At 46.7% G+C, this 72,089-nt stretch overlaps 1 long non-coding RNA gene across 1 annotated transcript; it reads left to right on the top strand.

The window, feature by feature from the left end:
* Window positions 1-22,603: 22,603 nt before the first annotated feature.
* Window positions 22,604-47,617, top strand: LOC142435836 (uncharacterized). The gene is made up of 3 exons (XR_012781609.1): window positions 22,604-22,739; window positions 45,682-45,769; window positions 47,527-47,617. It is a non-coding gene; the product is annotated as an uncharacterized LOC142435836 (long non-coding RNA).
* The last annotated feature ends 24,472 nt before the right edge of the window (window positions 47,618-72,089 follow it).

Genomic DNA, 72,089 nt, shown 5'->3' with positions numbered 1-72,089 from the left:
AACCCTGAAGTTCAAACCTACCCAGTGGCTTCCCAAAAGGGAGGTGTGGCCATGTGCCTCTGTAAAGATGACAGCTAGGGAGCCCCTGCGGGGCAGTTCTACTCTGTGGCACAGGGGCAGCCAGGAGTCGGAATGTGCTTCACAGCAAAGGGTGTGCTTTGTCTCAGTTTGTGCCTGCTGCTGTTTATGCTATGCACTGAGTTTAACATGTGACACTCAGGAGCGAATGAATGGAAACACACCCATGATGCTTCCATGATGCCAGATGCAAGCTGACACTGTTTCTGAGTTCTGGGCATATTATTTTTTCAGAGATAATTTCCTGTAGCGGTGACACACCGAGTCCTATTTCATGTAAAAGCATCAGCAGCAGAGGAAAGCACTGCACAGAGAGAAGACTATGACACGTAACAAGCTTTCCATAGAGGAACAAAAGGGTGGATGTCTTGGGCTGCACTCTTTTCTTGTATACAGACAGTAAACAAGCTGAACACATCTCACCTAAGCATAACATTACAACTACTTGAAGCCCAGCTCAGGCATCTGGACAAGAGGCAGCAAGGAAGGATGGGAGAGAGTTAATGGGCTGGGCGTCCCCAAAGGTGCAGAGTGGGAATCAAGGGAGGATCCAGGACGAGCCAAGGCTTCTGGCAGAAGTCTGAGAGGAGAGCAGCAGAAAGGAGCTGCTCTCTGGGTCCTCACAGATGTAGCCAGTGAGAGAGCAGCAGTGCTGCCCCCTGGCGGTGCGCCGAAGGCAGGGCCGCTTCCCCCAGGGCTGGAGAGCTCTGGGGAAAGACAAATCCTGTCACTTTGGATGCCAAGTAAGGGGGCACTGTGTGCCGGTGGTGTACCTATGTTGGCCAAAGCGCTGCCCACTGTGCATTTGCTTCCCACAAGCACAGTTATCCTTCCTCGTGCATCCAGGAAAGACAGTTCTAGAAAAACACAAGCAGTAAAATAAAACACTGCCAGGTCTCAAACCATCCTCACCATTGTTACTATGCCCACTGATGTAGCCACTGGTTCGAGCTGTTTTATTGCCCGTCCTCCACTTTTTGCCAAGCATCATGTCCTTCATGGACTTGATGTCCCTTCAGGGACTGGTCTCTCCTGACAGCACGTCCAAAGATATCAAATGAAGTCCAGCCATCCTTTGTCCCCATGTTCTCTTGGCAGTCCTTGTACTTTTATTGCTCAGTGTCTGATTATTTGGGACCAGGCCTTATTGCTGCCCCTTCCTCACCTTGGCCCCCAATCCCGACCCCAAGCCCTGCACATCCACTGTGTGAAACCTCCTGTTCCTGTAACCATCCCTGTGCTTTTGTGTGGGGGGGTCTAGCTGGGTTCCCCTGGCAATTCGCCAGCTGCCCTTAGGAAAGTTCATGGAGTCGGCTAATTAGTAGAAAAGCCAAACGTCCAGCTGAGATTGGTTTACTCCCTAGCACCCTTGGGCAGGAGCACAGCCCCACTCCCGGTCCCAGGTAGCCAACGACCACACCTAGGTTCTCCGGACTTGGCAGCTGTAACATGTGGCCTGGGCTTCCCCTTCATTTCCTGCTCCTTTCTGGCTTGCTGTCTGACTTTTCTTTGCGGAATTAAAGCTGCAAATTGACAGGATCCCATAAACACTCTAAAGCCACAAAAAAACACCAAATGCCCACCCAAACATGTGAAACTTCCAAAAATCATCCTTAGAAGATTCCCAAACCCTAAACATTCCTAAACCCCATATATGCCCTGAAAACACCATGAAAGCCCTAAGAAAACCTAAAATGCTGGGGGAAAAATACACATATAATATGAAAAATACCCTAAAATCCCTAAGGAACTCTGTAACATCACTAAAAACACCATATTGTGCTGAAAAATACCTATACACTCTAAAAAACCACCCCTAAATCCCTTAAACACTCCCTAAAATCTTATAAAACACCCTAAAAACCCCAAACCACCCGAATGCCCCAAACACACCTTGAACGTCCACAAACAACCTAAAAGCCCTAAAAAATCACATGCCACCAAAAAGCCCTAAATGACCGCAAAATTCCAACTCATAGCCACCCTATAGAGGGCTTCTGGAGCTGTCAGTCTTTTATGGGAACAGCTTTATCGTTCTCCCAAGGAGAAGTTGGTAGGTTTGAAACCCTGACCTCATATTTAGCAGTCTAATAATTGCTGGACAGTGCCACCAAGGCTCTACTGGTGTAGTGGGTTACACATTGGTCTGCTAACCTCAAGGGAAACGGTTCAAAACCACCACCCACTCCTTGGGAGAAAGAAGAAGCTTTCTTTCTATTCCCCTAGATTTCTCATTGAAGGTGTAAAGTAACCTGTTAAATGCTCGCAGTGGCAGCAGCAATGTCTCATAACCATGGGGAAATGTGGTTCAGAAACTTCAGAAGCAAGCATCCACCAGTAGGTGACTGACCAGCAGTATTGACTTGGGCAAAGAGAAGGTGACATGGAAGGGTAAGGAGAAGAATGCGTGCAGAGGGCAGGTTGGCAGCTGAGCCTAAGTCCAGTAGAAACAACAGCAGAATGGCCTGTTCCTGGAAGGGCCACAGGAGATGGTGCGACTTCATGTAGCCCCCACTTACATGTGTAACAGCAGCAATTGCCTGAACACGTGGTCTCCCCAGGGAGGAGCCTTTGTGTGGTGTTAAGATGCTGTTACTGTCTGTTGTACTGTGGTGGCCTGCATTTGGCTGTAATGGTGGAAATTTTGCAGCCAGTAGTTCAAATGCCTGCTGGGTCACTCACTGCAGGTAGACTTCAGCAGTTTCCAGACAGAGACGAGGGAGGAGGACCTGGTCTTCCACTTCTGAAAGAACTGGCCAGTGTGAACCTTGTGAATGGCAGAACACTATACCTGAACATGAGTACCGCAGGCTATAAGGCATGATGGATTGACACAGTGGCTGCAGCAATGTGCTCAAACATAGGATAGTGCTGGCCTGGAAAATAGTTCATCGTCCATTAAAAAAAATCATTATATAGGGGCTCATACAACTTTTGTTGTTGTTTTTCCCTAAGGGAGAGCAGTGTATTGGTACACTGAGAGGTATATAGATCAATGGATACGAACAGAAAAGCTACACATATATTCACCAGTCAACAGGAAACTAGCCTTCGAAAAAGGACACAGAAATATCCAAAGGGACAAATTCTGCTTGCTCAACAAATGGTGTTGGACAAACTGAGATACCGTATGTAGGAAAATGAAGCAAGCCCCAAACCTTCCCCCATGCACAGAAATTAACTGAAGAGGGGTTAAAACCTGAAAGTAAACCTCCGGGCTATCATAATCATTTTTTCGATGACCTCATCGGTCAGAAATCATTGTAGGAACGCCAAAGCGTTCTTGTGTTCAACGTCTACATACATAGCAGGTGCTCCAGTAAAGGGGAATCTTGGTGGAGCTGGCTCATCCATTCCTGAAGAGAGTAGAGCACCACGTTGGCCCATCACAGAGCTCAGGTGTAGAATCTTCCTCACTGTCATCCTTTATCTCAGCAGTGTCAGTGTTGGATTATGAATTTCCCAAAGAACCAGTATCGCTCAATTCTGTGCACAATGCTGACTCACTCTCGCTGTTATTTCACTGGTCTAAAAACCCATTTAGGTTAAAATGACACTTTTTTGATGCCATGACCTAAAATTTTTAGTGAGAAAATGTTCCCAATGACATTACATGGGTCTTCGTCTAATCCTGATGCCATGTTCTTTTTCACAGAGACCAGCTTCTTGTATAAATTGCTCAGCATACAGATGGAATAAGAACAGTGAAAGGATACAACCCTGATGCACACCTTTTCTGATTTTAAACCATGCAGTATCACCTTGTCCTGTTCACAGTCTCACCTGGTTCTATCTCTTGGCCTTTGCATAAGCTCCATATGAGTACAATGAAGTGTTGTGCAATGCCCATTCTTTTCCATGGTATCCCCAAGATTCACCTCCTTCCACTCGTGGTTTCCAGAACGTGGGGTTGGGACAAAGCCTGGATAGTCTCATGGCAAGACCAGATCAGGAATGGAGCTGAGCCGGGAGCAGCTTTATTTGCTTGCTCCAGGGAAAGTCTGCCAATGTGACTAAGCCTCAGGGGCTTTCTACAAATGATAAAGGTGAATCCCTCTCTCGTTACCCACTGATCATCTCTGAGCCTCTTGCTCTCATATCCCTTGCACAGACCTCTACCATTAGATGGACAATTCGGTAACGTTTGAACACTTTTCTGATGCTGAGCCTGGGGAGCAACTAATAGCTGAGTAAATATTGATTGAAAGATGGTGAGTGGAAGAAAATAGCTTTGCCAGGTCCAGGTTGTGATGGAGATGAGAGTGTTACCAAATCCTGCTGTCCCCATGGTGGGTTTGCTGTATTGTGCCCAGTCCTGAAAGTCTGAGCCAGGGGTTTTAACGTGGCCCCTTTCAAAACATATAGGTGGAATTCTTGGACCATGAGCTGTCCATAAAGCTTTACCAAGGAGATGTCCGCCCTGGAGCGAAACAACCCAAGAACCTAGATCTTCGTGAAGGTGTTGGTAAGGGATGCAGCGGAAATCATAAACTTGACTGAAAGCAAAAGAAACTTTGCCTTCATGTGCCTGCAGCTGGACGAAGTGGTGCTGGAGCACACCCTCCTTTGTGATTCTTCTTGTTCTTTTTATGAGCTGCTCCCTGGCCTGTGTAGTCCCGTAAATCTGGAAACTCTTTGCTGGTGGGGGCAATTGTTATATCCTCCCCCCAGATCCAGATGTCTTGTCCATGGTCAGTGTGCAATCCTTGTTTGCCAGAGGAGTGGGGCATCTAAAGGCAGGCAGGGGTCACATACTTTTTTTCTACACTTTCTAGAAAGACCAGAGCTAAACATCTTGCAGCCCTTTTCATGTCCTCATTCTTTTCTGTATTTATTTTCCATGAAAGAGGAGAAGAAACGCGACAGCATCTACTGACAGCAAGTCAAATGCCATCGTGTGTGTTCAGAGGGCAGGCTGGTTCTCATTTGCCTAACTCATCAGTCCCATCGTGCCATGTCCATGTTAGATTGTTTAGGGAAACAGATGACATATGTTATGATGCTAAATAAGCTGAAACAGTGCCAGGATGGAGGCAGAAGGGTTTTATTTGTTTGTTTTTAAATGAAGCATGGCTTTCTAGTGACTTATTGTGGTGGGGAAGGGGGGCACCGAGAGCAACAAGACATGGCTGTGACAGTGGTCTGGGAATTGAGACAAATCATTGCTTCTGCAGCAGAGATGAGCTGCCTCTGACCTGTCAGTTACTTGAAGGGAGACTCTGCATTTGGTCAGACAAGTCTCAGTTGGAGATGGTACCAGCTTTCCTCCTGAGCCTCTGTGGTTCCCTTTGAACTACACAGGCCCGAATCGCTTTTAGCTGAGCAACAGCAAATGGCAACACAGACTTGCCATATTGCTCTTTTGCGTACACTCTTTAAAAATCATACTAAATATACATGCATCAAAACATTCGTCACTTCCACGCTCTACAAGATTATAATTAAGTGGCATTCTGCATGTTGTTCATATATCATCCTTACCCATTCCAAAATTATGTCATCACCCTTATGGAAGCTCAGTATCGTCTCAGGGATGGCACTTCCCCTCCAGGCCCTACTGGGTTAGGCTGGGTTGACTAGAGAAATAAATCCAAGGACACTCATATAGGTATAAGAAAGACTCCACCTCACTTATTTGTCCAATTGACATGGCATTATGTGACAACCATACTTACCTTCCTACCTATCCCTGGAAACAATTGGGAGATGTTTGTCTCTATTCATTTTCCTAGCCTAGATATTTTTTGTAAGTGGAATTAAGCAAAATGTGTCCTTTTTGAAGCTGATTTATTTCACTCAGCATAATGCTTATGAGGTTCATTCCTCTTGTAGCCTGTGTCAAGAGTTCATTTCTCTTTATGGCTGAGTAGTAGTCCATTGTATATACCGTAGGCAACATGTTTGACTTATCCATTCACCTATTGATGGGTATTTAGACCGTTGACACGTTTGCGAGATTGGGAATAATGTTGCAAGGGCCATCTGTGTATTTGTATCTATTTATGCGCTTGCTTTTAATTGCTTATATCCTTCATTTCCTTTTCTTTCCTTGTTAGACTCAGTATGATCCCCTTCTGCCCATCCTCTAGCCTCACAACCTCTGTGTCTGATGTGCCAGGATCTCACCAGAAGCCTTAACACCAAGATTCTGAGCCCTGACTGACCATTCTGACCATCCAGGGAATTGAATATTCCGGAGCACACAGAAGATGAAGTTATCAAAACTCCTTAGGCATAACCGAACAACTGGAGGGAGTGCTTTATTGGGCTGGGGGGCTGGGGATTATAGTTGTGAAGGACACCAAGAACAATTGTCATTACCTAGACTGTAAAGACTGTGTTCGACATCCATGCTGGTGAGTAGCAGCTGGATTTCAGAAGCTCACAAGTGGCCATCTAGGTGGCAAGTATTGTCACCCTCACTCTGGAGGAAAGAGTGGTGAGTGGACCACATGAACATTAGACTTCATGACTCTGAGCACAGAATAACTAGATGATCTCCAACTATCAATTCCAACTTCTTTGAAAGGGATCACATCCAAAGGTCCTAGATAGTGAAGCAAAATTCACAGTCATAAAAGAGACCAGGCTTATTGGCTGGATAGGGACTAACAGAACCTCTGAAACGATGGTCCTTATTCACTAAGTTTGAAAATGAACTCCTACCTGTGGTTCAATATTCAGCCAAATAATAGATTGGTCTATAATGGGAGCAATTACACAAGTGAGGCACGCAAACCTGAAAACAGCAAACCATTTGATCTCAAAAGGGCAGTATTAATCCAAGGCCCAAGTTCAGAAGGGTAGGAAGAGAGGAGGAAGGGAAACAGAAGACATAAGTAGGGAGTGGAACAAGTCATATTATATTGTGGAGATTGCAATAAGTGGCATAAAACACAATGGGTATGAATTGTTGAATAAAAAACTGATGATCTTGGTAAACCTTCACCTAATTCACAATAAAAACTTATGAGAGAGAAAAAAATCCAAGCACCTAGGCTGCATTCCAGGCCAATAAAATCGGACTCAGTGGAGATGGGACAAAGATGTCTTTTGGACAGCTCTCTGGCGATCCCAATGAGCACACAGGCTGATACCCACCATCTGGAAACTATGGGGTAGCTGCTTCTCCGGTAATGCCTCGGGGGAGCGCTTGGGTCCCTCAAAGAATGCGGGATGATGAAGGGGCAAAGGTCATCAAACCTCACCCACAGCTTTACACTGGGGGGCTGCTCTCTGAGGAATGTGGGAAGGGTCCACTTGCATGCTGTCTCTGTGCAGCAGATCCAACAGACTCAACACCTTTCCAAAGCTGGCAAGAAAGTCCGAGAGACTAGATGTGGGCACCACGCTGTGAGTTTCCCAGAAGGCACGAGACAGATCGAGAGCAGTCACAGGAACACAGACTCCTCCGGATATGCCGCCATGCGCAGAACATGCATCTCTAATTTCATTTCACACTGACTCAAGCATTCAGTCCTTTTTACGAAAACCCAGCTTCTCATTACAGTAACCGGTTTAAAATGACAATCTTCTGTTGAGCAAGTCTAAGAAATGACCTTCCTTTATTTTACATGGTATAAAAATTCAGTTTCCTAGGCCGATGGGCTCTAGGGACAGGTGTTTTTATGTACTAGACATGGCTTTCAAAGTTCTTCAATTGCCTAAATTAATAACGACTTTTTTCCTTTGGCTTTTCTAAGGGACACATTAATTTCAATCTTTTTCTAAGGAAGTGAATCTCTAGCTATCTCATTTGGATAACTTTCTGCCTTCAGAGTAGAATTTGAAATAATCTGCAAGGTTACCCCTTCCCCACCCTGCCCCAGCAGCCCAGCCTCTTTCTTCCTTCCAGCCTCCAGCCACCGGGGTTTGGTTGGGAAAGGAGATGCAGAAGGGAGTCTCTGGATTTTTCTATCAAAAGGTTGGCCACAACCCCCAGTAGACCAAATGTAATTCATTATGGCGGGTTTTGGTTTTACTACATTAAGAGTTATCCTTAGGGAAATTACAAACAAACAGAAATAGGAAGACTTTATATTTTATTAACGGATGTACTGCTCAGTCTCATTATATTTTAAAAGACAAAGTATAAAAAAAAATCTGGCTCCATTTAAAATGTCCTGACTAGCAGAACTTAAAATACACAAATCTTAACATGAAAGTCTAGATGAATAAATAAAATAAACAACGAAACAGCTTTCTCAGGAAAAGCCATAATAAAGAGCTCGACTATTTTTTGAGCTGTTTAAGATGCTCGTGTTAAAGGGAAAAGAGTATCATTGTTGACTTTGAAATGTAGAACCATTTGCTTAATTCAGTGATGCTAAAATGGGCAGTTTGGCTGAAGAAAGAAATTGGCTTGTAGCATTTGATGAGCAATTTCTTCTTTTGAATATAGAAATGACCAGGGATGCGGACACGCCTTTTATTCTTTTGAGGACCCTCTAACCAAGAAATCTTTTAAATGATCATTACACAGTGAATGCCTGGAGGCTCTGGAAACTATTTATTTTGACATTATTATAAGCTCAAAATGATTCACCAATGCAAAAGAAGAAGAGAAAAAGCAATTAAATACTAAGCTGTAAACACTGGAAGCTTTTCCGTGCTGAAAATAATTGGACAGAGTTTTTTCTTTTTTTAAGTAATAGTGTCCAAAGAGATTCAATGATCTTATTGCTTATGGATTTGGAGCTTAACTATATTCCTTATTTTAAATTTGATATTAGAATAGCAAGATTATAGACCTTGATACAGTGTGACTTGGAGAAGTATCGTTTCATTAAATTATCAAGTTAAGGCTCAAGGAGCCTGGTGGAATGTGTGTGACCATGAGGCCAGCCAGTTGGAATCCGCTATGGCTCACAGAGAAAGATGCGGTTCTCAGCTCCTGTAAAGATTTAGAACTTCGGGAACCCACAGGCATAGTTCTACGTTGTCCTTTCAGGGGTCCTCAAACTTTTTAAACAGGAGGCCAGTTCATTGTCCCTCAAACCCGCTGGAGGGCCGGACTATAGTTTAAAAATAAAACTATGCACAAATGCCTATGCGCACTGCACATACCTAATTTGAAATAAAAAAAAGGGGGCAAAAACACCGGCATGCTGAATAAATGTCCTCTGAGGGCCATGTGGTCCGCAGGCCATAGTTTGAGGACCCCCTAGATTGATATAAGTCAGAATCGACTTGATAGTGTTAGGTTTCTGGGGTGGTTGACCTCAGTTTTTGCTTAGCAACGCTGAAAGAATTCATATGGCAGAAGCACTTTTGTAAATCCAAGTGAATGTTATGAAAGAAAGTTTCAGGTATCGCAGTCCCCAAAAGTCCCCACTATCTCCGGAAAGCACGCCGGGCTGCATGGCAGGGGTGGGGAAAGTTTGCAGCTGAATATGGCGGTTTCATGGGAGGAATACCTGAGCAGGAGTGCAGAACCAGCTGAGGAGCCACGGCAGGAACCCCCAAGGGCCTCACCCTCCACTTGCAGAGCACGTGAACAAGGGAGGGCGACAAGGAGCCCAGGCCTACTTCTATCACCTCCCAACACCACTGGAGGGCATTGGTCGATCGTACTGGTTGATTTTGGTGCACTTTTGTGAAGTCCTATTCTGTATGACCAGGTGGACCTTCCACCTGGGTCTACATGACTTGGGTCAGAGCATGCTCAGTTCTGAATTTTGCCATAGGTATCTAATGAGTGTGCCTGATTTATTTCCAACCCCTTTGTTGTGGCCCGGACAGCTCATTTTCGTTTAGTGCTGGCATTTGGGAAGACAAGCCCTAATCTAGCAACCTGTCAATAGCAGTAAGTGAATGGAATTAAAACTCAACTCATAGCCATAAATTCAATTCGGACTCATAGCGACCCGAGAGGACAGGGCAGAATTGCCCCCTGAGGATTTCTGGGGCTGGAATTCTTTACAGGAATAGAAGTCTCTTTTTTCTCCCTCCCAGTGGCTCCAAAGGACTGACCTTGCAAGGAGATGTCCAGCGGGTGCCTGCAGGCTCCTTCATTGAAAATCTCTGCTAGTTTATGAAGCGGGAGGGAAATTTTGAGGAGGCCGTCTGCGGCAGAGTTAACTCCCCATTAAAGCCAATGAGCTTTTCCACATCTCTCAAAAAACAAACAAAAAAACCTAAAGTGACTACTTCAGATTAATATGCTGTAGGTAGAACCACCTCCCACTCAGCAAACCAAACCAATCAACCAACCAACCAAACAAACAAAAACACCCCAAATCCTGTTGCCTTCAAGTCAGTTCTGACTCATGCTCACCCCTTGTGGTACAGAGTACAATTGTTGCATGAGGTTGTCTAGGCTGTACCCTTTATGAAAGCAGATGACCCCTTCCTTTTGTGGTACAGCTAGGTGGGTTTGAACTGATAACCTTTATATAAGCAGCCCTATCCAGCGATCTATGTCAACTAAAGTGTCAAAGCATGTAAAGACTGATCCACAACCCCCACTTCTCTCTTCCTCTTCTGTGATGACCTGGAATCCACCTTTTGATCTGGTGGCACCATATTTGTGAAGCAGCCCGAATCACTGACGGACGGTGTGCAGGACAAACACCCTGTAGAATTGCCCTTCCAGCGTCAGAATTTGCATGAACAAGAAATAAACTTCTAGATTTTAAGCCACTGAGGTTTCAGGGGTAGCTTCTTTCTGCAGAACAGACTAGGCTATCCTGCCTGATCATCTCTTCACAGGGTTTTTGTGGAGAGCTACCGGAGCAGCTCGATCCAGGGGAGCTGCCAAAGCAGATACCTACACTTTATCTGGGATTGTAGGTTGTAGTACCAAAGTTTTTATTTGCCCGGGAGGCACTGAGTAAATTTTTTTTCTTCTGAAAACAGGACAATATGTAAGTAAGTTTGGAGACATATGTAGCTGGAGCTGAAAGTCCTCTTACCTTGCAGTTTTCTTTGGTAGAGATAGACTTGTTCTTAATGAAACCCATGACAGTCAGTGTCACAAATGACTTCTGAGGAGAGGCCAAACAGCTAAGTCAAGGCCAGCCTACCGTTCTCTTAAATGCTGTCTCATGCTCTCATCTGCTCTGACGTGTTTGCTCAGGGGCATGTGGCAGCCACTGGGCGGGCCTTACCATTGGCACTGAAAATCATTGTAGGGGATATTAGAGGATTTACATCAAGAAGACCTGACTTCCTGGCCATTGCTCGGGGGCCACAGTTCCCAAGACAATCAGTGTCAAGGGCAAAACAAAATAAAACATGACGAGGCCTCTGGGGCTGGGTTGAGCTGGATATGTAACCAAAGCCCCCTTCTACCAGGATCTTCCCAAGAGGAGATTGCTCTTTTCCATAGCTAAACAATTTTGTTTAACACACGTTCTGCTGGGGAACCTTCTGGGAAGCAGAAGAAAATAAATCTGCCTTCCTTTGAATTAAGCTGGGTTGGGTCCAAGCCCTGTGTAGTGTGTATTCTTATCATAACATCTAAAGGAGTCTCATTTCACCATTCTTAGCTATTAAAAAAAAAGTTCCAGGCACAATAATTCAATTTAAAATTACACACCAGGAGTAGTTCATATTTAATACACTTTATACAGGTATTACAGGTGCAAGGGACGTACTTGTTAACTGCCAGGTTGCTGGCTTGAACCAACCAGCTACTCCACAGGAGGTACTGTGTTTCTGTGAAGATTTTCAGCTTGGAAGCCCACTGGGAGAGCTCTCCTCTGGCTTGAGTCTGAAGGTGCTTGACAGCAGTAGCCTTTTGTTTTTATAGAGGTATAAAGCTTTCTTTCTTTCTTTTTTTTTCTCGGTATAAAGCTTTTTAGAACAACAAAAACAATTCCTTTTGGAAGTAAGCCAGAGATAAAACCACAAGTTACATGCTTTACTTTTTTTCTGTCCTGCTGCTGGCAGCCACCCTTTCATCGATTGTGCACACCAGCATGGTGGTGAAGTGGTGAACTCTGCGCTCTCACTCCCCTGGCTACACACTCGGTCTCCTCACTCATCGTGTGGCTTCACCCAACGCACGGAGCCTCCTGCAGGCTCCTCACCCTGTGTGTGTAAAAGTGCGAAGGAGACAGACTTCCTCAGAGCTGTGCTTTAGAGAGAATCCTCCTCACATACTCAGCACCGCCTTGAATAGGGCAGCACTGCATACATGACATCTACTTGATGATTGTTGATGGTGTGGTGGTGTGTTTGTACGGATAAAAAAAGAGCCCTGAATGGTTATGTAACAAGTAAGGGAATAAATAGATCTTCCTTCATCCACCTTCATCTTTCATTGTTCTATCACTCCCTGATTGCAATATTAGAGGCTAAAATGGGCAGAATTCCCACCTCTGAACAAAGTTTGTGCACATGGGTGTGCATGCTTGTGTGTCCATGTGAGTGTGCCTGTACAATGTGTGTGCACGTGTGTGTGCACATGTGCACTGGAGCCTGGCAGCAGCAGGGGAGGCGCCTGTCTCTGTTCAGCAGTATCTGACGGCTGCTGCAGGTGTAATGAGAAGTGATTGGTGATCTGTTCAGGGAGCTCCTGGGGTGGACTCAGGGAAGGAGCAGCAAAGAAGACATACTCATCTCCCCCATATGTAGATGAGGTGATGGAGGTGGGCGGTAGAGGAGCAGCTCCTTAGTAATGAGATCACAGGGGAAAGGCCTTGGATGAGGTGCCAGACATCCCTGCTTTCCCAGAGAGGGTGGGGACTGGGAACGAGGCTGCATCCTGCCTAATCAGTTACAGTTGCTCTGTCGCTCTGGGGAGGGAGGCAGATGAGGCAGGGAGCTTCCGGAATCTCTCATCTCCAGTCCTTCTAGGTGGATGTGGGAGCGTGTGAGGACGGCCACACTGGAGGGTCAGGGTTGATCGCCTTGCAGTGTGGAGCCCGGCCTGGACCTGCGTTGTGCAGGGTGACCAAGGAGCTCTGAGGGCAGGGTTCTGGGTGGGGGCTTTGTCTACTAAGACCCACAGCCGCGCCCTGTGTCGCAATGTTGGCATGCAATGTGCAAAGACTTGAGACAATGTGAAATGGACCATCCACTTCACTTGGAAAGACAGGAGGGCTGAAAATCAGATTGGGAGATCTGATCTCGTTTGCTGCACAGTTGTGAGAGGAGATATTCCTGGCTTCTCTCATGTTGGGAACCGGGCATAATCAGCCTGACAAAACCAAGGCCATATTGCCTGCCCAGCAGGGCTAAAGCCACGTCACCTCAACCTTATCTTACCCTGACACACACCAGATGGCCCACCCTTGTCTGCTCCAGCACCGGACATTCCAACTGCAGACTTGCGGCCGCCTGCCCTGTGTGCTCTACACCCCCGCCCTTCCTTTTTTTTATCTCCCCTTTGAACTCCCTTGTTTGCCTCACCCTTTATAGAGAGGCTTGTGTAGCAATAAACTCAGACCTTGACAAGAATCTGCTTGGTCTCGCTCCTCTCTCTCGCCCGTTTCTCTTTCAGGCTGGGTCCTCCTTGGAACCCCTCGAATAACTGAGTCCCGCGGGTTGGGGCACTCTCACACATGAAACTATATTCCTCCTCAGGCATCAAGGAGGTGATACGAATGCTTTGATAGCCTAGTATCTGTCAGCTGGGAGGCACAACATAGTGAGAGCCCTTATTAATCACTTGGAGATTAGCTGAGGGGTGGGAGAAGCCAGGCATGAGGCTTTCCAGGGCTGCTCAGCCTGCACAGGAGTCCTTTCCTGGGTTGGACAGAGGTGCTGCCATCTGAAAGCTCAGATAGAGCAGTTGGAAAATTAACTGACCTGGTACAAGATCTATTTACATATATCAAAAGATCCTGGGTAATAACATCTCATGTTTGTGCAGCATGCCACATTTGTCAAAGGGCTTTCTCATTTACTGTCTTACTTGGTCCTCAAACTAAGAGGCCTTTGGGCAGCTATTGCTGTTTAATTTTGGGCGTGGTAACAGCTTTGGGTATAGTACTGGGCTTGGAATCAGGCTGTGCAACCCACAGCAGGTCACTTAGCTGCTCTGGATTGGCTTTCTTCCTCTACGAAGGTCAGCGCTTGGACTAGACCATTTTCCCAGTGGCAGCTCTGCTGACATTTTGGCCAACATCGTTCTTGTGGGGCTGTGTTGTTCCCTGCACCAGGATGCTAAGCGAGCATCCCTGGTCTCAGCCCACTAGATGGCAGTGGGACTCCCTTCTTCAGAATGTCTCCAGGCATGGCCAAATGTCCCCAGCAGAGCATGCTGCTGGGCTGGCGCACGGCAGGATGATGCACTCAATGAGTTGGATTTTAAGTTTTCAGGTACTTTACATGTCTGCACAGGGAGACTACATCAACAATTACCCAGCAGTCAATGGGTCATCACTGACCCTCTCTATAATTCCAACTGAGATCATGAAGCACCGACTGAGTTTCTGAGCTTAGCACCCTGCATGGCACAAGTTGTTTAGCACTCAGCTACAAACTAAAAGGTTGGCAGTTCAAACCTATCCAGAGGCCTCTTAAACAAAATCCTGGTGGTCTGCTTCAGAAGAGTTGGAGCCATGAACACCCCATGGAGTGAAGAGATATAAACATGAATGTGGATGTGACTCTAGGTATAGCTACAACCGGGAACCATGGAATCAACTACATCATGGAATCAACTTCAACTCCTGGCCTCCTTGTGTGTCCAAGAAGAACTGTGCTCCCCAGGGTCTGGAAAGGCTGCTTGGTCTGAAGTAGATTTGCAGGCCCTTCTTTCTAGGTGCCGCTGGGTGGCCTCAACCTTCCAAGCATGCTATTAAAAGCCAATCCGTCACCTGTGTGCATCACTGAAGACACACAGACACAGGGAGCAATGCCCTGGCTGGGGCACTGGAACAGCGCTGGCATGCAGTGAGTGCTGCCCAGTTAGCGAACAGGTCTTCCCTTGGTACTTTCTCAGGTCTGTGTGAAGTTTTCTAAGCATCCAGAGTTCTCGGCCTGATTCTGCTGCCAACTTGCAGTGTGGCTTCGAGCTAGTCTCTTGCCCTCTCTGGGCTTGATAACAAAAGCAGGGCAGGCCAGCCACAAATATCGTGTGGCTAGCAGGGGAAAGCAGTTGAGGACACAATTGCAGATGGAGTTCATCCTTTGGACTCATCGCCCCTCCTCCCTAACACCCCCCCCCACTCCACACACACACCTTTTCAACTGCACCAGATGGGTTTTAACTTTCCGGCACCAGAAAAGCACACCTTGAGTTTTTTCCTTTATGGAATGTAGGCCATCCCTGCTTATGTGTCACATTCAGTCCTCGTTCTTCTCCCTACTCTTGTCCCTCCTCCAGTCATCAACAAGTGACTGCAGGGCGGTTTCCCAGCAGGGCTGTGCTCAAAGATTCATAATGCTGGGTTTTCCTTTAGTTCTCCACAGTCTTGGGCTTGGAACAATCCAGGCATTACCTTATCAAATGCTCATTTTAGGGGGAAAGACGGGGGCACTGGAAACACCGTATGGGCTCAATCCTTTTCTGCACGTGTGTGAGGGGTTTCCTGGAGTTCGAATTTCAACTTAAGTGATTTATTTTTTGTTGTTTAATCGCGTGCCTGTCATCTGCTGGACATTTCTTCTACAGTGTTTTGTTGTTGTTAACCCCATTTCTAAGATCAGAGATAGAAGGGTCAGGCACAATAGGCAGTTAAATTGACTCAATCTGGGGTGTGAACCTGCTTCTGTCTGGTTCCTCATAGCCCTCAGTCATTTTAATGCAGGTGTTGTGAAGGGTGTGGGTTCAGCAGCCACACACTGCCTCATCTCGCCTCCTCGTTGATAGGCTGTGTACCCTTATGTGAGTTGTTTAATCTCCTACCAAGCTTGTGAGAGCACTACTTTTATTAGCTTCATTTTACCGAGACTGTGAGAGGTCAGGGGAGTGAAGGCTTACATATTGTCAGGCATATAATATGCTAATGATAGTCAAGATATATAACTAAGCATTTCTCTGTTCTTCGTTCTGTCAGTACCTGGTGTGGCCACAAAGGAGAAACCTGGTTTCCTGCTATTTTGAGCATCTAGTGTGAATGGCAGGAGATAAGTCACAAGCTAATGAACCCTTGTGGTGTAGTGGTTAAGCACCCTGGGCCCGGCTATCAAAAGATATAGTGTCCAGGGTCTTAAAGACTGGAAGATAAACAAGGGGCCATCTAGCTAAGAAACAACAAAGCCCACATGGAAGAAGCCACCAGCCTATCTCGACATGATCGCTGAAGACAAAGCGGGTGCATAAGCAAATGCGGGCATGTTTTCCTGATGTGCACTCACCCTTTACATAAAACTCTCTCTTATACATACGCGTTTCTGTGGATTTGTTTCGCTAAGGCACCCAGACTAACATAAGCAGCATGGAACGCATTTAAGAAGCCTAGACAAGGGCAGGGCAGGATATTTGGAGGGACTGGATCCAGAATTAGAGAGGAAGGGGTCCTGGAGGTGAAACGGGCTGCTAGCTCCCTGTCCCAAGGGGGACAATGAGACTGCTGGCTCCCATGAAGATTTACAGTCTTGAAAACTCCATATAGGGTCACTGTGGTTGGAATCCACTGGACGGCAGTGGCCTTTTGGGATTGAAGGTGGAAGCCACCAAAGAGCCTGCGGGGAGTGTGTGAACTTCTGGAATACAGCGAACAACCTCTGCACATCTGCTTTTCGTGCTGCCCAAGTCATGCATTGACATTTGTCCAAAAGTGAACCATCACAGCTGCTCTCTCAGGAAGCTGGGGGCTGAGCCCGCTGGTTCCACTCTGTCAGCATTTCTGGTCCGGGTACCTGCCCTCTGCCCCGGCACAGGCAATGGGCTTTTGGAAGCAGTGCTCCCTGGGTAGTGGGTGTGATTTGGCTCCTCTGGCCTAACATGATGAATGCTGAGAGGGGGTGGATACTAGGGGGTTAAGCTCCCTGACCTTTCCCTAGCCCAGGGGAAAACTTACTATTTAAAGTAAGTTTTAGACAGAATCTTTAGAAAGATAAATTGTTTACTTAATGTACACAATTACTCCCCAACACATCTGTTTTGTGTCTGCTCAACTCAACCTCATAGGCTATGGATGACCTTGAGCAAGTTTTTAAAGTCACAATGGGTTTCTACCAGGATTGAGAGTTCAGCTCTCTCAACTCTCCAACTGGTTATTAGCACCATAGTCTCATTTCTATTTATGGATTTACTTTGTTTGAGGGAAAAAAGACTCCCAATTCAACTTTATTTTATTAGGAACTCCTTTGCTATGTTTTACACAAGAAAAAGACACAAACCGCTGTTCTGGATGAAGGAGAGCATCCGCATGAGGCCACAATGGTGTCGGAAGGACCCACAGCCACAGTTACTTAAATAAAATGACACTCATTCTGTCCTGCTGACTCTGACTCATAGTGACTCTGTGTAGGGATCCTGAAGTTGCTACCTTTACAGGAAGCAATAACCTCATCTTTCTCCTGTGGAATGACTAGTGGCTTCGAACCAGCGATCTTGCTGTTAATAGTCCAACACTATCCAGCATCACCACCTGAGCTCCTGAAAGCTTAAATGAGACATGGAAAACAAACACCTTTGTCACAAAACTGTCCCTGAAGACGGATCAATTCATGGAGTTGCGGGAGGGCCTGTGAGAGCATGAGCGGGACCTTCATTGGGATGTGCACACGACCGTATATCGCTGAGTCTGGCCCGGGGAGTGGACGCAAGCTTTCCACTGCCAGTCAGCAGTAGGAAAGAACTCAATGGTGGCTGAATGTGTGGCCCCTCAAAATGGATTTAGGGTCTCCACATAGACTCTCACTGTGAGCCACAGCCTATTGCTCAAAATTTAAGCTTAAATATGACTTAAATGCCTAACATTCTGTTTCCTTAAACTAGAGTACTGCCAGGATCAACTAGAGGCCTGGATGACCTATCAGGTCTGAACAACGATCTCAAATCACTTCACATGATCCATTCCACCAGTCATGTCACCAGTCACACCTCCTCACTTACCCATTCCAGAGACTGTGCCTGTATAACCTATCGACTAACACATTCCCACATGTTGTGATTATGAAACCAACCATCATGCTGGAATAAGGACCAATCACGATGTAAGGGGCAGGGTCAATGGGAAAGCAAGATAGGGGCTGAGGGGAGCCAAGAGGGTCCCGTCACTCAATCCCTAAACCTGATCTAATGTCACTAGACTGGGGTCTTCCTCACATCTCAAGGGCACCCGATTCATGATTGAAGTGAATTGTGCTTATTCAATCTTTGTTCTGCTTACCGTCCTGCTATGCTGCCTCCTCTTCTTGCTTTATGTGTGTGGCTCCCTCTGTTGTGGTGACAAATGGCTTGAGAGGGATTTGACATAGGGAGAAAGCCCACCCACATCAACTGTCACCAGAAGCAGACACTAAGTTCATTTCTCTCACCTCACAGAACTATGCACATCAGACACTGGTAGAGCTGCCCGGAAGGGGAACCCTTAGTGCAGTGGTTCTCACCCTGTGGGTTGCGACCCCTTTGGGAGTCATATGACCCTTTCACAGGGCTCGTCCAATTCATAACTGTAGCAAAATTACAGTGATGAAGTAGCAAGAAAATCATTTAATGGTCGGGGGGGGGGGGTCACCACCACAAAAGGACCTGTATTAGGAAGGTTGAGAACCACTGCCTGAGTGTGCTTAGGACTTTGCTGCCCTCAGGGTCACCAGACATTCCTGAAGGCAGAGTCACTGCAGGAAGCCCTTCTGGGAAATGCCCTGAAGCCTGGTCTCAACCAACTCCATCCACCCTCACCCTCCTAGATCCTAATCATAGGCTGCATGGAAATGCTCCCTGCCACTTCAAAGACTGTAAGTCCATGGGAGCAGAAAGCCTTCTCTTTCTCCCTTGGAGTGGTGGCTGGTGAGTTCAAACTGCTCACCTTCTGGGTAACATAACCCACAGACCAGCTCCCCCTGAGCTCAGTTAGGTTTGCCACACAGCACACATTGTTGGGAACCTTCTGAAGTAGCTGTGCCATGTGCAGGTTGGGGGATTTCGCACAAGATGCAGAATTCCACCCTCTCTTGGAAAAAATAATTTTTGCAATAGCCTTGTATTCTCTTCTGGATCTGAGTAGCAGCTACTCTCATGCAGTCCTAGCACATACATGCTAGGTCTTACGCCGAGTCTGCTCCATGCTTTCCTGTGTCCTATGTGGCGCTGTAGGCACCCAAGGCATGGACTCTGCAGCCTGGGTTCAAATCTCTCCTTTCCACTTCCTCACTGTGTGGTCATAGGCTCATGACTTTATCATCCTGTGCCACTGATTTTTCATCTGTAAAATGAGGCAAGAATAGAGTCCACACATAGGCTTCTTAAGTGAAATAATTGAATTATTATATACAAAAAGCTTAGAACATTGCTCGGCATCTTGCAAATACTGTTAGGTAGCTTAGCATAGGGAGTGGGTCATCCATTACATATGCTCAGGTTCAAACTTCCGGCCAGGAAGGGGTGGTACACCTAGGTGGGTGTTACACCTGGATTGGCCCATCTGAGCCAGGTGAATTCAATCCAGCCAATGGGGTTGACCAGGACCATCAACCATGCCTCCCTGTGGAGGAATTGAAATGGCAGGATCTTGACCTCTCCGATGTCTCCCTTCACCCACTTTTCTGTTGTCCGTCCCCCAGGGAGGAGGTCACATGTAGATACTTGTAATCGGTTTCCTCTTTCCAATCCACCCTCCCTCTACCCTCCCAATATCACCACTCACAAATTATCAAGGTTTCTTGAGGGATGGGGGAGGAAGGGGTAAAAATGAGGACTTGATTGATGCCAGGGGCTTAAGTGGAGGCAAATGTTTTGAGAATAATGAGGGCAGTGAGTGTACAATGTGCTTTACACAATTGATGTATGTATGGATTGTGATAAGAATTGTATGAGCCCCTAATAAAACGATTTAAGAAAGAAAAGGCAGGATCCTGGAGCCCACGTAGTGACTTTCTCTCCAGCAGCTTCTAGGCAAGCTGTGCAGGGGTGAGGGGCCCTGAGGTGCCTGTGTAAACCTGAAACTTCTTCTCTCAAAAAACTCACTTGGATCACAATCCAGGCTGCGGAGTGAATTCTTTCTCACGCGAAGCCAAGGACTGAGGTATATTTCTCCCACGAGAGATCTAACAATAGTATCTCTTATTATATCATTAGGAGCCCTGGTGGTGTAGTGGACTATGCATTAACCTGCTAATCGCAAGGTCAGGGGTTTGAACTGACTAGCCCCTCCGTGGGAGAAATATGAGGTTGTCTATTTCTGTAAGGCAATGGTTCTCAACCTTCTGAATGCCGCCACCCTTTAATACAGTTCATGTTGTGGTCACCTGCAACCATAAAATTATTTTCATTGCTAATTTATAACTGTAATTTTGCTATCATTATGAATTGGATGACCCCTGTTAAAGGGTTATTTGATCCCCAAAGGGGTCGCGACCCACAGGTTGCGACCCCTGCTGTAAGGATTTAAAGTCTCAAAACCCCAAAGGGGCAGATCTTTGTCCTATTGGGAGTCAATAAAATGGTAGTTAGGTTTTTTTCTGCATCAGTATCAGATTCTGGTGGCAATCTCAGTCATCCTGCATTGTGGTCTGGTTTGAACTCCGGAAATGACTGCCCTGGTTTGAGGTGAGGGCCACGGTGCTTCAGTGGTAGACCTCTCATCGTCTTTCACCGGGAAGACCCGGGTTTGATTTGCAGCCAATGTGCCCCAGACTGTCAGTGAAGGTTTGTGTGTTGCTATGACACTGAGCAGGCTTCAGTGGTGTTTCCAGACTGAAACAGAATAATGAAGAAAGACCTGATCATCCCCATCCACACATTGACCTATGGCCCACCACTGTTGGCTTCCTCTCCCAGTCCTGGTGGTAGCACAGATTGGCACAGTTTGCTCCACTGCCCATGAGGTGCCCATGAGAGGCTGAGTCGACAACCACAGTCAAGATCAACAGCTTAAACTCCATTCTGGGTCTATGGAAACAAGAACAACCTTCTGAAATGAGGTCACATTGCTATTTGGGACTGGGAGGATGCCTTTGTGATATGGATTGCACTCTGGATCCCGAGGGGGACTTTTAAACACAGCCACATAGCAGCTCCGGAAATTGTCATAGTGAGAAGGCAGGTTAAAAAAAAAAAAAAAAAAAGCTTTTACTGGCTTGCTCAAAGGAGGCTGCGGGTAGATTGTGGGGTGGAAAACTCCTCTGGAAATGAAAAGTTTTTTTCCTTACATATGCATCATTTCTTCTGGTCCTGAAAGAAAACACAAAGCAGACGAGAGAAGGAAACGGAGACTAGCAGTCATCTTGTTGGTATTCCCACAGCACCCCCTCCTTAAGCACTTGCTGCCATCTCATCCAACTCCACTCAGTGTATTTCCACCCGGCAATGATGCAGAAATGTCTGCGTACTCCAGTTTGATTGTAGTTGGGCAACGTTTATGGCTTTGACATTCAACTGAGCATGGCAGGACGTCTAGAAACAATTATAACCAGCACCTGCTCTGTCTGTGCTGTGGGCAGGCAGTGACGGATTCCCAGCCTCCGGAACACTAGTGTTCCCTCCCAGCTCAGGATAATGACGGTGACACTCGGCCCCCTTGTTGTCTGGGGAGCTCAAGGAGCTCTCCTCTGAAACCTCAACTTATGGGCATTTCTTTAAGTGAAGACATCAAATTAGTGACTGGAAAGGAAGGCGTAGGAGATGATTATTGGCCACAAGACAAGCCTCAACCACCTCCAGAGAGCATGTCTCCTAAGTACCAAGTCAGCGGCGACAGCTCGGGGGCCCTGGGTCACAGGGTGGTGTTGAGCGGGGACTCTGGGGCCCCGGCGTGGGACGCTGGCGGGTGCAAGTTCAAGAGGGTCAGGGGCTGATGCTTCCCCACGCCCCTGCCCTCCCCCAGCAAGGGCGCTCTGGGGTGCTGGGTCCTTGAGACCCCGGCTGGCGGGGCCGCCCACGGTCAAGGCTTCGGGCACACGCGCGGGTGCGCTGAGGCCTGCGCCATGCGGGGGTCTGGGCTCAGGCAGGTGGTTGCGGCGGCTAAGCGGGCGGGCGGGCGCCCGGCAGGACGACAGACGACCCCAGGCGCGTCGCCGGCACCCAGCGCCCGGGCGTAGAGGCGGGCGGGGGGGCTGCGCTCCGCGGCCGCCAGGGCCCCCTCCCTCCGCGCCCCCCCCCCCCGCGCCATGTGAGCCCGGCCTGGGCCTCGGCGGGCCGCGGGGCTGCCCTCTCGCCGCCCTCCAGCGCCCCTCTCGCCGCCCTCGAGGGGCCGGGCCACGCCTAGCCGGGCGGCAGCCGGCCGGGGCTGGGGGTTGGGAGGGGCGGGGGTCACGGGCGGGTCGCTCGTTCGGCCGCTGGCGGGGGGCGTGGCCGGGCGGCCGCGCGCGAGGCCGTGCCAGCGGCCGCCACGCCCTCGGGCTCAGACTCCGACTCCGGCTCGGCTTGCCCTGGCGGTGGTGGAGCAGTGAAGGGGAGTCCGCGCTCCTCTGTGGCGGCGGCGGCGGCCGGCTCCAGGCCGGGTTTTGGCGCCGCCCGCCTGCTGCCTCCTGGCGGCTCCTGAACTCCAGCCCCCTCTCTATCAGCCTCTCACTCCCTCTCAATACGTCTCAAGATGGCGGCCAATGTGGGATCGATGTTCCAATATTGGAAGCGCTTTGATTTACAGCAGCTGCAGGTCAGGCTTCTCCTCTCTCGGCCTCTCGCTCGGGGGTGGGGGCTGCGGGCGGTCGTGGCCTCCCTGGGGGGCGCCGGGCTGCCTTGCTGCCGGGGAGCCGCGGCGGAGGGGAGGAGGGGGGTGCCGGGGAAAGCGGGGCCGACTCGGGGACAAGTCCCTCTCACTCCCCGGCCCCCATTGATAACTCGCTTGATCGGAAATTGATCCTCTTTGTTCAATTCATCGATCAGCCCAAGATGGCGCCGGGAGCCGCCGCCGCCACCGCTGCCCCTGGTGTCTGCCCCCTCCCCTGGCGCCCGCCCCCCCACCCCCCCCCCCGGCCCCGACCCGCCGCCGCCGCCGCGGGACCGGGGAGGGGGCGGCACCGGGCGCCCGCGGGGTGCGCAAAAAAAAACAAAAAAAAAAGAACTTGAGGAAATTTGTGTTTTTCTTTGCTGTCTCATACCCTGTATTCTTTTATCTCCTCTCTGAGATCCTTCTGTAAGGGGATGTCCAGTGCACTGCAAATAGGTTTTGGGTCTATACCCGGCCGTCCCCTCTCATTCTACATGATAAGATTTTTTTGTTCTCATGATGCCTGTTGCCTTATCCCTTTGAAACTTTGTGATCACACAGGCTGGTATGCTTCCTCCATGTGGGCTCTGTTGCTTCTGAGCTAGATGGTTGCTTCTTTACCTTCAAGCCTTTAAGACCCCACACGCTATATCTTTTGGTAGCTGGACACCATCGGCTTTCTTCATCACATTTGCTTATGCAGCCGCTTTGTGGTCAGTGATGGTGTAGGGAAGGTGAGCATCGTTTAATGCCAATTTAATAGAACAATGTTCTTGCAATGAACGAGTCCTTGAGCGGAGGCCCTATGTCCATCTGCTACCTTAATACTAAATCTATAAACATATGGACATAGATCTATTTCCCCATGCCCCTTTGTAAATATATGTACATGCCTTTATTTAGACATCTATAACTGGCCCTTGCTTCCCAGCTCACTCTTCTATACCCTTTGATTTTCCTCTTGTGCCCACTGTCATGCTCAGTCTTCCTTTGGGTTTCAGTAATTCCTCTTGGTTACATTACCCTTGATCACGCCCTACCAGGCCTCCTGCATCCCCCTCACCACCGATTTCCATCACTTTTTGTTCCCTTGTCTCTGGAATTCTTAACACCACTACCTTTCTTCCCACCTCCCTCTCTCGCATGTCCTCCAGGATGTGCTAGTTCCGTTTTTTTTTCTCCTCCAGATTGTTCGTTCAGCCTATCTTATTTAGACAGACCTGTAGAGGCAATAACATGCACAAAAACAAGAAAGAACCAAACCAAGCAGCAAAATAAACAAAACAACAAAAATCCAATTACAATAAAAGAAAACAAAGGTCAACAAGATAGAAAAGCTCATAGACAGTTTAAGGACTATGTGTTGGCCTTTAGAAGTGTTTTCTAGTCCAGTCTTTTGGGGCACCAAACCCTGACCCTAAAGTCCACCTTTAGCATTTCCTTGGGATCTTGCTGCTCCTTTTACTTGCTCTTCTGCTGTACCCCCTTAGTGTTATGCCTCGGTGTAGCGAGATCAGTTTGGGGGTAATTCCCACACTGTGTCTCCAGTGTTGTCCCCTCTAGGGCTATGGGTCTTTGAGGGACGTTGTGTCTCGTCGTGGGGCTGGCCATGTGGTCTTCTATGTGAACTGACTTCTCTGAGTGGGAACATCATCCTCAAGGTCTGGTGGGACAGGATGTGCTCCACTCTCCCCTTCTCCCTTTCATCTCTGTGTGCTCTGATCAGGTAATGTCTCTGTCCAGGAGATGCAAATTCAATGCTATCCTCTGAAATAAAATCTTTGGGAGGGGTTGTGGGGAATATCTGCTCAGATCTTTGGTGTGTCCAGGAGAGAGGGACTGCTCGGCTGGGCACAGCCACGAGGGGCTCAGAACTCTGGCTCCAGAAAATGGTTGTAAGTTTGGCTTTGTTTTTAACCAGTTGTGTGCCTCTGGGTCAACACCTGTGTTTTTTTGAGTTAGTTTTCTGATCCGAAAAGTAAAGGTACTCCATTGTCCAGACTCCCATGTCACCAAGTGATCGATAGGGGCTAACCAGAGCCTGATTCAAATAGTGTGGATCTGTTAGGTGCCTTCTAGACCTGGGGTGGCGATTCGGAGCCCAGGACAACAATAATGTCCGAGAGGTGATATAGGTGGCTCCATATTGAAGCAGGAAGACCACTGTGGAGATTTTGTCCTTCCACTGATGGCCACAGGCCACCGCCTCACGTCCTGCAAAAACAGTTTCCATGGCTCAACAGCCAAGCCAGGGGCCAGTGCCATAAAAATCATATGGCTAACTGGGACAAAGGGCAGACAGATATTTTTTATCATGATGTCTTGAGAAACCCACCTAACCTCCATGCAAATCTTCTGGTGTGAGTTATTTTTGGAAGCAATCATATGCTGACAGTAATTCAAATCTTTCCTTTTGACAATTTGCCTGTACTCTTTTCTGAACCTGAGAAGGTAATCCCTGTGTCCACTAAGAAATTGACTGGCTGGCCTCCTACTTGGACAGTTAGCCTGGGATCCTGGGGACCAAGTGAAACAGAGCACTGACACCTTCATTCAGCTTCTTCAAGCATTATTGTCTCTTGCTTGGGATTTTCTAGGTGTGGATGAGGCCCGTCCTCTCTATTGGAGGGTTGTCTGCTTCTCCTGGGGTATTCAAGGCACTGATTTTTCCAATGTCCTTCTTTCCTGCAGTAGGCACATTGATCCTGCCCCATGGCTTGGCAGTGCCCTCAGGTCAGTCTCTCCGTAAGTGGGCCATGCTCTCCTTTTCCTGAGTCTCTGGGGTCTCTCATGGCAATTACTAGTATTTTAACTAGTTTCTTTGTCTCTGTCGTGGTAGGATCATCTCTGTTGTTACACACCCGCTGAGCCACTTGTACCAAATCACTAAGATTTTTCCCGTCAAACCCTTCCCACTTCTTTTTCATGTCTGAGGCAGACTGAGTAATAAAGGCAATACTTATTGCCCTCCTGTTCTCGGGGCCTCCAGGCCGTTAGGGATATAAAGCCCGTAGGCTTCCATCAGTCACTCTAAAAAGGCACGCAGACATTCTCTTGTAAGAGCCTGAAAATTCTCACTGACCTTAGATAAATTCATAGGTTTTCTAGCTGTTCCACTGAGGGCCTGCAAGAGAAACTGGTGATACCTGGTTAGGCCTTCTGTGCCTTGCAAGGAGTTTGGATCTCACATTTTTCGTGCAGTGGCAAAAAGAGTTTCCCTCACATGGGGAGTGCCTGCTGTCTGACCATCATGTCCATTGACTGCTTACTGGGCCTCTCTCTGGCAGGGCTACTGTACCTGTGTTGTGAACAGCACCTGGAGAAGTTGCTGGCAATTTCTGGAGGTGGGCTAATGCATATGGAAAACCGTTTCTATCAAGGAATCAGACCTGCTTTGTCAGAAAAAGGGATTTTGTTGATTCCAATTATACAAATCACTGGAATACAAGGGGATATATACCCAAAAAGGGACTCAGGGGTCTTCCCCAGGTGTTGGGGCTGCTTGCCTTGAGTGTAGAATGGCTGCTGCCAAATCATCCTTCTTGGGGGGTGGGGCGGTCGAGATCCCATACCAGCCCTAGTGTATGTTGGGGTGTGGACTCAGAAAGGAGTTATGAGTATTTCTCTCTCTCCAGCCCCATGCACCTGACAGGGTGGCAGTGATAATGAAGGGTCGTAAGCTAGTTCTCCCACTCCCAGAGTCCTCCTGCAAAAAGGAATAAAGCCGAGACAGAGGGGTATGGGGAGGGGTTGGGGAAGGGCAGCCTCCACCTTAGTGGTTTTAGGACCTTGGGTCTATTTTTTTTCTGGTCCTGCCATGTTTCCTGAAATCTTGAAACAAGAACCCTTTCTGTTGCAGGAGGAAGTAAGTCTTTTGTTTATGCTGGCTTATTAGTGGCAATGTCATTCCACGCATCAATTTTAGGGATCAGATAGGGATGTCCTGGTTCCCCATAAACATAACTATGAACTCTGAGAAATAGGGGAAGGGAAAACGAGTCTTGCATGGGCAAATTAGGAACTCCTTCTGTCCAATCACCTTTAAACAAATTGCGGAGTCTCCAGGCTTTAGGGCTGAAACTACATTCTCTTTGTGAGCGCCTAGAGCAGGGGTCCTCAAACAATAGCCTGTGAGCCACATGCGGATAGCCGAGGACCTTGATCCTGTCCGCCGAGTGTTTGTGCCCCGTTTGTTTGTGTGTTTTTTTTAAACTTCAAAATAAGGTATGTGCAGGAAGCATAGGAATTTGTTCATAGTTTTATTGAAACGATAGTTCGGCCCTCCAACTGATCAGAGGGACAGTGAACTGGTCCCTGTTTAAAGAGTTTAAGGACCCCTGGCCTAGAGAAATCAGAAATCCGTAGTTCTGGGGAGAGCACTCCTGTTAAGGAGGTTTCCTTTCTAAGCAAGCCCAGACAGTGGCAATTGGATCTCGGTGCACCTCGAAATGTTGTAGCCACTCTCCATTCCCAGAAAGAAAACTACTCCGACCGCTGGCAAGTTCAACAGAAAAAGTTTTTTTTTTCCTGAGCAGCCCCAGTCTAATTGTCCAAAGGTTTTTATACTTTTGCAATGTGCAGGTGTGCAAGCAGGCAGAGTAGAGAAGCAGGGTGTTGCAGTTAGTCATTCTTAGTTGAACAAAGACTGCTCTGGTCGCTCTCGCGAATCTTCTGAGCATCCATATCCTTTGGGACATTCCCTTGGGCACATCTGCACAGCCTACCTCCCCTATATCAGCTAGTTCATTTACAGTTCATAGCTACTTTATTTACTTTACATGGTGCCTTCTGTCAGCTCATAATGGCTTCACTCTTGTCAAGGCTGTTTAAGCTTTTCCCAGAGATCCTATATAGCCGCCATTGTGGCCATGGGGAAACGGGGCCTGTGACCCTGGCCAAGATGGTGCCCACCAGCCCAAACATGTGGAAGGGCACTGCCTAGGGAGCTGGTTGAATAGACCTGGGAGTTAGCCCTGCCTTGTCCTGGGAGCCAAATATTTCCCTTTTCCCCTCCATTCCCTTTCTCCTGGCTTTTCAAACAAGCTGCTTTAGCCCTATAATGCCCAGCACAACATTTTTATAACATTTAATTGAAACTTATCTAGTACCAAACTTATAAATTATCAATGTGACAATTTGGTTACATTTCAAAAACATTGCACGTTTTATATATTTGAATGCCATATATACATATTGATAACTATGAAAGTAAAGAATAAAAATGTTTAAAATTATTTCCTGAATTTAAAACTTGAGGCGTTATAGTGTTAGTGTTCTACCAGTGTAGGTTTGTTCCTTGTTACAGGCTGGTTTTCCGTGGCCCAGGCTTAGGCCAATGGCATATGGAACCCTTCCTGTGTAACTGTTACCTTTAGGCTTTCAGTGTTGCTGCTTAAGGCACTTTTGGGGAAAGCTCTTACTACACAGTTCCACTGCCACGATGTTCCAGACAGAAATTCCAATTCCCTTAAGGTTCCCTGAGCTTCCAGATGCCCCTTCCCTTCAGAGATTTGAGAGTCTGCTCCCTCCAGCAGGCATCTTGGAGGGCCGTGGGGCCATTCCAAGCAGTGGTTCTCCTAGCTTGTCTAGAATAATGGTTGGACTTAAAGTCGCCCTCAGTGAGTTGTCTTTGATCCCTTACTTCTTGCTGGGGCATCTTCCTGAGGCAACAGATTCAGGGCAATAAAGGGCTCGCTCTCAAGTGGGGTTTATTGACCTTGAGGCAGCAAGCTCTACATAGCCTTCTTTTGTGCTTTCTAGATGGGACTTAGCAGCTTCATACTCAGGAATTGCCCCCTTGCATGAATCCTGTCCAATTGGGATAGAGTTGACACAGAGGCTAGACAAACAAAAGCTGATACACTATGCAACTTTATTTGAGAAAGGAGAATGGTGGCCAGAGAATGGTACACTTTCCCTTCTAACCCTGATTCACCTGGAACAGTTTTGTAAAGTGATTGGAAAGTGGGCCGAAATGCCAGAAGTTACAGCATTTCTCCTTTTGAGGAGCAGTAGAGACCTTCATCCCCAGTGCACCCAGGAACCCCTAAGGCAGGCATCCTCAAACTGTGGCCCGTGGGGCACATGTGGCCTGACGACACTTATCCCACCCTCAGGGTGTTTTTGCTGCCTCTGCATGTCCTACTTAGTAGCCGATTCGTGCAATGTGCATAGGAATTTGTTCATAGTTTGGTTTTTTTTAACTATAGTCTGGTGCTCCAACGGTCTGAGGGACAGTGAACTGGCCCCCTGTGTAAACAGTTTGAGGACCCCTGCCCTAAGGGATCCTGGACTTAGGGGTTACTAATCTCCCAGCCCTGAAACATCCCTGAACATTCTACCCGTTGCAGGAGGCACCATGGGAATTTGGTCTCTGGGTAATTTACAAGTCTTTTATTCAATTTGAAGCCAAGAAAATTAAAAATGACTCAGACACTTACTTTCTTTTGATCCCTGTTGACTCCCGCTGTAGTATTCCAATATTACAATTTAACGCTATAACGCATGACCTTTTCATTCCATTCAATTAAATGTGTGTGTATAGATAGATAGATAGATAACTATGAAAGTAATTAATGAAAACAAAATTTGTTTGACCAAAGTTAATAATTGAGGGATAATAGGATTAAATAGAAGCATGGTTCTTAGCAGTGGGTCCAAACATTAGGATCATAAATGAAACAGTGATCTCAGTGCACCCAGTAGTTCCCAAACCCTGTACCCTCATTGGGGAAATTGTGGATGCTTTTACTCCCGTGCCTATACTTAGAACGAACAAACACACATGCCTGATAATCCTAAGATTTTTTTTGTTTCCTGTGACACTCACCTAATTTCAAGGGCACTGCCACCTCACAAGCCTAGCCTTGTCTCAGTTAAACTGTTCACCCTCTTGTCCGTTTGTTTGTTTTTCCAGAAGTTCTCAAGTTACCAAGCCCTCTGAACCAAGTGTGCCACCTCTAGGACCACCATCTCCTGGACCACCTCAACCTTATCCATCCTAGACTTGAATGGACAACCCCTCCCAGCAGAGTAGAAAGGGTATGGACCCAAAGCCCCACTTCACCCTTTTGCCAGCAGGAAGGACCTAAAGATGTCGTCGCCTTGTACCCCAAAGATTTGGGTCCATATCTCTTCAGGGTGTAAATTTTAGGTAGCTAGCATAGGGACTAGGTTGTCCATGATACATGCTCAGAGGGCCAAGCTAGCCACCCAGGAAAGAGTGGCACACCGAGCGTGCTCAGAGGTCCAGGTTTCCAGTCAGGAAGGCCAGGTACACCTGGGTGGGTGCTGCACCCACATTGACCCACCTAGGCCAAGTAAATTCAATTCAGCCACTGGGGTCCACCAGGGTTGCCTACCATGCCTCCCTATCTCTCCTAAAACACAATTGGATCACAAACCTGGCTTTGGCGTGAATTCTTTCTCATGCAGAGCCAAGGACCAAGGTATATCTGTCCACAGAGAGAAAAACCTAGGAAAGCTCTTTGGAGGCAGCAGCACTGCACATGAGTGGCTATTGGATACTGTTTAGATGCATGGCTTTCTATTTGGAACTTTTTTTTGTCTCACCTGAATGGAAAGGAAGAGGTAATACTTCTGGATCACACAGTATCCATGTCCACAAATGAGCTGCTCATTCCACAGTCCTGGCAGTGCCTTTTGAAAACCCTCTGCTTTAGAATGTCACTCCTTGAAGATGGCAGTGGGAGTGGCTGGGGCCAAGTATGCTGCCTCTTACTCCCAGTTGCAGGTTTCTGGATGCTGATTGTATCTCTTACAGCATCAATTAGTGGGCTTGTTGTCTGCCTCAGGCTTTGTTCACAGAGATCCTCCAGCTAGGTGGTGGTGTGTGCGCATAAGCAGAGGCTTCCTGCCAATCCCCCATGAGTAGTAGAGCTCCCATGGTGTGGACTCCATGAAAGCCGTGCTCCAGCCAGCAGGATTACAAAGGAGGGTGGGCCCGGCAGGACAGGAGGGCCATTGCCCCTATGGAATGACCTCAGAACCCCGCCTCCCTCCCTGTCCAGCTCCTGGGACTATGGGCCCTAAGCTTCATGCCTGACTCAGGAATAGACACAGGGTGAGGCAACTCCAGGAGGTGATTTTGCTGATCTAATCCAGCCTGAGATCATCCTTGCATGTGCCCTCTGTCCAGACCTTTTTTTAAATTGTTCATGCAACACTAACCACAATGCATATATACATCGGTTGTGTAAAGCACATTTGTACATTCATTGCCCTCATTATTCTCAAAATATCCACTCTCCACCCCACCCAAGCCCCTGGCCTCAGCTCCTCATTTTTCCCCCTCCATTCGAGCTACCCTTGATAATTTACTAATTATTTTCTCATATCTTGCACTGTCTGATGTTCCTTCACCCACTTTTCTGTTGAGGTTAAATGTAGATCCCTGTATACGGTTTCCGTTTTCCAACCTACCCTCCCTCCACCCTTCCCGAGTCTGCACTCATAACACTGGTCCTCAAGGGCTCATCCACCCTGGATTCCCCATGTTTCCTGTTCCTATCTGTCCAAGTGTACATTCTCTAGTCTAGCCTGATTTGTAAATTAGAATTGGGATCATGATAGTGGGAGATAGGAAACATGTAGGAACTAGGGGAAAGCTGTGTTTCATCGTTATTATCTGGTACCTGTCTTGGTTTATCTCCTCCCTGACACCCTTCTGTTAGGGATGTCCAGAGGACTGTAAATGGGTTTTGTGTCTGTACCCAGCACTCCCCGCTCATTCGCAATGATAAGATTTTTTTTGTTCTGATGATGCCTGCTACCAAATCTTTTCAAAACCTCATGATCACACAAGCTGGTGTGCTTCTTCCATGTGGGCTTTGTTTCTTCTAAGCTAGATGGGCGCTTGTTTTCCTTAAAGCCTTTAAGACCTCACATGCTATATATTTGATAGCTGGGCACCATTAGCTTTCTTCACCACATTTGCTTATGTACCTGCTTTGTGTTCAGTGATCGTGTAGGGAAGGTGAGCATCATAGAATGCCAATTTAATAGAACAGTATTTTTGCAACGAGGGAGTCCTTGAGCAGTGGCCCAATGTCCATCTGCTACCTTAATACAAAACCTATAAATATAGGGACATAGATCTATTTCCCCATGCTCATATATTTAAATATGTACATGCCTTTTTTTAAACCTCTATAATTGACCCTTGCTTCCTAGCTTACTTTTCTATTCCCTTTGATTTGCCTCTTGGGCCCACTGCCATGCTCACTTTTCATTTGTGCTTCAGTAATTCAGTAATTCCTCTTGGTTCCATTGGTTCCATTTCCCTTGATCACTCCCTACCAGGCCTCCTACATCCCCCTCACCACCGATTTGCATCACCTGTTCTTCCCTTTTCTCTGGGTTTCTTAACACCACTACCTTTCCCCACACCTCCCTCTCTCCCATGTCTCCCCAGAAGTGTTGGTCCTGTTTTCTCTCCTCCAGATTGTTCGTCCAGCCTATCTTATTTAGACAGACCTGTAGATGTAATAACATACACAAAACAAGACAGAGCAAAACCAAGCACTAAAAGCAACAAAACAACCAAAATCCAATGACAATGAATGAAAACAACTCAACAAGAAAGAAGTGGCTCATCGTTAGTTCAAGGTCGGTTTGTTGGCCTTTAAGAGTGTTTTCCAGTCCAGTCTGTTGGTGTACCAAGTACTGGCCTCAAAGTCATCCTTTGGCATTCCCTGGGGACCTTGATGCTTCGTTTTCTTGCTCTTCTGCTGTACCCCCTTAGTGTTATGCCTCGGTGTGGCAGGATTAGTTCGGGCGCATTTCCCACACTGAGTCTTCAGTGTTGTCCCCTCTAAGGCTATGGGTCTTTGAGGGGTGTCTTGTCTCATCGTGGGGCTGGCCATGTGGTCTTCTATGTGGACTGGATTCTCTGAGTGGGAACATCATCCTCAAGTCCTGGTGTGCCAGGATGTGCTCCACATTCCCCTCCTCCCCCTTCATCTGCTCCATGTGCTCCGATCAGATATGTCCCTCTCTCAGAGCTGCAGATTCACTGCCACCTTCTGAAATAAAATATTTGGCATGGGAAGGTGAGTTGGGTGGGAGGATCTGCTCAGATCATTTGATGGTTCAGGATAGATTGACTGTTCGGCTGGGGACAGGTATGTGGGGCTTAGGGCTCTGGCTCCCAACACTGGTTGTGAATATGTCTTTGTTGTTAACCAGTTGTGTGCCTGTGGGTCAACACCTGTGTCTTTTTGAGTGAGTTTTCTCATCTGCAGAGTAAAGGTAATCCATTATCCAGACTCCCATGTCACCAATTGATTGAGAGGCACTAACCAGAGCCTGATTGAAATAGTGTGTACCTGTCAGGTGTGTTCTAAAAACACCTTAAAAGTCGTAAAAACACTATAAATGCCTTAAAAACCCTAAAACGTCTAAAATATTTCTAAAATGCTAAGACCACCCCTAAAGACCCTCTAAAACATCTTAAGACAATTAAATACATGGTAAAAGGCTTTCTAAAACACCCTAATGCGCCATAAGTCTTAAAAAAAACTCCTTACGTCCCGAAAACATAATAAATGCCCTAATACTATGCAAATGCCTTAAAACGCAAAATAAAGAACACGTGAAACCCTAAAAACACGCTAAAAGTCTTTTAAAACCCCAAGAACATCCCTACAAAGCAACCCGAAGCACTATAAAACCCTGTAAAAGTCCAACAGCCTAATAGACATGAATTCACCATGAAAGCAAAAAATAATCCAACAAAACCCTAAAGCCCTGAAAACCAAAACCTAATCCCCCCAAACACTCTAATGCCTTAAGAAGCACCCTAAAATTTTAACAAAACACTAAAAGCCATAAAAACACATATAAGCCTAATAAACACCCTTAAACACTAAAATCACCCTAAAAGCCTTAAAATGTCTGAAAAGCCATAATATTCCCTAAAATTCAAATAACACTCTGAAGCCACAAATAACACACTAAATGCCTCCCAAAACATGTGGAACTTCCAAATCATATCCCTAGAAGATTCCCAAACCATGAACTTCCAAAACCACATAAATGCCCTGAAGACAACATGAAAGCCCCAACAAAACATAAAATGCTGGGGAAAAACACATAAAATATTTTAAAATACCCTAAAATCTCTAAGAAACCCTGTAAGATCACTAAAAACACCCCTACCTGCTAAAAAATACCTATACACTCCAAAAAATCACCCCTAAATCCCTTAAAAACTCCCTTAAACCTTATAAAACACCCTTAAAGCCCAAACCACCCTAATGCGCAAAAAAATTAAATGACCCCAAATGACCTTAAAGCCCTAAAAATCACATGCCACAAAAAAATCCTAAATGACCCCAAAATTCCAACTCAAAGCCAGCCTACAAGTCTTTTATGAGAACAGTTTTATCTTTCTACCAAGGAGAAGTTTGTAGGTTCAACCCCTGACCTATGCCCTTACCATATGAAGTTAGTAATCAGTGGTTTTGCAATTCTTTGAAGAAAGATGAGGGTAATTTTATCAGGAGTGAATTAAACTTGTCTAGTGCCTTGAGTAGAACTGATAACTGTACTACATTGAGTCGTCTGGTCAAGGAGCATGGGATATTATCCCATTTGCTGAGGTCACACTTGATTTCTTGTAATTTCTGTAGTTTTCCTCATATAAATCTGTTGTTTTTTTATTCAAGTATAGATATAGATATTTTCATTTACGCTTGGCTATTGTAAATGGTACTACCTGAAAATGTGTATTTCATTAATTATTATTTCTTGATCTATTTCTTCATCCTTCGAAATATTATCAGTTTGTTGTGGTAGATAAACATTAGGACTTTGCATAACTTAGAAATATTACATTTCACAGAAAAATCATATTAACTATGTCGACAGAGCTATAAAAGGAATGTTGCCCTGAATATCTTCAGATATGACAGCTGTTTCATTGAGAAATTAAGCCAGACAGACACAATGTGATGTACATTTTGTTATTTTCTTGTGGGTTCCTTCACTCTTCCAAAAAAATTAGGTTCATGAGCCCCTTGGGGAATGAGTTTGAGTTCAGATCAGATGTCTATTTATATATTTGAGTCCTGAAGCCCATTTGATGGACTGTTCTGTTGCTTCCAAAGTAGTCAGTCACTTCCCCACCAATTAGAGAATTTGTCCGAAGCAAAAGTAAAAGTGTGGCGTACGACATTTGACTGCACACCATCTAAAATCACACTCTCATTTGGTGTTGGCAGTTTTACTTGTATTTCAATTGTAAACTACACTTCAGAGTTCAGGCTAGTGAAAACGTTTCAGTGGAAAAAATTTGCACACAACTACGTGCAGTTTGTGATTCTGTTGTTCCCAAGCAAGGCTATGAGGACAAAGATGCACAAGCATGGGGGGCACTGCAGACAATGTGTGAAAGTTTCCAGGAGCTCAGGGGTGGACAGTGGCTGCTAATTCTCCCGTGCTGGCAGTGAGCTATGTGGGAGGGCTTTGTGTGAGGTCCCTGTGGGGTCTCTGAGAAGTCTCCATAAAGGATGCTGAGAACTTCATATGAAGTCTCTGTGCGAGGCCTCTGAGTCTCTCTGGAAGTCTCCAAGGAAGTATGTGTGTGAGGTTTCTCTCTCGGGTATGTGTGAGTGTCCTTGTGAGATGTCTGCTGAATTGTGGGGGGTGGGGGGCAGTTGTTTCGCTGAGGTCTCTGCAGGTCTGAGTGGGCTTCCCTTTGTTTGACCTCACAGCACCATATAAGAGGACCTGGTGGCAGGGGAAAGGGAAGGGGCTTGGTCCATGCACCCCTTGCTGTTCTTTCAGGGTCTTCTCTCCATCTCCGTGCACTTACCTAGCACGAACGGTAGGGTTCAGCAGCGGGGAGTCCGGTGTCCAGCTCTTCACTCTCTCTAGGAACACACCCAAGCTACCTGCTACCCAAGAGGCCCCAGATCCAGGCTCTGCAGATCAAGAATCTGATTTTTTTACTGCCACAGTCACTCCAGAGGCTGCCTTGGCACAATCAGGACTCCAGAAACAACATCATGCTGCTGTACCAGCAGTCTCTGGGGCCTATGTCCACTTCCCTCCTCCACCACTGGTGTCAGTCCCCACCCACCCCACACACACACTTGGTGTCCTGACTGAGGCATGGAGGTCAAGGCTCAGTGGATGTCTTCCTCGCCATCCTTTACTGTTTAGTTCAGTAAACAGTAAACCCTGGCCCACCAGGGGTGTTCTTTTAAGCACATGAGAATTTACTCTAGCGGATCAACTAATCATATTTTGGGGGGCCCTCCTGCCTTCTTCTATAATCTGGTGCCCAGGAAATAAAACCCTGTGTTAGAAGCACAGAGGAAACACTGACCACTATTGAACTGGTTTCCCTTATCAAGACAGGTGATGTCTAATCTCCGTGCACATCCTGATTTCCCAGGAGTCTCTAGGGGAAGGGAAGGCTGCTCCCAGTTGTGACTTTCTTTGCAGCACTCAGTCCTTAGAAGCCACTCTCTCCGGAGAACATTCCTAGAGCACGTGCACGCGTGTGTGTGTGTGTGTGTGTGTGTGCGTGTGTGTGAAGATCACCAGCCTGGGGTCATGTTTCCTGAGAACATTCCTAGAGTGTGCGCGTGAGTGTGTGTGTGAAAACCACCAGCCTGGGATCATGTTTCCTGAGAACATTCCTAGAGCGTGTGTGTGTGTGTGTGTGTGTGTGTGTGTGTGTGTGTGTGTGTGTGTGTGAAGACCACCAGCCTGGGGTCATGTTTGCTGAGAACATTCCTAGAGCATGTATGTGTGTGTGTGCGCACGCGTGTGTGTGCATGTGAAGACCACCAGCCTTGGGTCATGTTTCGTGAGAACATTCCTAGAGCGCGGACGCGTGTGTGTATGCATGTGTGAAGCCCAAAAGCCTGGGGTCATGTTTCCTGAGTCCTGGCACCCTGTTATTGACTCATCCCCACTCTACCCCACCCTGGCTATCAACTCATCCTTCCCCCAGTCAGGAGATGGAAATCAAGTAAAATAACAGTTTGTCGCCCCACTAAAGATAGTATTGAGAAAGTAACCTTCCCTGCTTGAAAGCTGTGCCTTTGCTATCCAACCCAGTGCTCTCTGTAGGAGATAAAGTTCTGCTGTGGGGGCAGCTAGCTAAAGCTGGGGTGAAGCACCTGGCCGATTCCCCTTTGTAAGCCTGTGTTAGCTCCGCTTGTGTCTTGCGTCATTTCTGGGGATCCTCATGCTCTTTGGCCCCCTTTGCTACGTCCAACGCTTCATATTCTTCTTCACTGTATCCTTCCCTACCCTGTGTCCATGGTGCCTAACCATTAGTGGTTATTACACAGACGCTCATCCTGTACCACTCAGCCTAAGCTGTTGCTCCTTCTCCGGGTTTATATACAGAGGAAGGCATGTGAGCTGTGAACCGGATTTTCCCTTGGTGCAGTGGGTGAGCAGAGTCCCCCGCTGGCAGCCTCCCTAGCAGTTCCCACCCACATGTGTCAGACCTGGGACTTCCATCCTGGAGGTTACCCTAGGCTGGGAGAGAGGCAAAGGTAGCAAAAGATGTCATTTCACATTTTGTGACAGGTGTATTGAGGCGGAACCTCCATGCCAAACTTGGCAGCCTTCATCAAATGCACATGTGGGACTTAGACAGGCCGCCACATGTCTCATGCCTGCTTGGTACCATGAGACGCTACTTTGGTCTAAACCTCTTCTGGACCCTCGATGGAATTTCTTGGCTGGATTGCGCCTCTCAAAACCTATCAACTGCAGCCACATAACGTTGAAGACAAAGTAATGGCACCAGGGAACATTCTTCACTGTGTTGGGACCTTCTGAGGTTTTCACAGTAGGGGTGTTACCATAAATCATAAGAGGTGCAAAATGAAGAACTTGGGATGGAAGTGGGTGGGAAACACTGCTGAAAACCTCCTCCAGAGCCCTGCCCTTTGAGAAGTCAGAGCTAGCACTCAGAGAAGGAGACGCAGTATCTAACATAGTTAAAGGTATATTATGCCAACCTCGTCAATGAACTCATGTGGGGTTAATTGAAGGGCAGGGAGATCAATGGCTCTGTGAGCCTAGCCTTTCTGGTCTCTTGCTCTCTGATAGTGCCACCAGGGTGGATATGCATTTGTTAGGTCCCTAAAGCAGCTGGAAAGACTCATTTCCTGGGACATCCCTGAGGAGAAGCCGCATGGACCTACCCTGTTGCAGCCCTGGTTTCTGCAGCAGCCTCATGGAGAACCTGCCAGCGCACGGACTACAATTTCCTCCTGCAGTCATTGTCTCCCCGTGTGTTTTTGGATTGTGAGGAGGACTTTGTAGATTGGTGTCAGACACATGGGATACTATTGGACTGGTGGTCTTAGATTGAACTGGGTTGGGATGCTTTTCAATGTTCACTTAACCTTTATATAAAACTCATAAAATATGAGTGTGTGAATTTTGTTTCTCTAGTCTACACAGACTAACACACATGACACCCCCTCTAGATCCCGCCATGCAGCACAGAAGTCACACTTTAATGTAGGAGGGGGAAAATCTCTATTATGGAACAATGAATATCATGGCTGAGAGAAGCCATTAGCCTGTGCAGAACAGGCTAAAGTGGCTGGCATGGATACTTTCCTACTAATCAGAGCAGAAGAAGCGTCTTCTAATTTGCCAGATAAGACATATTCTCGAAGACAGTGACGTGGGCAGTGGTAAGGGTAACTGGAGTAAGCCCACCTCCTCCGCCTCTGCTGCTGCAAGCTGACTGGGCACACAAACACCCTGGGGGGCAATGCCTGAGTGTGGCTTCTGATATTGAATCCCCTGAACAGACAGAAATTTGTGATACACCCTGATACAGGTGCTCGTGGTGGGAAGGCTCTGGCAGTCAGGTATCGCCTGGTGGAGGCAGGGTCTCACACTTGCCACTATCCTGTGTTCTACAAAGAAAGGAGCCCTGCAGCTGGAGGAACATCCATTAACTGAGGCCTGCGCTTCTTTTCGTGGACATAACGTTGACGCAAGATACTCCTGATGACAGCCTGGTGTCCCCTCTAGGACTTGGCCAACATCTGTCGTGAGCACCTGAGCCTCCGTGACCTTGTTAGGAGACACTGGTTGTCTTTGAAGGGGCCCAAGGCTGTGACCACAGGGTAATACGGGCTTTCCTTTTTGCAAAGGATCACCGTGTCCTGTAGATTTTTTGCTGGAGCAAATCCACTGGACAAAGTGCTTCCTCCATTTTTTGCTGTGGCCCTCAGCAGGAAGCTGTCCCTTCTCTGGTGGGAGCTGTGAGGACTTGATCTCAAGGCACTCAGCCAATGCCTTGTCTTGCACAGGCTGGCTTAACCCACAGACTTGGGAGATGCCTCTTCCCGCTAATCCTTTTCCATGCTCTTCTGGATTGGGCCATTTATGAGTCTCCCTCTTGTCAGTGGGAACAGCATCCTTCCTTCTCCTTGTCGAGGGGTCCTGAAGGTTGGGGCTTTTGAGCTTCTGCTGCCCCATGTAAATTGCTCTAGCCACCACGAAGCCACTTGGCCCTTGACATATTGGCTTATCCCCAGTGAACAAATGCTGGGGGCGGCAATGGACCACCTGAGAAGGCAAAACATTGGTGGCAGTGAGCACATCAGTGGTGCAGTCCTGAAGGAGCCCGTCAACAGGACAGCATGGAGAACCATCCTCTGCCTCTACCTCCACCTGGAGCTTAATCTCACTGCACACTCGTGCTGTAAGGCTTGGCTTTTCAGGAACTGGAGCACACTTTCCAGGTAGCAGGAAACTTTTACTACATCCTAGAGCCTCGAAGCACCCCCGGGTCCACATCATTGGTTTGAGATTTTGCCAGCACACTGGTTTTGAAAGTGTCTCTATCGTCTAGCTCTATTGAAGAGGACTTCTTGACCACCACCAACCCTGTCTCTTTGGCTCTTGAAGATGGACATTCAGAGTTCACTTCCAATCTGGGGCCTCCTGGGGCACAACTAGCACCCTCTTTCCTTGACCCCTTGCTGGTCAGTACTGGATTTGAGGTTTGCTCTAGGCTCTCTCTCTGGACACTTTCATTCTGGAAGGTTCTGCCAAGGATACTGGGCATGAAGGCTGGAAACGGCTGCCTGAGGGCCAATGAGCATCCACTGTCATCAAGTGGGGGGTAGGCTGGGGTTCCCTGAACAGGCTCCTCTGTAGGGGAGCAATCAGCAAAAGGACTCTCCAGGGTAGGGCTTGATTTCTTTGTGGTCACTCTCTCTCCCCAGTCTGCCTGACAGGGTTCTCCCAGGACCTTGGCAGCCTCAGTTACTAGGTTAGTTCAATACTTAGGGGTGGCTAAGCAGGTGGACTTTGGAAAGGACATTGCGTTGTCTTTTCTTGTCCTACAGAGGTTTGTGGGCTCAAGGACTTTGAGGGGCATGCACCACCTCTGCCTCATTTGGAGCCTTACGATATGCGAGTCCAGCACCTGTTGAGTGCCCGGGCTGAGAAAGGAAAGGCTCTGCGTTGTGTTCAGATCTTCCAGCTCTCCCCAGGAGGCCACATTGACAACATGTGGGTGGGTCAGGGAAATAGACAAAGCGTGCGTGGTCGCAAGACATGAACGGCAAACAATGCCAGGGATCTGATCCTTTCTAATCTGCTCCACCTTCCTGCACATGTGGACATTCAGGGTGTTTTCCAGTAGGATTTTATTTGGACCCCTTAGGGTGTAAGTTCCTGCGTTAATCCCCTTGTGTATCCTCAAATCACTTAACTCCTTTGAGTCGGCTCCCGGAGTTCCTTTTGGGCAGTAGTTTCCTGATCCACAGAGAGATAGATTACATTTGGATATTTTCCTCAAGTAATTCCCTTGTCCATTGACCGAGTTGTTCCTCAGCTGGACACCGGCTCTGCAGCACGCAAGCGATGGTCCAGGGTGTGTGCATCTTCCTGGGGACACCGTCTTCATTACATTCTTCCCCTGCTTGTCTCCAGGTGTTGAGCAGGAGCATTCGGGCTGCTTCATATCCAGACAAGTCCCTGGCCATTTTTCCTGAGGCTGCTTTAGTGTCAGAGACTCAAGAGTCCCATTGCCGAGGGGCCCCTGCAATTGAGGGAAGTTCTCTTGGCGGTGGAGCTCCGATTGCTTCAAGCAGCCAGGAAGCTTGGGGTCTGTCTTTGGGGTCTGGACCTTCTGATTGTCCTGGGGATGAGTGGGTTTGCGAAGACAAAAAGCTTCCTGGGGTGGTGGTATCATAAAGGGTAAAGAACTCTCACTTTCCTGTTGTTTCTTTAAAAAATGGCTTTCCAGCTGTTGAAGTGAATTTGGAATGCGTGATTGGGACTTAGTGTGGACGGTAAGACAGGATTCATCACAGGGACTCTTGTGAGGAGGAGGAAAAGGTACTGCGAGTGAGCCACGGGGCTGTGGACCGGGCGGATTCAGGACTGTAGCCGGCGGTGGGGCCTGGGCTTGGCATGCAGTTGGAAGTAAAAGTTGGAATCGGCCTTCAGTGTAGGGCAAGGAGTGACGTTGCAACTAGAGTGGGTACTCTTTAGCTTGCATTTGAGCTGGTAAGGCATTAGGAATTTCATTAAATAAGACAGTGGGAAACTCTAGGGTGGATCCAGAGACCCTGAGAGCAGCTGCCAGAGACTCGCTGTGCAGAAAAGGTAGACCCCAGAAAAACTCACTGAATTTTTGTGGAAAATGCTTCTGAGCGCTGGGTATCTGCTCTGCTTTGATGCTGGCATTCCAGAAGGGCTGGGGAAGTGCAGTGATCTGCTCCCCATCGAGTGCCTTCAACATATTTAAGGCCTGCAGATGGTATTCTGATACACCCTTTCCTTTTTCTTCCCAAATATTCCATTTCTCTGCCTTTGTGATTTCTATTTCCAGCAGCTTGTGGACATTGGGGTTGAGCAAGGTGGGCCTCCCTACTTCCCCCTGCCTCTTTGTGGGTCCTTCCCGAAAGGTGTCTTCTTGGGGGTGCCAGGTAGAGTGCTCTTTCAGAGACCCAAAGTATTCCAAGGAGGGAAGCTGTAAGTTCTTGGCAGCTGCCCAACACTGGGGTGGGGAGGCAGTAGGGAGGCCTGTGGGATCCTGACTTGTGATGGCTGCCATGGCAGGTGTGGAGCAGCGGTTGTGTGGAGATGGGCTCTGCCTGGGCCTTGCCAACAAGTCATTCTGAGAATGAGTCCCTGTGGGGTGCAGACCTGGTGAGTCCCAGAGAGTGCTTGGAGGCTGCAGGTAGGCCTTTGAATCCGGGGGTTTGGCACTGGGTGAGGGAAGAGCCAGTGGTGTGGGTGAAAGACTGTCAGGTTCATGGGAATGTGCGCAGTCTGGTGATTGACTCAAGGCGGGTAAGACATGAGAAGTTGAGATGCACATCTGGGCCCGTGGAAGGGTGGAGTTCTGAGACCTAGGTGTCCGGAATGGATGAGCCGCAGAACCGTGTGGGGCGCGCGTACCGACGTGGACTTCAGCCGTACCTCTATTTCGCCAGCTACCAGAGAGGGCTTGAGCTTTCTGTTGACCAAAGCTGCCAGTGTCAAGTGGGTTTCCCAAGTGGCTGCAGGAGACAGAAGGACCAGATTACAGCCAGGACTGAAGGGGCAAGAGACCTAGCAGGCTAGCAAGGGTCGGTGCAAGCTCAGCCCCTCCCCAAGCCTTGATGGCCTGCTCTTCCTGCCCCACCCCACTGCCCGGGACTCCTGTCATTCTCTGCCCATCCCTGAAAGTGTCCCCCAAACCAGCGCATCCCAGCTGCTCTGCAGCCCGAGGCCACACAGGCACCCTGGTTGGAAGATGCACCCCGCGGTGAAGCAGGAAGGTTACTTACTTCTGCCTAAGACGCAAACGCAGGTTCTGAGCGCCATATAGTTCTTGCAGGAAGCTTCGGAAAACTGGAAATCAAGAGAACCGTTATGGTGCAGCCCTCCCAGAGGACCGAAAGGAATGTCACACGGGCTGTGCACTTAGGACGTTGGACTCTCCAGAGCTCAAGGTCAAATGATAGCTTACTCCCACGGGCAGGAGGTGCTTTGGCATTTCAAGGAGCATCGGTTTCCAATATTGTCTGTGGGGTCTCAGTGAGCAATCTGAACCTTGGCAAAGTTACACAGCTTATCGCAGTTACCCCTCAATGTTCCACCTCCAAATCCACCAGAATCTGCTCCTGACACCCCCACTGCCCCCTACTGGGTCCTACCTTGGCCAGCCTTCATCCCATCCTAGGCCCCTCCTGTACATCTGGGAAATATCTGGGTTCTGTTTCCATCCACAGTATCCTTTTGTTCAGGATTATTACCTGAGAGAGACGGGCTGTTGCCACTGGCATCCTGCAGAGGAGGGGACAGGAGAGCTTACAGAGCTTGGTTGAATGGGCAGAACCTTACCTTTCAGAGCGTCACCTTTGTCCCTTGACCTGCTGCTTCTCCTTGTCTCCACCTGAGGCTGGGGCACAAGAGAGGAAGTCAGGCTGGAATCCAATCCTGCATCTGTTCTTTGTGACAAACGGCAGGCATTTACTGGTGATTAGAAGAATGACAATCTCCATGGAATGACTAAAGCCCAGAAACCAGCTTCTGTGTGAGACCTAGAGTGCATTTCTTCCGTCAGCCTTCCTCTGCTCACGGAGAGCACACACTCTCAGCACTCAGTGTTCTGGTGGGCAAGATTTTGATTATGGAGGCTGAAGCTCTGGGCCAGCCCTTGACCACTTCCTCCCCGGGGTCAGCCATGCTTTCTCAATTAGCCCAGACAGAAAAGGAGCCTTGGCCCAGAGACTGGAGCTCAAGGAAAGAGACTGAGGACCCAGTGATGAGAGCTGCCCTTTGAAATGTCTAGTCATCTAGTCCTTAGCCACTGCGTCACTATATTGGGGATTTTTACCTATTGCCCTCTATAACAACTAGAGATGGAAGGTCTGAGATCTTCAAAGAGAAATATTTTTGAATGCTCATCTTACTGGCAAATGATTTACATACCATACGAGTCAATAGTTCAGTCGTTCAATCAGATCAAGGGCAATGGTACAATCAATGATTACCATATCCATTTTAGAACAACACCCCCCCCCCTCCATGGTTAAATTGCCTTCAAAAGGAGTTGTGTAATCACAGTCAGGTCTAAAGCTCTCTGTCCCCTCTGGCCTCCTTCATTTTTTCGTCTTGAAATCAATCCCCCTTCACTCCCTAGCTTCCCGATGGGGAAGTTCTCCACACTGCTGATCTCACAATCCCTCCCTCTGCCATGAGATCTCTCCACCTGCAACTCTGTCAACCCTTGTGTCCATGATCATGATGCATCCACGCCTCCTGTGCTTCACAAACAGGGAAAGCCAACAGAAATAATGAAAATCAACATAAGCCGGCAAGGATAAAATGATATCAATGCAGTGAACAAAGTCCTAACAGTGAGTAAGGACGCACCAGCCCTCATCAACATTCCAAAGCCAGGGCTGATGGTCTCTTCTTTCTTGAGATTTCCCCTATCAGGAAATTAATTACGAAAGGAAAAATTTATAAAACAAGGAAAAATCAATCTCTCCTATGGCTGGGTTGAGAATTTCTTACCTTTATCCTTTTCCTGGGTGGTCGCACAGGTGGAGTATTTGGAAGGAAGGGGAGGACCAGGAAGAAGCAACCCACTCCATACAGGATGCCCAAGGTCAAAACAGTGAACCAGGTGGGGTATTGGTAGGTCAGCCAGGAAGCACTTTTCTGTTCCAGCAGAAAGAGAATCTCCTCCATCTTCTGGATACAGCGGTTGCACTCAGGCAACTGAGCACTCTGAGTCCCCTCTGCCTTCAAAACCACTTGCATCACAAACCTGGGCCCACATCACTAAAGGGTCACAGTGGGGTGGGAGGTGACAGCAGAACAACACATAATCCCTCCCTCTACCCTCCAGCTCATCACATCCCTCCCCTGCTCTGGTCTTCTCTCTCCCACTGCCTGCTCTGGGCCTCCAAAGTCACCAGCTGCACCTGATGGAATGGAATCTTAGTGCAAGTTCTTATTCATTCCACCTCCCACCTAGGTATTACCTGCTTCCTTGGCAAGTTGCCTGAATCATGACCAATTTCATAGGCTTAGAATATCTGAAGTTGTCTCTGTCCTCAATGAAAACCTTCTCAAGTCATGGTTTTACTTTGTCTTATCCAAGATAGAGAACTTAGGTTTATGTAACATTTATTTAGCTTTATGAATGTTGGATGAAAAGCTTGGAATTTGACGTCTATGACCAGGAGAGTTATTCAAGAGCTGAGGTATATCTCTCCCGGGAGAGAGATCTAAGAAATTTTCTGCCAGATGGTACATTTGGGGAGACAAGGAACACTTAAGCATTAATCATTCTTAACAGTGTCCCCTGCAAATCTTCCTTGTGTGTGACTACTGCCCATTTAGGGCTTGCTCTGGGAACACTTGATGGGGTAATAAGCCTTGCAACAATTCAGGCTCAAAGGGCAAGCATCTGGCTGAGCAAAATAAAGAGATAATATGGATTGAGTTGTGTCCTTACCACTACCACTTGAGATATTCCCCCAAAATTCGTTGGAACCCTAACACTGAAGGCTATAATCTGATTTGGTTATGTGAGGGCTCTCTCTGGGAGAAATGTACCTCTGTCCTTGGCTTCACACAAGAACCAATTGACGCAGAAACCTAGTTTGTGATCCAAGTGACTTTATAAAGGATAGAAGAGGCAAATATGCTCGTGGGGGGTGGGGGCGGACTGGACAGCCCACGCGCGCTGGGTTGCATGACAGCTGGTGGGAGGCCCCCACCCATACCCTGTTGGTAGGCATGGCTGACGGTACTGTTTGACCCCATTGACTGAATTAAGCCCACCTGGTCTAGATGGGGGCCCGCCCAGGTTGACCTGCTTCCTGTCACAAGGACCTAAATGTGTGCATCTTTCCAGCCTGAAGCAGCTTTCAACTGTCTGTGATGGGGAGGAGGTTTGGCATGCACAGCGACCACCCTCAGTTCTGCCTCTACTTACCTAACAGGTACACGGCATTTCTTTTCTGTTTTTTAAAACAACAACAAAAAAATCATTTGTAATCTTTCTATTCCAGCGGTGCTAGGAGCAAGGCAGAGGCAAAACCCAAGAACAGGGTTCTTCTCTGTTGAAGCGCGATAAACTCACGGGGAAGCAAACAAGCATCTTCATCCACGTGAAGTGAATCTGTGAATCAGCAGCTCCCAACTGACCAAAGCACGCACAGAGCAGCCCAGCATCAAGGTCCGTTTCTGTGCACTGCTCCCACTGTGAGGAAGAGCTTCATGTGCATTAAAAGGGAACTTTTGTAATATTTGAATTTTGAATAGTGGTTTTTGTCAGAAACTGGAAAAAAATCTCAAAGCCTGAAGAAACTCCTTTCTAGTACTGAACATTCAAGGGAGCCTGTAGAAGCCTGAAATGATTGCTAGGTGACCACCTGGATCTGCTTGCTGAGTGAAAGTGGCAGAATAGCAGCAATAGAGCAGCGGGTTCATTCTGACCACTGACACTCGTGGACCTGGTTTACAGGCAGTAGAGAAGAAGATGAGAGCAGGTTGACTCGTTTGAAGTCCATGACCTACTCTGAGGGGACTAGAGTTGTGGAGAATTGGTGATGGGGCCAAGGCCTAAAGGCAATGCGACCAATGGACACTGAGGTGAGGCCAAGAGAGGGAGCCCACATTGACTTGACCCGAACCCGACCAGATGAAGAGAAGAATGTTGAGCCTGTGCACTGGTATATACTGCTGCAGACTGTATAGACGAACTGTCCTGCTTTGACTTTCTTGTGGATGTGGACTTCACAAGGTTCCAACTGGCATGAAGACTCTTTATATTGAAGAATATGATTGTCTCCTCAGAGCACTGGGTTGATGGAAGTAGGCAGTAGAGAAACTGGATAGCCAAAATGGGCCAGATAAAGGCGTGAAGTGGCTAGCTTACAAGATTTCATAGATACTGGAATATATTCATAGAATTATAGGATTAATATGTGGGTGTACCTTACCTGCAATTGTTAAGCATAGGATATTTTTGTTTCATCACTTACAGAATATTATGTTTAAAGGAGGGTGGCACGGAGTGAAATGTATGCATTTTCATATTATACTGTTAGATACTGATATGATTCTATTATTGTTTTGAAATTATATATGGCTAAAGAATTTTGTGAAAATGTCAAATGGACAAGGGGTGGTCTGTTGTAGTTATACAATCTGGTGTCAATTTGGGACTTGAGAGGATTAAGAGTGAAGGGGTAGACTCTAGTCTCTCTATTGGGTTATGGCCAATGAGGCCTCTTTGTGGGCCTGGCCTTCCCGTCAGGGTTCTGGGAAATCTGGTATTTCCTCCTTGGAGGCAGGAGACTATCTTTCTGCTCATTCCCTGAGAGATGTCCTACTAACAAGACACATGGCACCACACTGATAGAACCCATGCCCTGGGAACTGGAGGAGCCACATGGAGACCCTGCCAAAGCTGAGATGCTTCTACCACCACTGGATGCAGAAGACTTTGCAACTACTGACCTGTGTGATCTTCCTGCATTTGGGGTCATTGAAGGTGTTTCATGAGTCTGAAGAGAACATTATAGATTGATATCAGACATGGGCTAATATTGGACTTATGGACTTGATCTTGGTTGGGCTGGAATGCTTTCTCAATATACAACTGTTCTTGTATATAAAGGTCTTTCCTATACACATCTGAGTGTGGATTTGTTTCTCTAGTCTACCTGGACTAACACTCATGGATCCCTTTCAGGACTGTAAGTTCTGTTCCCCTGACTGCTGCAAAGTATGTGACAGAGAAGAAAAGGGAGAAGAGTGAACTGTACCCATTTATTGAGGTAAGAAAAGTGATGAAGGAGCATGGCCGGTTCCCCAAACTTCATGAGTGGAAAAATGGGCTCTTGGCACAAAATGACATTCAATCTTCACCAAGAGATTCAGGGCTAAATTGCTGCCCTATCTCTGACCTCAGCTTTTGTTTTATTTTAATTCTCATATAATTCACATATATCATTCAATACTTCAGTCATATTAAGATTTGTGTAATCCTCACCACAATCAGGTTTACATCATTTCCTTCTTTTATATTCATTTTTGTTAGCCCCCCCCCTCACTCCCCCAAATCTTCCCTGCCTGTCCCTAGGTGATTGTTAATTCTGTTAGTGTCTCTCTGGATTTACCTCTCCTGGATTTCATATGTATTAAAAAAAAATACAAAACAAAATCAAGAAACAAGTAGAAAAGAAAAACTAACAATGATAAAAGAGAGAAAAACCTCAATCGAACAGAAAGTGAAAAATACTAAAAACTGGAACCAAATTAAAATTAGTCTGAAGAGATCAAATGATCAGGTGTTACATTTGAACTTAACTGTATCTGTTCATGTCCATGGACTGTGGTCAGAGGGAATTCACCCCGCATGTGCATTTGAGTCCTTTTGCAAACTGGGTGTTCCGAACTTAAGCTCTGATTCTTGTTCATACCTGCAGATTGAGATTCTATTATTTATCACCCTGGCATCACACAGGCTGTGCTGCTTGTTCTGGGCGGCCTTAGTTGATATCTCACTTAGATGGCTGCTTATTTTCAGAAAAAAGGTTTAAGTACAAGGCCCTGTTCTTTGTGATAGATGTGCACCATCTGATTTCAGGGTTTTTTTACACCCTATGCTTTCCAGTCAAATATTCACTTGAGGTAATTCAAAACACTCACTTGGCTCGATGACGCCAGAATAGCTCCCCTCCATGCAGTTCCATGGAGCTCAGCATAGTTAGGGCACAGAGATGAAAAGACGATTGAACCATGTACTGAACGTTCAGGTTTTTCCCTGCTTTTGAAAATCTGTTTGCGCTTGTAGAGTAAATATTTTGTACTTTTTAAGAGTGTAAAAAAAATAGATGGAGGGATTCAGAGAAAATGGCGACCAGATAGGACCCATCTATCTGGAGCTCCTGCTGCCAGACCAGAAAAATAGGAAATTAGGTGAAGGAAACGGGAGGTGGAGTTCTGAAATTAGAACTAGGGTAACAGGGTTTCTCCTGAACCCCTTCTTTTGTGGGATTTCCACTCACAAAGCAAACCAAGAATGCTTTAAAGCACTATAATTTTGACGAAGTGGCAGGTGCCAGATATGCCCTTGCCCGGAGCAGGGATCCCTGCAGGTGGACGCCCTGAGAGGGGGCAGAATCTCAGACACGAGGGGAACCCCACACTGAGCTCTCCATGCGGTTGGATGCCTTGAGCTCACGGTCAGGGGTTGGTGGTGGGTAGCCATAATTTAGAGTAGAAGAAAAAATATATTATTACCTTAGGAAGATCATGGTGTGGGAGAAAAAGGCAGAAAGTTGGGAGTCCAGGGAGCAAATTTAGTTCCAATTGGCCGACTAGCAAACAACCCCCCTGATAAGCTGCATCTCCCCCTCTGGGGGTCAGCTTGACAGCCACCAAATCTGAGCACATCACAAGTAGAATTTTTTTTAAGGGTGAAACATAAATGATTGGTTTAAAACTCAAACCCAAGTCTGGTTGCTCAGCTCCAAGCACCACATAGGGGAGGTCCTTAACATAAATCAGCATAAGAAGCAACCTAGCTAAGGAAAGCCAGAACTCAGCCACAGGGCCTGGCAGCTTTTACCATAACAAAGACCCGCTGTAGCAGTGTCAGCCTTAAACAGCACTGAGCTGTAGCCCAGAGACTGTGGGAGACAATTTCATTCTAGCTGGCCAGAGGGATAAAAAAGAAAATCCTCTGATCTAGGAAGCATCAGCAGTCTAGATAGGACAACAAGCTTCCCTCTCAGTGATTCTACACATAGCTGGGGAGGCCCTGCCGGTCTTGGAGCCCTAGACGGGGCTGAGGGAGCCCCCCAGTGCCCCCTCCCAGCCCCTGCTGCAGTGCTACATGCAGCACAAGGCAGGTACTCCAGCACCCAAGTGACCCCTGGCCACGGGCGCGATCTTGCTTTTGAAGTAATCTCACACAGCATCTGTGGAACCCTACATCAGGGATGGGAAAGTCCATTAACGCATGCCCAGGAGAGCCAGCATAGGAAAGCTGGATTTTCCTGCCCGTGGGCTCCGATGGATGTTGCACCTGGAGCAGCCCACCTGGGCCAGATGATTGCAGTTCAGCCAATGGGATTGACCTGGGGTCCTTCACCAGCCTCCCCGGGAACCCTTGAAAAGGCAGGAACCAGAAGGGAGAGGGGTGGTCTGGTCGTCTTCCTGGGAGGAGAGAGATCCTTGCATGACCTGAGGCAGTCTCTGCCAGGCCCCATGGTCAAAGGAATCCTATGGGTGCCTTGTAAAACCTGAAGCTTCTTTTAACTCTCATTAAATTCACTTGGATCACGAGCCTGGCTTCCACATGAAATTTTTCTCGTGGGGAGCCAAGGACTGGGGTTGGAATTTAGGCCAGAGAGAGAGACCTTACAAGTCCATGACCCCGTGACCTTGAGGAAGAGTTGGAATTCCTCTGGCCTCAAGGACAGGTGATCAAGTATCATTACCTCCTTACCCACTGCTCTACTTATTCTCACTTTATTCACTAGCCCTTCTAACTTTTCCACCGCACTCAGTTTCAACGTGCTCAGGTTGGTGTTGGGCTTTTATTTACTCGCTTTCTTCTTTATCCCTCTTTTTTCCCCTTTTCCCCTCCTTTTCCTCTTCTCTCCCACTCTCTCCTCTCATATGCCACTAAAGGCTTCCAGGTCACTTCCCTCCGCTTAGGGCAAATCAACCCAAATAGCAGGAGGCACTCCAGCCTGCCCTGTGTGGGAGTGCTGTACACCACACAAGGCACCTGGGACAAACACCTACAGTGCGCTGCACCGTTGAAGAAACCTCCGTCATGCCTCTAAGGTGATCTCGTCAACTAGGGCAATTCTGCCCAGCACCACTGGGTCCCGGCATTAAAAGGGCACACTGCCCTGCCATGTTGGAGCAGTGTCTAAACCGCTCTGGCCCTTCATCCAAGCAATCAGGGATCAGCTACTACTTTATACTTTATTTCCTCCTTCTCTCTCTCCTTGCTCTTTACCATCACAGCCAACCTTAGTGAACTCAGTTGGATTTATTTCCTTCATTCTCTTTATTCTCTTTTTCTTTCTTTCCTCTTTCTGTCTTTGCTTTCTTCACCTCTCTCTTAGCTTGTACGATTCTCTCTGCTCCCTCTCATTGCTTGCACATACCACTGCTGGTTTCCAGAGCCCTACACTCTGCCTAGGGCAACCCTGTCCTCCTAGTGGGCAGCCTGACCCCTAAGACAGTACTGCACACAGGACGAGTCAGAGCTACACACAGCATAACACAGGGTCAGTTATTTCTTTAACCATTTAAAAAATACTCTCTCCTTCTCCTTCCTTTTCTCTTCTCTCTTTTTCCTTTTATTGGACTCTTCTTACAGGTTTTCTGCTTTTCTCCGCTCCATCTAGCTCTTCTCTACTTCCTACCACAGCCTCCACAGATTTGGTTCTCCTTTTTAGTTGTTTTCTTTTCTTTCTTTTTTTTTTTACTGTTGTCACCTTTGTTTACTCTGTGCATTTTAGTTTTGTGTGGGTGAGTGGTTGTCAGTCTGGTTGGCATTATTGCCCCAGTCTGTGTCTTCCTCTTTCTCTCTTTTTCCTCTCCTTTCACTCTCTTTCCCATCACAAGACAATAGCTGTCTCCAGGCCACTCCCCTCTGCCTAGGGCAAACCTGAAGGCCCAACTGAGGGAGCTCCCACCCCCCACTTATTGGTGTGGCAAGCAGCTGGGGAATTCACGCTGGTCCTCTCCCACACACCAGGCCACAGGTTGTTCTCCCCTATAAAAAGTGGGGGCATCCCCAGCCTAAATCCTGAGGTCCTACAAATGACTGGAGGAAACGCCTGACCACCACTTGTGAGGCTCCACGCTACTGTGGGAACATCCACCCAATCTCCAAGGCGATCTCTCTGTACATCCCCTTGTCTAGCCAGATTTGTAAAGTAGAATTTGGATCATGATAGTGGGGGGAGGAAGCATTTAGGAACTAGAGGAAACATGTTTCATTGTTGCTACCCTGCACCCTGACTGGCTTATCTCCTCCCCACATCCCTTCAGGAAGGGGGTGTCCAGTTACCTACCAATGGGCTTTGAGTCTCCACTCTGCACTCACCCTCATTTACAATGACATGATTTTTGTGTTCTTTGATGCTTGATATCTGATCCCTTCAACAGTTCATGGTCACACAGGCTGGTGTGCTTCCTCCATGTGGGCTTTGTTGCTTCTGAGCTAGATGGCCGCTTCTTTATTTTCAAGCCTGTAAGATCCCAGATGCTATAACTTTTGATAGCCAGGCACCATCAGCTTTCTTCACCACATTTGCTAGTGCACACATTTTTCTTCAACCATCATGTTGGAAAGGTGTTCATCATGGAATGCCAATTTAATATAACGTCTTCTTGCATTGAGTAAGTATTTGGCAATGTCCATCTACTGCCTTAATACTAAGTCTATAAATATATGCACGTTGATCTATTTACGAACCCTCCTGTATAAATATATTTACATATGTACATGCCAGTATGTAGACCTCTAGAAATACCCTTTGTCACCTAGTTCTTTCCTCTATTTACTTTTACTTTCCTCTTGTCCGACTATCATGCTCAGCTTTCACTTGGGTTTGAGTAATTTCTCTTGGTTACATTGCCCTTGCTGAATACCTACCAGGCTTCTCACACCCTCCTTGCGACGGATTTTGGATTACTTGTTGCTCCCCTGTCGCTGGATTGGTCAGCATCACCTCCTTACCCCCTCCTCTCTCTCTCCCATGTCTCCGGGAACCATTGGTCCTGTTGTTTTCTCCTCCAGACTATTCTTCCAGCCTATCTTATCTAGATAGATCTGTTGAGATAATAATATGCACCAAAAATCAAACCATAGCAAGATAGGCGATGGGTGAGAACACTGTGATGACAAAAAAAACAACAACAGAAAACCAATGATCAATAAAAGAGTAAATTAATTAAAAGACAAAAAAATTTTTTAAGAAAGAAAAACCTGTAAATAGATCAAGGTCTGATTTTTTTTTTTCTATAGGTGTGTCCTTCAGTCAGGTCTGATGGCGTATCATGCTCTGGCCCCAGAGTCTGTCCTTTGTACTCCCTCAGGGGCTACCCGCTCTGCTCTCATGGTTGCTCTGCTGCATGCTTTTAGTGATTTGCCTCCGTGTTGGAGGGCCAGTCGGGTCAGTCCCAACACAGAGTCTCCGGTATTGTCCCCATAGGGCTCTGGGCCAGCAAGGGATGGCATGTCTCATAGTGGGATCAGCCATATGGTCCACTCTGTACATTGGCTGTTCAGAGTGCCAAAATCATCCTCCAAGCCTGGTGGACCAGTGTGTGCTCCACTCTCTTCCTCCCCCTTCATTTGCCCCTGTGTGCTCTGATCAGACATGTCCATCTCCCCTAGCTACAGGTTCAGTGCCGTCTTCTAAAGTAAATTCTTCTGGGGGGAGGGGCAGTTGTCCACGTAGCTGGTATGGAGGCTGGACCATCCACTTTTCATTTAGGATCAAAAGCATCTAGCTTTTAGCATTAGGTGCTATTGAGTCAGTTCCAACTCAAGGCAGAATGAACCACTGCGCAGTCCTACACCATCTTCAAAACTGTTGTTATACTTGAACCTAACATTTCAGCCTTTTCCAGGGACTGGCATCTCCTGATAACATATCCAAAGCATGTGAAGTCTCCCCGTGCTTGCTTCTAAGGACCTTTCAGACTGTTCTTCTGACACAAATCTGTTCATTCTTCCAGCACTCAATGGTATTTTTAATATTCTTGGCTAGTGTCATCTTGATGGGTTGAAACACTATCTCGCTCTAGTGTTGATGTACATTTTTCTGATGCCTAATTATACTGAGTATCTTTTAAGGTGTTCATTTAATTTTTATGGCATTTTGAAAAGATGTCAATGAGGTCTATTTAATTTGTGTTCAGATGGAAACACATAACTCAAACTAAATATGTGACAGTAGAATAAGAATCCATTTTATCCTAAATACTTGAGATATTTATACAGCCTACTCAAGTTTTTATCAACATAGATAAGGTGGCGGTGGTGGTGGTGGTGGTGGTGGTGTTGGTGGTGGTGGTTTTTAAGAGTTAATCTCTAAATTGGGGGCTGTAGTACTGAGCACTGAATCTCCTTTGCTTGATTAATTTTTATGTTAGGGAAGTAAACAAGGATTCCATCAAATGACCCATCAGTTTGAGGAAAAAGCATATCAGAATTGATGGTCAAAGCCTATATGGCTTTATGGTTTAGTCTCTAGGGTTATGTAATGCTCTTGTGAAAATAGTATTCCTCATGATAATAACGAGGAACTGGTGGGCCTCCAGGGCTGGGAGCTGAACTGAGGGGCAGTTCTACCCTGTCTAATAGGGTCACTATGAGTTGGCAAAGACTCGATGGCTGTCAGTTTGGTTTGGTTGACTTGAGTACTGGCATTCAGTGTGTTTATCGAAATCAATAAATTACAAGCATTTAGATGTCTATTTTTTACATACAAAATTTAAATCCCCCAAGCCTCTGAAAACTGCGAAGATTTCACAGCACTAGGTTGGTACTCTCCCATCCAAGAATCAGTGAAACTGGCAGGGTGTGAGGCATTCAGGCTCCCTCAGTTCCTCCTACTGCCTTCCCTGACCCTGGTCACTTGCTTCTATTACCTCTCTTGGACCTTACATGCATTTGAATTAGAACACCATAGAGTACAGTGCTCTACATGTGCAGCAGCTCTAACCATGTCACTCTCTGTCTCTATGAAGCCTCTTCCAACAAAATTCAAATGCGATTGTATGTGCACACATAAACACACGCATGCACCAGAGCACCCTTCTTAACAGAGAGTCAGGAGGGTCTCTTATTTGCTGTCCTCACTTTGGACACAAGTCCCTTGATGATGAGTAGGAGAAAAGGAACATCAGGTAGTGGGGGAAACCCTAAGGAGGAACAGAGGAGAGCTTTAACTAAGAATAATGCTACTAGGGGAATGATGGCATGTGAGGAAAATTAGATACTTCCAGACTGTCAGATTTTTCCATACAGCAAAATTAACTTTTCTAGTTTTGTCTAAAACTGGCCCCAGGAAATTTCAAATAGCACATCTCAGATTATCTAACCTACAAAGGAGTAGCCGGCCTTCCACCCACCCCCACCCCACCCCCGCCAAAAAACCAAGCGGTACAAAGCTCCACTGGGTACACATTTCAAAATATACATTCTCCTGTTTGGGCAGGCATCTGGCAACTTGCTCTGAGCTAGTGCACCCACACTTTTTTCCCAAGGTCATTGCTGGTGACAAGACCTTGTGCTCTTCTCACAAGCCAGAATGCAAACATAAATCAAGTCAGTGTAAGACGCCATCATCACCTCACTCAAATACACCTCGTCAAGTGAACTCAAACTTCAAGAAGATGCTCATTTGTTTGGTTTTGTTGATGTGAGGGTGATAGTGCATTTGGAGTTTAGTCATTGCACTAGGTCAGACTGTTAATCAAGCTTCCTATATAGAGGTTCTGAAGATATTGTGTAAGAAGGTCTGAGTTGTCTGGCTAGACCAGAGCTTGCACACTGCTATTGACTAGAAGTTCCGACACACAGAATCCAGGACAGATAAACCCCTCAGGACCAATACTGAGAGTAGCAACACCACGAGGGAAGGTAGGGGGGAGAAGCAGAAGAAAGGGGAAACCAATCTCAATGATGGACATACAGCCCCACTCCACCACCCAGGGGAACAAACAGCAGAAGTTTGGGTGAAGGGATACAGCAGAGGCGTAAAATATAAAAATAAAAAGTATGTATAAAGTATCAGTGGTTCACGTGGGTGGGGGGAGGGGAAAAAAGGAGCTCAAGGAGAAAGAACATGTTTGGAAATGATGATAGCAATGTATGTACAAATGTGCTTCATACAAATTGGTGTATGAATTGTTACAAGAGCTGTAAGATCCCCCAATAAAATGATTTATTTAAAATAAAAAGGACTGATTAGTGGTAGACAGGGGACTGGTTTTGCCACCATGACAGTGCACCTGCTCACACAAAAAAAACAGCATGCCTCTATCGCCCGATCTGATCCCAGCACACCGAGGCAAAATACTAAGGGTGTACAACAGAACAGGAAGGGGAACAGAGCAACGAAGTCCCCAGGGAATACCAAAAATAGACTTTGGGGCCAGGGCTAGCTGACCCATCATACTCTATGAGAAAACACTCCTAAAGGCCAACAAACAGTCCTTGAACTAACTAAAAGCTTTTCTTTCTTGTGTTTTGTTTTGCTTTTTGTCATTGGCTTGTTGGTGGTGGTGTTGTTCTTTTGTTTCATTTTGTTGCTTGGGTTTGCTCTGTCTCGTTTTTGTGCATGCTATGATTTCCACAGGTCTGTCTAAATGAGATAGGCTGGATGAACAATCTGGAGGAGAAAACAATGGGACTGACAGCTGGGGGAGGGAGATGGGAAAGGGGGGTGTAGGGAAAAAGGAAGTGCTGTTAACAAACCCAGGGACAAGGGAACACCAAGTGATCCAAATAGATGGTGAGGAGGGTGTAGGAGGCTTGGTAGAGTGTAACCAAGAGTAATGTAACCTAGAGGAATTACTGAAACACAAATGAAGGCTGAACATGAGAGTGGGACAATCAGAAAGTAAAAGGAAATCAAGGAAAGAGGTAGGAAGCAAAGGGCATTTATAGAGGTCTAAATAAAGGCATGTGCATATGTAAATATATTTATGTATAACGATGGGGAAATAGATCTATATGCATATATTTATAGGTTTAGTATTAAGGTAACAGATGTACATTGGGCCTCCATTCAAGTACTCCCTCAATGCAAAAATACTTTGTTGTATTAAAGTGGCATTCCGTGATGCTCACCTCCCCAACACAATTGCTGGAGGCAAATGGGTGCATAAGCAAATGTGGTGACTGAAGTTGATGGTGGTCGGCTATCAAAAGTTATACATTCTGGGGTCTTAAAAGCTTGAAGTTAAACAAGTGGTCATGTAGCTGAGAAGCAACAAAGCCCACATGAAAGAAGCACACCAGCATGTGTGATCACGAGGTGTCGGAAGAATCAGGTATCAGACATCATCGGAACAAAAAAATCATATCTTTGTGAATACGGGGGAGTGTGGAGTGAAAACCCAAAGCTCATTTGTAGATAATTGGACATCCCCTTACAGAAGGGTAGCAGGGAGGAGAGGAGCCAGTCAGGGTGCACTGTAGCAACAATGAAACATACAACTTTCCTCTAGCTCCTAAATGCTTCTTCCCCCACAACTAAAATGATCCCCATTCTACCTTACAAATCTAGCTAGACCTGAGGATGTACACTGGTACAGATAGGAACTGGAAACACAGGGAATCCAGGGCGGATGATCCCTTCAGGACCAGTGGTGAGAGTGGCGATACGAGGAGGGTAGAGGGAGGGAGGAATGGAAAGGGGAAACCGATTACAAGGATCTACATATAACCATCTCCCTGGGGGACAGACAACAGAAAAGTGGCTGAAGGGAGATATTGTATAGTGTAAGATAAGACAAAATAATAATTTAGAAATTATTCAGGGTTCATGAGGGATGGGGAATAATTATCAGCTGATGCCAGCGGATTAAGTGGGGAGCAAATGTTTTCAGAATGATGAGGGCAATGAATGTACAAATATGATGTATGTATCAATTGTGATAAGAGTTGTATGAGGCCCCAAAAATTGATTATAAAAAAAGAGAAAAGAAATAACAGTATGAAAACATCCCCCAAAAATGCATGCCTCTCTTGTCCCTCATATCCTAATCACCTGAACTCACTCCATGTGACTTCTTTCTGTTTCCATGAATGAAGGACAGTGGTTTGACAACACAGAAGAGGGGGGGAAAAAACAAGGGTGTCACCCAAACTGCTGAGTTTGAAAAATGTTTCCAAGAATGTAATCACAGATTAGACAAATGTGTGAAGTGTAATGGAGAGTACTATGAAGGGGATAAAAAATTTAAATGCATAGTTTTGAAAAAATTGTAGTTTTTGTCGGGTTCCCCCTAGTAGCTTCCAATTTCATAGCAACTCAAGCCATCACCATACATCAAACTGACAGAGAAGGGGTGGGTTTTGTGTGTAGGTGGTGTTGGTTATTGCACAGGGGCAAGGGACTTCTGGTGGCATAGTACCTTATGCCTTGGGTGTCAACTGTAATGTCAGCAGTGGGGAACCACCAGTCAGTCCTCAGAAGAAAAGGATGAGGCGTTCTACTCCCATAGAGTTAGCCTTTGGGAAACCCACAGAGATAGTTCTGCTCTGATCTCATAGAGTCGCTATGGCTCAGCATCGACTCCATCGAAGTGAGCTGACAAACTAAAGGCAGGAGATCTGAAAGAGGATGCGGAGACGTTGTCTCAGGTACTTTGGACATATTACTATGGTGGAACCAGTCCTGCAAGAAGGGCATCATTTTTGGCAGAGGGTTAGCAAACAAGAGGAAGACCCTTACTTAGGTGGATTGACACCGTGGCTGCGAGAATCGGCTCAAATACAGTAACAAGTGCGAGGATGGCGCAGGACTGGGCTTTGTTTCTCTCTCTAGTGCACAGGCCCCTATGAATCCGAACTGACTCCAGGGCTCTACAATATCAACTACTACAACCCTGAAGTTCAAACCTACCCAGTGGCTTCCCAAAAGGGAGGTGTGGCCATGTGCCTCTGTAAAGATGACAGCTAGGGAGCCCCTGCGGGGCAGTTCTACTCTGTGGCACAGGGGCAGCCAGGAGTCGGAATGTGCTTCACAGCAAAGGGTGTGCTTTGTCTCAGTTTGTGCCTGCTGCTGTTTATGCTATGCACTGAGTTTAACATGTGACACTCAGGAGCGAATGAATGGAAACACACCCATGATGCTTCCATGATGCCAGATGCAAGCTGACACTGTTTCTGAGTTCTGGGCATATTATTTTTTCAGAGATAATTTCCTGTAGCGGTGACACACCGAGTCCTATTTCATGTAAAAGCATCAGCAGCAGAGGAAAGCACTGCACAGAGAGAAGACTATGACACGTAACAAGCTTTCCATAGAGGAACAAAAGGGTGGATGTCTTGGGCTGCACTCTTTTCTTGTATACAGACAGTAAACAAGCTGAACACATCTCACCTAAGCATAACATTACAACTACTTGAAGCCCAGCTCAGGCATCTGGACAAGAGGCAGCAAGGAAGGATGGGAGAGAGTTAATGGGCTGGGCGTCCCCAAAGGTGCAGAGTGGGAATCAAGGGAGGATCCAGGACGAGCCAAGGCTTCTGGCAGAAGTCTGAGAGGAGAGCAGCAGAAAGGAGCTGCTCTCTGGGTCCTCACAGATGTAGCCAGTGAGAGAGCAGCAGTGCTGCCCCCTGGCGGTGCGCCGAAGGCAGGGCCGCTTCCCCCAGGGCTGGAGAGCTCTGGGGAAAGACAAATCCTGTCACTTTGGATGCCAAGTAAGGGGGCACTGTGTGCCGGTGGTGTACCTATGTTGGCCAAAGCGCTGCCCACTGTGCATTTGCTTCCCACAAGCACAGTTATCCTTCCTCGTGCATCCAGGAAAGACAGTTCTAGAAAAACACAAGCAGTAAAATAAAACACTGCCAGGTCTCAAACCATCCTCACCATTGTTACTATGCCCACTGATGTAGCCACTGGTTCGAGCTGTTTTATTGCCCGTCCTCCACTTTTTGCCAAGCATCATGTCCTTCATGGACTTGATGTCCCTTCAGGGACTGGTCTCTCCTGACAGCACGTCCAAAGATATCAAATGAAGTCCAGCCATCCTTTGTCCCCATGTTCTCTTGGCAGTCCTTGTACTTTTATTGCTCAGTGTCTGATTATTTGGGACCAGGCCTTATTGCTGCCCCTTCCTCACCTTGGCCCCCAATCCCGACCCCAAGCCCTGCACATCCACTGTGTGAAACCTCCTGTTCCTGTAACCATCCCTGTGCTTTTGTGTGGGGGGGTCTAGCTGGGTTCCCCTGGCAATTCGCCAGCTGCCCTTAGGAAAGTTCATGGAGTCGGCTAATTAGTAGAAAAGCCAAACGTCCAGCTGAGATTGGTTTACTCCCTAGCACCCTTGGGCAGGAGCACAGCCCCACTCCCGGTCCCAGGTAGCCAACGACCACACCTAGGTTCTCCGGACTTGGCAGCTGTAACATGTGGCCTGGGCTTCCCCTTCATTTCCTGCTCCTTTCTGGCTTGCTGTCTGACTTTTCTTTGCGGAATTAAAGCTGCAAATTGACAGGATCCCATAAACACTCTAAAGCCACAAAAAAACACCAAATGCCCACCCAAACATGTGAAACTTCCAAAAATCATCCTTAGAAGATTCCCAAACCCTAAACATTCCTAAACCCCATATATGCCCTGAAAACACCATGAAAGCCCTAAGAAAACCTAAAATGCTGGGGGAAAAAAACACATATAATATGAAAAATACCCTAAAATCCCTAAGGAACTCTGTAACATCACTAAAAACACCATATTGTGCTGAAAAATACCTATACACTCTAAAAAACCACCCCTAAATCCCTTAAACACTCCCTAAAATCTTATAAAACACCCTAAAAACCCCAAACCACCCGAATGCCCCAAACACACCTTGAACGTCCACAAACAACCTAAAAGCCCTAAAAAATCACATGCCACCAAAAAGCCCTAAATGACCGCAAAATTCCAACTCATAGCCACCCTATAGAGGGCTTCTGGAGCTGTCAGTCTTTTATGGGAACAGCTTTATTGTTCTCCCAAGGAGAAGTTGGTAGGTTTGAAACCCTGACCTCATATTTAGCAGTCTAATAATTGCTGGACAGTGCCACCAAGGCTCTACTGGTGTAGTGGGTTACACATTGGGCTGCTAACCTCAAGGGAAACGGTTCAAAACCACCACCCACTCCTTGGGAGAAAGAAGAAGCTTTCTTTCTATTCCCCTAGATTTCTCATTGAAGGTGTAAAGTAACCTGTTAAATGCTCGCAGTGGCAGCAGCAATGTCTCATAACCATGGGGAAATGTGGTTCAGAAACTTCAGAAGCAAGCATCCACCAGTAGGTGACTGACCAGCAGTATTGACTTGGGCAAAGAGAAGGTGACATGGAAGGGTAAGGAGAAGAATGCGTGCAGAGGGCAGGTTGGCAGCTGAGCCTAAGTCCAGTAGAAACAACAGCAGAATGGCCTGTTCCTGGAAGGGCCACAGGAGATGGTGCGACTTCATGTAGCCCCCACTTACATGTGTAACAGCAGCAATTGCCTGAACACGTGGTCTCCCCAGGGAGGAGCCTTTGTGTGGTGTTAAGATGCTGTTACTGTCTGTTGTACTGTGGTGGCCTGCATTTGGCTGTAATGGTGGAAATTTTGCAGCCAGTAGTTCAAATGCCTGCTGGGTCACTCACTGCAGGTAGACTTCAGCAGTTTCCAGACAGAGACGAGGGAGGAGGACCTGGTCTTCCACTTCTGAAAGAACTGGCCAGTGTGAACCTTGTGAATGGCAGAACACTATACCTGAACATGAGTACCGCAGGCTATAAGGCATGATGGATTGACACAGTGGCTGCAGCAATGTGCTCAAACATAGGATAGTGCTGGCCTGGAAAATAGTTCATCGTCCATTAAAAAAAATCATTATATAGGGGCTCATACAACTTTTGTTGTTGTTTTTCCCTAAGGGAGAGCAGTGTATTGGTACACTGAGAGGTATATAGATCAATGGATTCGAACAGAAAAGCTACACATATATTCACCAGTCAACAGGAAACTAGCCTTCGAAAAAGGACACAGAAATATCCAAAGGGACAAATTCTGCTTGCTCAACAAATGGTGTTGGACAAACTGAGATACCGTATGTAGGAAAATGAAGCAAGCCCCAAACCTTCCCCCATGCACAGAAATTAACTGAAGAGGGGTTAAAACCTGAAAGTAAACCTCCGGGCTATCATAATCAATTTTTCGATGACCTCATCGGTCAGAAATCATTGTAGGAACGCCAAAGCGTTCTTGTGTTCAACGTCTACATACATAGCAGGTGCTCCAGTAAAGGGGAATCTTGGTGGAGCTGGCTCATCCATTCCTGAAGAGAGTAGAGCACCACGTTGGCCCATCACAGAGCTCAGGTGTAGAATCTTCCTCACTGTCATTCTTTATCTCAGCAGTGTCAGTATTGGATTATGAATTTCCCAAAGAACCAGTATCGCTCAATTCTGTGCACAATGCTGACTCACTCTCACTGTTATTTCACTGGTCTAAAAACCCATTTAGGTTAAAATGACACTTTTTTGATGCCATGACCTAAAATTTTTAGTGAGAAAATGTTCCTAATGACATTACTTGGGTCTTCCTCTAATCCTGATGCCATGTTCTTTTTCACATAGACCAGCTTCTTGTATAAATTGCTCAGCATACAGATGGAATAAGAACAGTGAAAGGATACAACCCTGATGCACACCTTTTCTGATTTTAAACCATGCAGTATCACCTTGTCCTGTTCACAGTCTCACCTGGTTCTATCTATTGGCCTTTGTATAAGCTCCATATGAGTACAATGAAGTGTTGTGCAATGCCCATTCTTTTCCATGGTATCCCCAAGATCCACGTCCTTCCACTCGTGGTTTCCAGAACGTGGGGTTGGGACAAAGCCTGGATAGTCTCATGGCAAGACCAGATCAGGAATGGAGCTGAGCCGGGAGCAGCTTTATTTGCTTGCTCCAGGGAAAGTCTGCCAATGTGACTAAGCCTCAGGGGCTTTCTACAAATGATAAAGGTGAATCCCTCTCTCGTTACCCACTGATCATCTCTGAGCCTCTTGCTCTCATATCCCTTGCACAGACCTCTACCATTAGATGGACAATTCGGTAACGTTTGAACACTTTTCTGATGCTGAGCCTGGGGAGCAACTAATAGCTGAGTAAATATTGATTGAAAGATGGTGAGTGGAAGAAAATAGCTTTGCCAGGTCCAGGTTGTGATGGAGATGAGAGTGTTACCAAATCCTGCTGTCCCCATGGTGGGTTTGCTGTATTGTGCCCAGTCCTGAAAGTCTGAGCCAGGGGTTTTAACGTGGCCCCTTTCAAAACATATAGGTGGAATTCTTGGACCATGAGCTGTCCATAAAGCTTTACCAAGGAGATGTCCGCCCTGGAGCGAAACAACCCAAGAACCTAGATCTTCGTGAAGGTGTTGGTAAGGGATGCAGCGGAAATCATAAACTTGACTGAAAGCAAAAGAAACTTTGCCTTCATGTGCCTGCAGCTGGACGAAGTGGTGCTGGAGCACACCCTCCTTTGTGATTCTTCTTGTTCTTTTTATGAGCTGCTCCCTGGCCTGTGTAGTCCCGTAAATCTGGAAACTCTTTGCTGGTGGGGGCAATTGTTATATCCTCCCCCCAGATCCAGATGTCTTGTCCATGGTCAGTGTGCAATCCTTGTTTGCCAGAGGAGTGGGGCATCTAAAGGCAGGCAGGGGTCACATACTTTTTTTCTACACTTTCTAGAAAGACCAGAGCTAAACATCTTGCAGCCCTTTTCATGTCCTCATTCTTTTCTGTATTTATTTTCCATGAAAGAGGAGAAGAAACGCGACAGCATCTACTGACAGCAAGTCAAATGCCATCGTGTGTGTTCAGAGGGCAGGCTGGTTCTCATTTGCCTAACTCATCAGTCCCATCGTGCCATGTCCATGTTAGATTGTTTAGGGAAACAGATGACATATGTTATGATGCTAAATAAGCTGAAACAGTGCCAGGATGGAGGCAGAAGGGTTTTATTTGTTTGTTTTTAAATGAAGCATGGCTTTCTAGTGACTTATTGTGGTGGGGAAGGGGGGCACCGAGAGCAACAAGACATGGCTGTGACAGTGGTCTGGGAATTGAGACAAATCATTGCTTCTGCAGCAGAGATGAGCTGCCTCTGACCTGTCAGTTACTTGAAGGGAGACTCTGCATTTGGTCAGACAAGTCTCAGTTGGAGATGGTACCAGCTTTCCTCCTGAGCCTCTGTGGTTCCCTTTGAACTACACAGGCCCGAATCGCTTTTAGCTGAGCAACAGCAAATGGCAACACAGACTTGCCATATTGCTCTTTTGCGTACACTCTTTAAAAATCATACTAAATATACATGCATCAAAACATTCGTCACTTCCACGCTCTACAAGATTATAATTAAGTGGCATTCTGCATGTTGTTCATATATCATCCTTACCCATTCCAAAATTATGTCATCACCCTTATGGAAGCTCAGTATCGTCTCAGGGATGGCACTTCCCCTCCAGGCCCTACTGGGTTAGGCTGGGTTGACTAGAGAAATAAATCCAAGGACACTCATATAGGTATAAGAAAGACTCCACCTCACTTATTTGTCCAATTGACATGGCATTATGTGACAACCATACTTACCTTCCTACCTATCCCTGGAAACAATTGGGAGATGTTTGTCTCTATTCATTTTCCTAGCCTAGATATTTTTTGTAAGTGGAATTAAGCAAAATGTGTCCTTTTTGAAGCTGATTTATTTCACTCAGCATAATGCTTATGAGGTTCATTCCTCTTGTAGCCTGTGTCAAGAGTTCATTTCTCTTTATGGCTGAGTAGTAGTCCATTGTATATACCGTAGGCAACATGTTTGACTTATCCATTCACCTATTGATGGGTATTTAGACCGTTGACACGTTTGCGAGATTGGGAATAATGTTGCAAGGGCCATCTGTGTATTTGTATCTATTTATGCGCTTGCTTTTAATTGCTTATATCCTTCATTTCCTTTTCTTTCCTTGTTAGACTCAGTATGATCCCCTTCTGCCCATCCTCTAGCCTCACAACCTCTGTGTCTGATGTGCCAGGATCTCACCAGAAGCCTTAACACCAAGATTCTGAGCCCTGACTGACCATTCTGACCATCCAGGGAATTGAATATTCCGGAGCACACAGAAGATGAAGTTATCAAAACTCCTTAGGCATAACCGAACAACTGGAGGGAGTGCTTTATTGGGCTGGGGGGCTGGGGATTATAGTTGTGAAGGACACCAAGAACAATTGTCATTACCTAGACTGTAAAGACTATGTTCGACATCCATGCTGGTGAGTAGCAGCTGGATTTCAGAAGCTCACAAGTGGCCATCTAGGTGGCAAGTATTGTCACCCTCACTCTGGAGGAAAGAGTGGTGAGTGGACCACATGAACATTAGACTTCATGACTCTGAGCACAGAATAACTAGATGATCTCCAACTATCAATTCCAACTTCTTTGAAAGGGATCACATCCAAAGGTCCTAGATAGTGAAGCAAAATTCACAGTCATAAAAGAGACCAGGCTTATTGGCTGGATAGGGACTAACAGAACCTCTGAAACGATGGTCCTTATTCACTAAGTTTGAAAATGAACTCCTACCTGTGGTTCAATATTCAGCCAAATAATAGATTGGTCTATAATGGGAGCAATTACACAAGTGAGGCACGCAAACCTGAAAACAGCAAACCATTTGATCTCAAAAGGGCAGTATTAATCCAAGGCCCAAGTTCAGAAGGGTAGGAAGAGAGGAGGAAGGGAAACAGAAGACATAAGTAGGGAGTGGAACAAGTCATATTATATTGTGGAGATTGCAATAAGTGGCATAAAACACAATGGGTATGAATTGTTGAATAAAAAACTGATGATCTTGGTAAACCTTCACCTAATTCACAATAAAAACTTATGAGAGAGAAAAAAATCCAAGCACCTAGGCTGCATTCCAGGCCAATAAAATCGGACTCAGTGGAGATGGGACAAAGATGTCTTTTGGACAGCTCTCTGGCGATCCCAATGAGCACACAGGCTGATACCCACCATCTGGAAACTATGAGGTAGCTGCTTCTCCGGTAATGCCTCGGGGGAGCGCTTGGGTCCCTCAAAGAATGCGGGATGATGAAGGGGCAAAGGTCATCAAACCTCACCCACAGCTTTACACTGGGGGGCTGCTCTCTGAGGAATGTGGGAAGGGTCCACTTGCATGCTGTCTCTGTGCAGCAGATCCAACAGACTCAACACCTTTCCAAAGCTGGCAAGAAAGTCCGAGAGACTAGATGTGGGCACCACGCTGTGAGTTTCCCAGAAGGCACGAGACAGATCGAGAGCAGTCACAGGAACACAGACTCCTCCGGAAATGCCGCCATGCGCAGAACATGCATCTCTAATTTCATTTCACACTGACTCAAGCATTCAGTCCTTTTTACGAAAACCCAGCTTCTCATTACAGTAACCGGTTTAAAATGACAATCTTCTGTTGAGCAAGTCTAAGAAATGACCTTCCTTTATTTTACATGGTATAAAAATTCAGTTTCCTAGGCCGATGGGCTCAAGGGACAGGTGTTTTTATGTACTAGACATGGCTTTCAAAGTTCTTCAATTGCCTAAATTAATAACGACTTTTTTCCTTTGGCTTTTCTAAGGGACACATTAATTTCAATCTTTTTCTAAGGAAGTGAATCTCTAGCTATCTCATTTGGATAACTTTCTGCCTTCAGAGTAGAATTTGAAATAATCTGCAAGGTTACCCCTTCCCCACCCTGCCCCAGCAGCCCAGCCTCTTTCTTCCTTCCAGCCTCCAGCCACCGGGGTTTGGTTGGGAAAGGAGATGCAGAAGGGAGTCTCTGGATTTTTCTATCAAAAGGTTGGCCACAACCCCCAGTAGACCAAATGTAATTCATTATGGCGGGTTTTGGTTTTACTACATTAAGAGTTATCCTTAGGGAAATTACAAACAAACAGAAATAGGAAGACTTTATATTTTATTAACGGATGTACTGCTCAGTCTCATTATATTTTAAAAGACAAAGTATAAAAAAAAAATCTGGCTCCATTTAAAATGTCCTGACTAGCAGAACTTAAAATACACAAATCTTAACATGAAAGTCTAGATGAATAAATAAAATAAACAACGAAACAGCTTTCTCAGGAAAAGCCATAATAAAGAGCTCGACTATTTTTTGAGCTGTTTAAGATGCTCGTGTTAAAGGGAAAAGAGTATCATTGTTGACTTTGAAATGTAGAACCATTTGCTTAATTCAGTGATGCTAAAATGGGCAGTTTGGCTGAAGAAAGAAATTGGCTTGTAGCATTTGATGAGCAATTTCTTCTTTTGAATATAGAAATGACCAGGGATGCGGACACGCCTTTTATTCTTTTGAGGACCCTCTAACCAAGAAATCTTTTAAATGATCATTACACAGTGAATGCCTGGAGGCTCTGGAAACTATTTATTTTGACATTATTATAAGCTCAAAATGATTCACCAATGCAAAAGAAGAAGAGAAAAAGCAATTAAATACTAAGCTGTAAACACTGGAAGCTTTTCTGTGCTGAAAATAATTGGACAGAGTTTTTTTCTTTTTTTAAGTAATAGTGTCCAAAGAGATTCAATGATCTTATTGCTTATGGATTTGGAGCTTAACTATATTCCTTATTTTAAATTTGATATTAGAATAGCAAGATTATAGACCTTGATACAGTGTGACTTGGAGAAGTATCGTTTCATTAAATTATCAAGTTAAGGCTCAAGGAGCCTGGTGGAATGTGTGTGACCATGAGGCCAGCCAGTTGGAATCCGCTATGGCTCACAGAGAAAGATGCGGTTCTCAGCTCCTGTAAAGATTTAGAACTTCGGGAACCCACAGGCATAGTTCTACGTTGTCCTTTCAGGGGTCCTCAAACTTTTTAAACAGGAGGCCAGTTCATTGTCCCTCAAACCCGCTGGAGGGCCAGACTATAGTTTAAAAATAAAACTATGCACAAATGCCTATGCGCACTGCACATACCTAATTTGAAGTAAAAAAAAAAAAGGGGGCAAAAACACCCGGCATGCTGAATAAATGTCCTCTGAGGGCCATGTGGTCCGCAGGCCATAGTTTGAGGACCCCCTAGATTGATATAAGTCAGAATCGACTTGATAGTGTTAGGTTTCTGGGGTGGTTGACCTCAGTTCTTGCTTAGCAACGCTGAAAGAATTCATATGGCAGAAGCACTTTTGTAAATCCAAGTGAATGTTATGAAAGAAAGTTTCAGGTATCGCAGTCCCCAAAAGTCCCCACTATCTCCGGAAAGCACGCCGGGCTGCATGGCAGGGGTGGGGAAAGTTTGCAGCTGAATATGGCGGTTTCATGGGAGGAATACCTGAGCAGGAGTGCAGAACCAGCTGAGGAGCCACGGCAGGAACCCCCAAGGGCCTCACCCTCCACTTGCAGAGCACGTGAACAAGGGAGGGCGACAAGGAGCCCAGGCCTACTTCTATCACCTCCCAACACCACTGGAGGGCATTGGTCGATCGTACTGGTTGATTTTGGTGCACTTTTGTGAAGTCCTATTCTGTATGACCAGGTGGACCTTCCACCTGGGTCTACATGACTTGGGTCAGAGCATGCTCAGTTCTGAATTTTGCCATAGGTATCTAATGAGTGTGCCTGATTTATTTCCAACCCCTTTGTTGTGGCCCGGACAGCTCATTTTCGTTTAGTGCTGGCATTTGGGAAGACAAGCCCTAATCTAGCAACCTGTCAATAGCAGTAAGTGAATGGAATTAAAACTCAACTCATAGCCATAAATTCAATTCGGACTCATAGCGACCCGAGAGGACAGGGCAGAATTGCCCCCTGAGGATTTCTGGGGCTGGAATTCTTTACAGGAATAGAAGTCTCTTTTTTCTCCCTCCCAGTGGCTCCAAAGGACTGACCTTGCAAGGAGATGTCCAGCGGGTGCCTGCAGGCTCCTTCATTGAAAATCTCTGCTAGTTTATGAAGCGGGAGGGAAATTTTGAGGAGGCCGTCTGCGGCAGAGTTAACTCCCCATTAAAGCCAATGAGCTTTTCCACATCTCTCAAAAAACAAACAAAAAAACCTAAAGTGACTACTTCAGATTAATATGCTGTAGGTAGAACCACCTCCCACTCAGCAAACCAAACCAATCAACCAACCAACCAAACAAACAAAAACACCCCAAATCCTGTTGCCTTCAAGTCAGTTCTGACTCATGCTCACCCCTTGTGGTACAGAGTACAATTGTTGCATGAGGTTGTCTAGGCTGTACCCTTTATGAAAGCAGATGACCCCTTCCTTTTGTGGTACAGCTAGGTGGGTTTGAACTGATAACCTTTATATAAGCAGCCCTATCCAGCGATCTATGTCAACTAAAGTGTCAAAGCATGTAAAGACTGATCCACAACCCCCACTTCTCTCTTCCTCTTCTGTGATGACCTGGAATCCACCTTTTGATCTGGTGGCACCATATTTGTGAAGCAGCCCGAATCACTGACGGACGGTGTGCAGGACAAACACCCTGTAGAATTGCCCTTCCAGCGTCAGAATTTGCATGAACAAGAAATAAACTTCTAGATTTTAAGCCACTGAGGTTTCAGGGGTAGCTTCTTTCTGCAGAACAGACTAGGCTATCCTGCCTGATCATCTCTTCACAGGGTTTTTGTGGAGAGCTACCGGAGCAGCTCGATCCAGGGGAGCTGCCAAAGCAGATACCTACACTTTATCTGGGATTGTAGGTTGTAGTACCAAAGTTTTTATTTGCCCGGGAGGCACTGAGTAAATTTTTTTTCTTCTGAAAACAGGACAATATGTAAGTAAGTTTGGAGACATATGTAGCTGGAGCTGAAAGTCCTCTTACCTTGCAGTTTTCTTTGGTAGAGATAGACTTGTTCTTAATGAAACCCATGACAGTCAGTGTCACAAATGACTTCTGAGGAGAGGCCAAACAGCTAAGTCAAGGCCAGCCTACCGTTCTCTTAAATGCTGTCTCATGCTCTCATCTGCTCTGACGTGTTTGCTCAGGGGCATGTGGCAGCCACTGGGCGGGCCTTACCATTGGCACTGAAAATCATTGTAGGGGATATTAGAGGATTTACATCAAGAAGACCTGACTTCCTGGCCATTGCTCGGGGGCCACAGTTCCCAAGACAATCAGTGTCAAGGGCAAAACAAAATAAAACATGACGAGGCCTCTGGGGCTGGGTTGAGCTGGATATGTAACCAAAGCCCCCTTCTACCAGGATCTTCCCAAGAGGAGATTGCTCTTTTCCATAGCTAAACAATTTTGTTTAACACACGTTCTGCTGGGGAACCTTCTGGGAAGCAGAAGAAAATAAATCTGCCTTCCTTTGAATTAAGCTGGGTTGGGTCCAAGCCCTGTGTAGTGTGTATTCTTATCATAACATCTAAAGGAGTCTCATTTCACCATTCTTAGCTATTAAAAAAAAAGTTCCAGGCACAATAATTCAATTTAAAATTACACACCAGGAGTAGTTCATATTTAATACACTTTATACAGGTATTACAGGTGCAAGGGACGTACTTGTTAACTGCCAGGTTGCTGGCTTGAACCAACCAGCTACTCCACAGGAGGTACTGTGTTTCTGTGAAGATTTTCAGCTTGGAAGCCCACTGGGAGAGCTCTCCTCTGGCTTGAGTCTGAAGGTGCTTGACAGCAGTAGCCTTTTGTTTTTATAGAGGTATAAAGCTTTCTTTCTTTCTTTTTTTTTCTCGGTATAAAGCTTTTTAGAACAACAAAAACAATTCCTTTTGGAAGTAAGCCAGAGATAAAACCACAAGTTACATGCTTTACTTTTTTTCTGTCCTGCTGCTGGCAGCCACCCTTTCATCGATTGTGCACACCAGCATGGTGGTGAAGTGGTGAACTCTGCGCTCTCACTCCCCTGGCTACACACTCGGTCTCCTCACTCATCGTGTGGCTTCACCCAACGCACGGAGCCTCCTGCAGGCTCCTCACCCTGTGTGTGTAAAAGTGCGAAGGAGACAGACTTCCTCAGAGCTGTGCTTTAGAGAGAATCCTCCTCACATACTCAGCACCGCCTTGAATAGGGCAGCACTGCATACATGACATCTACTTGATGATTGTTGATGGTGTGGTGGTGTGTTTGTACGGATAAAAAAAGAGCCCTGAATGGTTATGTAACAAGTAAGGGAATAAATAGATCTTCCTTCATCCACCTTCATCTTTCATTGTTCTATCACTCCCTGATTGCAATATTAGAGGCTAAAATGGGCAGAATTCCCACCTCTGAACAAAGTTTGTGCACATGGGTGTGCATGCTTGTGTGTCCATGTGAGTGTGCCTGTACAATGTGTGTGCACGTGTGTGTGCACATGTGCACTGGAGCCTGGCAGCAGCAGGGGAGGCGCCTGTCTCTGTTCAGCAGTATCTGACGGCTGCTGCAGGTGTAATGAGAAGTGATTGGTGATCTGTTCAGGGAGCTCCTGGGGTGGACTCAGGGAAGGAGCAGCAAAGAAGACATACTCATCTCCCCCATATGTAGATGAGGTGATGGAGGTGGGCGGTAGAGGAGCAGCTCCTTAGTAATGAGATCACAGGGGAAAGGCCTTGGATGAGGTGCCAGACATCCCTGCTTTCCCAGAGAGGGTGGGGACTGGGAACGAGGCTGCATCCTGCCTAATCAGTTACAGTTGCTCTGTCGCTCTGGGGAGGGAGGCAGATGAGGCAGGGAGCTTCCGGAATCTCTCATCTCCAGTCCTTCTAGGTGGATGTGGGAGCGTGTGAGGACGGCCACACTGGAGGGTCAGGGTTGATCGCCTTGCAGTGTGGAGCCCGGCCTGGACCTGCGTTGTGCAGGGTGACCAAGGAGCTCTGAGGGCAGGGTTCTGGGTGGGGGCTTTGTCTACTAAGACCCACAGCCGCGCCCTGTGTCGCAATGTTGGCATGCAATGTGCAAAGACTTGAGACAATGTGAAATGGACCATCCACTTCACTTGGAAAGACAGGAGGGCTGAAAATCAGATTGGGAGATCTGATCTCGTTTGCTGCACAGTTGTGAGAGGAGATATTCCTGGCTTCTCTCATGTTGGGAACCGGGCATAATCAGCCTGACAAAACCAAGGCCATATTGCCTGCCCAGCAGGGCTAAAGCCACGTCACCTCAACCTTATCTTACCCTGACACACACCAGATGGCCCACCCTTGTCTGCTCCAGCACCGGACATTCCAACTGCAGACTTGCGGCCGCCTGCCCTGTGTGCTCTACACCCCCGCCCTTCCTTTTTTTTATCTCCCCTTTGAACTCCCTTGTTTGCCTCACCCTTTATAGAGAGGCTTGTGTAGCAATAAACTCAGACCTTGACAAGAATCTGCTTGGTCTCGCTCCTCTCTCTCGCCCGTTTCTCTTTCAGGCTGGGTCCTCCTTGGAACCCCTCGAATAACTGAGTCCCGCGGGTTGGGGCACTCTCACACATGAAACTATATTCCTCCTCAGGCATCAAGGAGGTGATACGAATGCTTTGATAGCCTAGTATCTGTC

Source organism: Tenrec ecaudatus, assembly GCF_050624435.1.
Source record: "Tenrec ecaudatus isolate mTenEca1 chromosome 2 unlocalized genomic scaffold, mTenEca1.hap1 SUPER_2_unloc_11, whole genome shotgun sequence".
Lineage (NCBI taxonomy): Eukaryota > Metazoa > Chordata > Mammalia > Afrosoricida > Tenrecidae > Tenrec > Tenrec ecaudatus.
This window is presented reverse-complemented; position numbering and strand designations above follow the sequence as displayed.